Below are 72089 nucleotides of genomic sequence, written 5' to 3'. Positions count from 1 at the left end.
GTCCTTAGAATCTTCGACCACACCTACTTGGAACCCAAACTGGTCATACGGAACCGGGTAGCGGTAGTTGTAAGCTTGCTGATATGGATCCACGCTGACCCAGTGAGTTTTTATCAGGATTTCTCCATTTTGAATGGGAGGGAGGTCGTATTCGACTATTTTGAAGTCGTCCCTCTTCGGGACTCCGTCGAAAGTCTTGAGGACTACGTACTTGCGTGCCTTGACCATGGTTACAAGTTACAACTGACTGGACGTGTGGAGGTTACGGTAAATAAGATAGTAATGTGCTGTGTGATAAGCGAGATTATTGATTGTGATATGAATTGGAATTTGATGGGAAATATACCTTTTGTGGTTGATTTAAAGTTGATTTTTGTGAATTGGTCTTATTAGCATTATAAAAGCGATAGTCAATTGTTTGTTTGTTAAGTTTTCACCTCTATTCTAATTGTCGTGTAGTTTCGGCAGAATATGACCCCCACTCTTCCCGTGGATGTCGTAAGAGGCGACTAAGGGACAAATATGCGAACATCAGGCCTCCCCAACCCGTCTGGCCAGCGTGGGGAGTGTAGGACAAATCCTCTTGCCTCTGGTCAATTAGAGAGGCGTGTTCCTGCAGTGGAGACTAAATGACCTGATGATAAAAATATACTTTCTGTGACAGAGCGAAGTCCACGCAAGCAAAGTCGGTAGCGAAACTTAGCTAGCAATTACATAATTATTTTTTATATTAATCATCGACTCATATTGATTATCAAGTAATTACTCGAATGTTACGTAACCAAAAAATGATTGTGATACCCTTTTACGTTTTGACAATTCATTGTAGATGATAAAGCATTTTTATTGATAATCTAGCTTCGATATTAGATATCGATCTATCATAGATTTTATAAGTATTTCATGGGAATTTATATTATTTTATTTATTAGGAAAACTAAGTATGGATCCTGAAATCATTGAATTTTCGGATAGTTCCAGAATATTCCGTAATCTATTATTGTAATCACTTATCGTTTCCTCCCATGTTCTTCTAATTAATTTCGTTGCGGGTCCAATGACAGTTAAACTTTCCCTGGGACAAACTTGGCCTTCACTGGTTGGGTTATTGGCGGTCAAGCTGTAGATCCTGGCTACACAGGAGTTGCAGCGGTGGGAACGAGAGGTGGGAATAGTCCCGTCAAGTTTGTCCCGGGGGATAGGTCAAAGAAAAACAGCAATGAATTGGGAATGATGATGATTAACATAGTCAGCCGTTTGGTGTAGTGGTTCGAAACGGACTACTATTCCGGAGGTAGCGGGTTCGATTCCCGCACAGTACAAACATTTGTGTGCATGAACATGTTTGTTGGTATTGGACTGGGTGTTTTCTATGTATATTATGTGTGTATTTAAAAAAAAACAGTATTTAAGTATGTTTATATCCGTTGTCTAGTACCCAAAGTACAAGCTTTGCTTAGTTTGGGACTAGAAGCGCAGTGTAAAATGTCCAAGGATATTTATTTATTATTTATTTATTGTTTTTCAGGTCTAACGTTATTCGAGGCGGGAGGCGGTGGTCCTTTACCGAAGAATGGGCAGCAGTGGCACGATTACAGAGAGGGCAAACTGCCCGACCTGCCCGGACTGTCGAGGGAATTCAACCAGCTGTTGAAGGTAAGAAAGAAAGAAAAGCTTTATTTGACACGCCTCTATCTGTTTAGCCCGAAGGTGGTTTGTGGCGTTAATGTCGCCTTATTATTATTATGTTCCTACATATTAACCTTAAGGATTCAATAAATAAAGTCGCCCACAAGATGTAAAGACAAAACTTATAACCCCGCAAGGGTTTAGCATCTTATTTGGTTGTAGTAAGTTTTTTGGTAAATCGAGTCTCATATCACACTTCAATATTTTAATACTATCTCAATGTACATTTTTTATTACCGAGTTTCTAGCACTGATACATTTATTGTCCCTAAGCAGTGGTAGTGTTAAAGTAATAATGTAAAAGCGCTTTTTAAAAGGCTATTTACTGTCAATAAATAAATTATTACTTTCTATTCCAAAACTACAGCAAGTGAAGACATCCTGGTAAAGGTTGCAGGATTTAGCACATTATAAGTGTGATTTTTTGTTAACCGAGTAGTATATCACTTGAAATTTAATTTAATTGCTATCGCCCGTATTCACAAACATTACTATGAGACAAACCTCAAAAACTTTACTCACAGTGCTCTATTCAACGCTGTGCGTTCGATTTGCTGCTTCAATTAGGCAAGCATCATTTGTGAATACGGGCGTATGTTTCTGAACATTTTTCAATTAACAACATTTATTTCCCAGAAAATGGTCGACCCGGACCCGACGGTGCGACCGTCCGCCGCCAGGCTTCGTAAGCACCCGCTGCTCCATCCGTCGTGCAACAAAAGCAAGTCGCAACTCCGACGCGAGCTCGCCGCGGCTAAGATGAAGAACGAACTGCTGGCTAGGAAGCTGCAAGAGGCTGCTAGGTTAGTAGGCACCAAAGTCCGGTCGCCGAGCACGCAGAATTTCGTCCAATGACCCCAAGCTACCCATCCTTATCGCTCGCGACGGGCGGGCTTTTGTGGCGTAGTTTTGAGCTGACACTGTAAGGTTTGTTGTCAAGGCTAAGACGAAGAACGAACTGCTGGCTTGGAAGCTACAAGAGGCTGCTAGGTTAGATTCGTTCTTTCGTTCGTTCATTCGTTTCAGCCAAATGACGTCCACACGCTGCACAAAGACCTCCCCCAAGGTTTTCCACAATAAACTGCCCGCATCCAGGCTCTTCGGTCGCCGAGCAAGTAGAATTTCGTCCAATGACCCCAAGCTACCCATCCTTATCGCTCGCGCGTAATTATATTGCTGTCGCGCTCGCGACGGGCGGCTCTTGTGGCGGAGTTTTGGGCTGACACTGTGTAAGGTTTGTTGTCTAGCCTCTGTGGTCTAGTGGTAAGACCACCTGCTTCAGGCGCAGAGGTTCGATTCCCAGTGGGGGCAGATTTTTCTGTTCGGTTTGGTTGGTGGTAGGGCTTGTTCTAAGTCCGCCTGGTTAGCTACCACCATCTTACCTACGTGTTCCGGCAGTTAGAGGTAAGATAGCCAGTTCCTCAGTGGTTGAGGATTCCGGGGTAAGCTCGCTTCCACTCTCGGCCTGATCATCACTTACCATCAGATGAGCTTCCTCGTTGTGGCTAAAAAAAGAAGCCAAATGACGTCCACAGCTAGACAAAGGCCTCCCCCAAGGATTTCCACAAAGACCGGTCCTACATTAAGTAAGCACCCGCTGCTCCATCCGTCGTGCAACAAAAGCAAGTCGCAGTTCCGACGCGAGCTGGCCGCCGCCAAGATGAAGAACGAACTGCTGGCTAGGAAGCTGCAAGAGGCTGCTAGGTTAGTAGACACTAAAGTCCGGTCGCCGAGCGCGTAGAATTTCGTCCAATGACCCCAAGCTACACATCCTTATCGCTCGCGGCGGGCGGGCTTTTGTGGCGTAGTTTTGAGCTGACACTGTAAGGTTTGTTGTCAAGGCTAAGACGAAGAACGAACTGCTGGCTAGGAAGCTACAGGAGGCTGCTAGGTGAGATTCGTTCTTTCGTTTTAGCCAAATGACGTCCACTGCTGGACAAAGACCTCCCCCAAAGTTTTCCACAATGAACGATTCTGCGCTGTCCTCATCCAGGCACCAGATCGTCGGACCATCTAGTAGGAGGCCTGCCCACGCTAGGTGAGATTAAAGACACTATTTTAAAGTCCGGTCGCCGAGCGCGTAGAATTTCGTCCAATGACCCTAAGCTACCCATCCTTATCGCTCGCGCGTTATATTGCTGTCGCGACTGTGCGACGGCCGCCCGCAGTGAGTGCGAGCGCGACAGCAACATTATTACGCGCGAGCGATAAGAATGGGCAGCTTGGGGTCATCACATTAACTTGATGATTTTCCCTTTTTGTTGTAATCTAAGGCAATTATTTTTCTATCCCCTTCACAGGTGTATAAAGTCGCTAACACCCAACCTGGTCTCAACGCAAGAATCCGCCAAATTCCGCACGCGTTCCGCAAAGCGCCTCCAAAAACCGCGCATCGACTCGCAACTGGTGGAAATACTGCAGTCAGTCACCTCCCCTATGCGGATAGAGAGGCGTCTGGACAGAAGAGGGAAGAAGGTTTAAGAAGAAGAAGAAAGAAGAAATGTAAGTCCGCGTAGACTTTGACAGTTTTGTTCGATGATATTGACAGAAGTTTGAAAGTTAGTCGTAAGTCATTTTTTTCTGCAGATAGCCTTTTAAAAAGCGCTTGTAATATTATTTGAGTTGGCTTTAAATGTTTTGTGTCGTCTGCACCGCATACAACGTAATAATCAGTTTTATTCCAATACAGTTGTCATACATTTTTTTAGTTATGTGAAATCCATTTAAATAATTTAGTCAGCCTGTGACCACGGCCGGTGCAACTCGGTCGAAACGTTAGGCAAATACAGGTAATGTTTCAATGTTTTCTATCCGCGTATAGCGTTAAAACCTGCTTAAATTAATTAAAAAACTAGATCTAAAACATCTATGTTCTTATGTTCGAGTAATATCGATTTAAATACGTAACATTGGCATTTATAAAGAAAACCTTTTAAGAAAAGAAATAAGTCAAACAATTTTCCGTGTGCGATCCTGCAAACGAACTACTAACGTCCGGTTCAAAACGTCGTATTAGAAAGAGCCGTTAGCCTATCTTTTTCTAGATTTACAAACTAGACCCGTTTCAACCCCTAAGGGGATGAATTTGGGGATTTTTTTCCATACAAACTAGACCTGTTGAATTTAGGAAGTTTCTCCATACAAACTGGACCCGTTTCATCCCCTAAGGTGGGGGATTCCGGTAGTTTCTCCATACAAGCTTTGGGCCGTTTCATCCCCTAACTAAGGGGATCATCCCCTAATTAAAACCCTTTCTTAGCGGATGTCTACGATGATGGGTGCCTTTTATGTATGGATTTTAAAATCAAAATTAATTAACAGAACCAATTAATATCAAATCTCAATTCAATTTAAAGCATAGATAGCCATTTGATGTGGTGAATTTTAGTATTTCGACCAATCACAAGACAGGATCTGTCGCCCGTATTCACAAACGATGCTTGCATAAGTGAAGCAGCAAATCGAACGCACAGCGTTGAATAAAACTCTGTGATTGGGTCGCGTGTCACCCTGTGCGTCCACACGCACTGTGAGACCTCATAGTAATGTTTGTGAATACGGGCTGGGTGTGACTGAGTTGGAATCTTGTTTCGAACGTTTTTTTAAACAAGTTGTTTTGTAACACAGTTATTTTCCGTTTCAATGAGGGTTTTCGCGAATGAAAGATCCGCTAAATGGCGAGACGTGGATGTGGGGTCTGACTGCTGCGTGATTGGTGTATTTTGACATATCTGTCAATATCATGTCAAAAATAACCAATCATGCAGCATTTGGACCTCGCGTGTACGTATTGCCATCTGGCGGATTTTTCAATCGCGAAAACCCTCATTGATTCTTTTCATAATCGCGTTTACGAAATTGCCGAAGTCTTAGCGCAGACTATATTTGTGACTGTGTGGGTGTTTTTTGATATAAATACGTTCGATTTTGATGCTTATGTCGTAATTTTAAAGTTCAGTTTGGTTTTTATGTCAGGATCAATAGTGTAATGTTTAGGAAAAAATGAATCTTATAAAATAAGCCAAAAAATATCCACATCTAGTCGCAAAACTAATACGTTTTCTTTCTTTCAAAACTCAGAATGACATTTAAAATAAGAATAATAAAATAAAATACACATTACATAATTTAGGATTTTAAAACAAGCTTACTATGACGTATCACCGGTTTTTATGTAGAACTAGCTTTCCGCCCGCGGCTTCGCCCGCGTGGAATTTTGTCTGTCACAGAAAAACTTTATCGCGCGCGTCCCTGTTTCAAAAACCGGGATAAAAACTATCCTATGTTCTTTCCCGGGACTCAAACTATCTCTATGCCAAATTTCATCAAAATCGGTTGCGAGGTTTAAGCGGGAAAGCGTAACAGACAGACAGACAGAGTTACTTTCGCATTTATAATATTAGTTGGGATATACTTAAATATATGGAAACGATTTAAGGCTCGAGGCGGTCAGTATTCTTGGTACGAAACTCCATACTGCAACGCACACTTTTCCGCACCGTAACGTAAACGTCTCGCATCGCACAGCGCACGAAGGCGATACGTATAGTTTAGGTTAGGTTAGGCTATAACCTTTAAACGGAAAAGTTTGCCGGAAAATTTTTGGTCTAAAAACCGCCTCTGTGGTCTAGTGGTAAGACCACCTGCTTCAGACGCAGAGGTCCCGGGTTCGATTCCCAGTGGGGGCAGATTTTTCTGTTCGGTTTGGTTGGTGGTAGGGCTTGTTCTAAGTCCGCCTGGCTAGCTACCACCATCTTACCTAAGTCTGTCGCCACAACAACAATGTTAACAGTATTGTTGTGTTCCGGCAGTTAGAGGTAAGATAGCCAGTTCCTCCGTGGTTGGGGATTCCAGGTGAAGCTCGCTTCCACCTTCGGCCTGATCATCACTTTCCATCAGGTATCTTATGTACTGTATTTCAGAAATAACTCAATAATACGTTTCCTGAGTCACTTTGTCTCTATCAAATTCTACCGACTAGAAAAGGATATACGCGTTTTAAAGTACTATATTTGTTATAAGCTATTTCTAGATAGACATAGAAATTAGTGCAGCTATAAATTATTGTTTTTAGATAATATTTTTTGCTAATAATAATAAAAACGCGTATTGTCAAATTAGTTAGGAACGGTTCTTAAAAATATTTAAGTTTGGGAATAAAAAAATACTGAAAGCCTTAGGTTGTATGCTAAAATATTCTATATTAAATCAAAATGTAAAGAAAATATCCATAAGATTAAAGCTAGGTCATTTCACTTCGTAGTGATCTATGGGTCTCTAAAAAAAAATGAAATATATTCGTTATCCAGACTTCGTTCACATAAAGAACCTCGTCTTCATACATAAATACGTCATAAGTAAGTTTGCAGACAATAAATATACATTAAAACTATGATTTTTAAGTTTAATCACACAAAAAATCGAATTCAAAGCACATGCATTATAAAAAAAAGTCCAATACAATGCCATAGTATTTTTTTTTATAAAAAAATCTATTACCGCTACCGAAAAATATCTTTTTAGACAGTATAAGTATAGACATTGAAATTCTATACAATGTAATTTAATTTTTGTGTCAAAACGTACGATCACGCTACTAAATCGGCGAACGTATCGAATCGTACAAAACAAAAACACTATATTGTTTAAACACAAAATTATCTTGTATATAAATGTGTATACAAACGGATTTAGACTTTATAACGACGCCAAAACGGCTCGATTTTCAATGACGACACTAGATTTGACAAAACAAAGGTGCCTACACAATTGAAATAAATTAAACAAAATTATATGTGATCATAAGAAGTGCTTTTAAAACGAATTTACTTGTATAAATGATAATTAGTAATAAAAAATGTTTTTAATAATAATTATTGAATATTAAAATCTGTCCTATTGATTCTTCCATTTATTTTCCCATGTGATATTGCCTGAAGTTTTAGATAGGTATTTTAAGTAAGTTACGTTTCATGAAATGTGACTTTTGTATAAAAATAAATGGCACCTTACGTACTTGTTTTAGGTGTCATTTTGCAAAAAACGAAACTATAACCCCCTTTAAGTAATTTTTTGAAACTTCATCCCTCAGGGGGTTGAATAGAGGGTTGAAAATGTTTTTATACAAAAGTCAAATTACAGCAATTGAAACAAACTTTGTTATAAGGCAGCATTTTAAGTATAAAATAGATTAATTCATCCCTTCACTGAGCGGGTATTAAATATAATTGAATTGAAAATATTCACATTTTAAAATTTTTTTTTTCATCTTTTTAAATAACAAAAATACGTAATTATAAAAATGTAGAAACAGGTTTTTAAAATCTGACCTAATTTTTTTATCTTTTTCGCCTCTTAAAAAAATTATTGAAGCACATACATACATTATAAAAAAAATCATCCCTTATGCACAAAAAAAAATGCGTCATATCGTAAAAATCTTGAATTAATTTGTAGAATAAATAGTAAAATATGTAATTAAAATATACGCGCTCAGTCTTCGAAATGGGAACGATAATATTATATAAAAAATCTAATAAATTTATGTAATATTTATATTAATAATGATATTACTTGTATAGGTGTAAAATAACAAATATATTGAGATTAGTATGTAAGTTTATGTACTTGTTCAGAGCTATAGTGTACGCAGTAATAATACATATAAAAAAATATACTTCTCAAGAAGTTAAATAAATCATCATCATCATCAACAGCCCTTTACAGTCCACTGCTGGACTATGAGCCTCCTCCACTATAGTGGAGGGTTTTGCCATAATCTCCACGCTTGGCAGGCGGGTTGGAGATCGCAGTTTAAAAGATTGATGGTTAAAAAAATATAGTTCGTGACACCCAAAGTAGCCAAAAAGTTCGCAACACGTCTTTGTTACAATGGGAATAAGGTTGTGTTTTCAACTTTTTGGCCACTTTTGGATTCACCAAATATTTTACACTTACTCTTACAGCAAAAGCATTTTCTCATAGAATTTACGATTCTTCTTCCATGTATTTAAAATAATTAAATAAATTAGTCTACAGTAAAAACTTTTGAGTTACAACCGAAAACATGGCGTATACTAAAATTCTGAACAATCTCCAAAATAGTATAGTTCTAAATACTAAACGAAATGTAATCCAACTAAGTTAACTTTAGAATCTTAACTTCTCTAAATGTGCCTTACTTGATATTTGTCTGTTTGTAATATTAATAATTAAAGGTAGCGCTTAACTGGGTCATTTCCTGAGGTATGGAAGCGGCACGGGTGTTTTTGAGACGTCAAAACGTCAGAATGGCAATGCCAGATTTTGTATGGAAGGTGGCGTCTTTTTTTTTCGCGCGGCCATCGACCAAACCTTGTTTTTTTATTACAAAATAGTGTAATAAACCAAACTTACTATGACATGTATACCTCTAAACTCAGTCTGAACTGAGTTACGAGAATTAGAAGTTTGATGATTTTAACTACTAGATTTGCTTTTTGCGCGCAAGTTTTGTAAGAAATTGCAACAAAATAGTGACATTGTATGTGTAAACAAACAATACCATCCATTGAAGGCTCCAGACTTCAGTGTGGAGCAGAATCGGCGCAATAAAAAAAGATTGTTGCAATTTCTTACCAAACTTGCGCGCAAAAAGCAAATCTAGTATGTAAAATCATCAAACTTCTAATGCTCGTAACTCAGTTCAAACTGAGTTTATAGGTATACATGTCATAGTAAGTTTAGTTTATTACACTTTTGTAACTAAAAAACAAAGTTCAGTCGATGGCCGCGCGAAAAAAAAAGACGCCACCTTCCATACAAAATCTGGCATTGCCATTTGACTGTCACGTCATAATAATGTCAATGTCACCCCTCCCGTGCCGCTTCCATACCACAGGCACTGACAGTTAAGCACTAGATTTATTAATACCAGTTTTCGAGATGTGTCCGTCTCTTTGTTCTAATATAAGTATTAATTTCTAAATTGTTAAACGTCTTGCTTGTTAGATCTAAATTTTAGAATTAAAGCGTTTTGGATTTTTACTTTGCAACAGTTGACAGTTTAAAATTGAGGGTTTCCCAAATTGCTCACTAGTTGGCGCCACTGGTGAGATAGGATACTCGAGAGTGGCGCCAATCTGGGGATTTTAAATGTGTTAATAAGCTACTGCTTTAGCGCTCGCTAATTGCGCCACTGTTTAAGCCACAAGCGAGTGACAGATCTTACACGCCAGTAGCGCTTACTAAAGCCCGGTCTCCGAGCACGTAGAATTTTGTCCAATGACCCCAAGCTACCCATCCTTATCGCTCGCGCGTAATCATGTTACTGTCGCGCTCGCACACTCACTGCGGGCGCCCGTCGCACAGTCGCGACAGCAATATAATTACGCGCGAGCGATAAGGATGGGTAGCTTGGGGTCATTGGACAAAATTCTACGTGCTCGGAGACCAGACTATAATAGTAAGCGTATTAGGGATACCCTCATGACAGAACTGTCATCTGTCAAAAGTTGAATGTTTTGTTGTAATGACAGTTTTGTGTTTCTGATACATTTTGGGTAGTTAAAATATTTCTTAATAAGTAAGGTATTATATTATTGTACATTTTAATGTTTTAACATGTTTCCTATGCGAGCTACGTCCATAGTTGTACTGCTTTTAAGTTTTTAATTTAAAATGTACAGTTGACTGCGACCTGTCACGAAATGACGCATTCCTCAATTGATTATGAACCTTAATTAAAAGATGTTAAGTGCATTATCCGTTGCGGAAATCGTTTGTGACAGTTCGAAATGCTTGACTGTACTTCTTTTTGTTTTAAAATATAGCTGTTGTGTGACGATTTGTCGAATTCGAGGAATTTTAACGATTTATAAATACAGTATTTAATTCAAATCGATTTCAAGACATAAATAAAATTATCGGCTAGTTTCTGTCGTCATCTCGTATTATGACGTCAATAAGCGGCCATTTTATTTAAAGTTGTCACTGTCAATATGACATAAAATATCCCAATGCCTATACGTACGATATCAGATACAAATAATTTTAAATTCATCTCATTTATTTCATTCATTTATGTATTTGAGCATAGGAAAGTATCAAATTCGTTGAAATTCATTCGACTTTGATTTTGTATGTAATTTGTATTTCGTCACACACAGCCAAATCAATAAGTATGAAATCGGTTAAATTAAAAATTGTTCTAAGTTACTTGTAAGATATAAATAAATGTCAATCTATTGAATCGCATCTTGAAAATAGTTTTTAATAATTTATAAAAAACGACAGTCCCACATGGTGGGCGTCATTTACCCGACTGCATAAAGGAGGGTAATGTTAATGTGTACGGATCTCATCAATTTCTTTCTCTTTTTGATATTTTATCGATAATTTAATAGATTTTTCTAATGGGATACGTCGTGGTCGTGTATGGTTTGAACATGCGTTTTAGACTTGTAAATTTTATTGACACATGTCAAGGCATCTGTCCATGTGTAGCTGACATTTAAAACAAAGGAAGATACGGTACCTACGAAACGCTCGTATTACGGTAACTGTCACTTTCCGACTCGCTTACTATCTCGCTTGCACCAAAATAGGAGGCCATCGCTCTGTCTCGCTCACATCGACCTATGTAGTCAGCAGCAGGGCCTAGTTATTATTTACATTGCCCGAAATTTAAGCGCGTACCGTATCTTGCTTATTTTAAGATTTTTGTTGCCACATGTTGAAATATAGCATGTTCAGTGTTGCACGATCAAAATATGGCTGTAGGTTGTAAGACCAAAGGTTGGACGCGATGTTGTGAATAAAATGTTTGTATATTTGCTATTATAATGAATATTGTATTAAATAAATGTGCTTGTTTCGATTATTTCTGGTTTTTATTTTACGGTGACACATTTTTTTTATCTACAACGTCACACCTGATGGAAACTGATGATCAATAAGATACCTTAAAAGCAAGCTAAGCGATAAACGAAAATTGTATAAAAATCACTACATAAAAATAAATAAAACAATTTACAAACGAACACCATGAATTATTTTGAAATGTACTGAAACTAGTGACATCTACATAATTTCACCGTAAATGAACTAACGCATTGGTTTATTGTAACTTTGCTACTCAATAACAGATGGCGCTATAAATTATAAGCATGCTTTTTATCGTTCCACTATTCAACACAGGATGTCACTGTCAGTCTAAAAATTCTAAATGGGTTGCGAGTTGTACAGAAAAAATAATTTAAATATTTTTATTATTTGAATTTGAATTTTTTGAATTCAGAGCTTTAAAAACGCAAAATTAAAATTTTAATTAGACGTTAGAGCCACAAATTAATTAGGTACTACTTTCCATAAAGTTGAGGACCTTTCGCTTGCATCACAATGGTTTTTTTAAGTGTATGTCCGCTTACGAGTATGTATGTAGGTACTTAGCTAACCAAAAGCTTTTATTTTGGATGCTAATTACAGATTATGAATTAATACAGTTATTTATTAGTTAGATTGAGAGCTGAGAGACGGTAGGTGCTTTGACTAAATACTAGATAAGGTCTTCTAAAGGGAAATAAACATTTATAAATGAATATTCTAAAGAATTATCGCAAGTTCAATCCCAAAATTTCTCAAAATTATTACTTGAGCTGTTATGCGTGAAAAAAAATTAGAACTGACGAGTTATCATTTTATTAGTATGATAAATAGTAGAGATGAAACGGATATCCGGTAACTATCCGGTAGGCCGGATATCCGGCCTAAATTTACTATCCGGCCGGATACCGGATAGTAACTCACTATCCGGCCGGATACCGGATATTAAAAAACTACGACAATTTCTTATAATAAAATGAAATACATTCATCTTTGAGGTAAATATCAATAAAAAGGCTTATAATAATAACGGCTTATAATTAAAGTCCAAAAAGATACAAAAAATCCATATTAAGGCCTTTCAAAAAACTTTTCTTTTTCAGGGCTATTCACTCTAATGACGAATCTATACTTCTATACTTAATATTATAAATGCGAAAGTAATTCTGTCTGTCTGTCTGTCTTGCTTTCACACCTAAACCACTAAACCGACTTTGATGAAATTTGGCATAGAGATAGTTTGAGTCCCGGGAAAGGAGATAGGATAGTTATTATCCCGGTTTTTGAAACAGGGACACGCGCGATAACGTTTTTCTGTGACAGACAAAATTCCACGCGGGCGAAACCGCGGGCGGAAAGCTAGTACTAAATAAATAAATACCTATCTGTTAATGTCGAAATATAGCCAATTAAATTAGGCGATCTTTTTTTCACTGATGGTCTCAAAGTCAAAGTCAAAGTCAAAGTCAAAATTTCTTTATTTGTTTGGACTAATAAATAGTTCTTACAAATCGTCATTTTGCTCTTAAGGAGCCTCTACATGTCTCATAATCTTTTTACCCTACCAGCGCTTCGAGACCAACATTTGGCAAGTGCTGAGAAGAAGCGCCGCAACAAACTCAGTCACCACTGTCTGCCGGTTAATATAAATAAATAGAAATAGTAGTAGTAGGTACATTCGATTCAGGAGCAGTTCACTGAATTTACCATGCATTCTTGTATGGTATGTCTTATAAGAATGGGTATACAAGATTGCGTGGTATAAACAAGGTAGTGACGTGCTAATATCTAGACTTACATATTAAGATACTAGTAGAAATGACTCGCATACATAAATTTGAATAACTTGGATTGACCAGTCCCCGAAAGCAGCGCCTGTTCACAGACATGACGAGTGAACCAGCCATCGCTTCACTCGACCATATTAGAGGGAATGTAACGACCCGCCTCACTACGCCACCACCCCAGAGACATTTTAGTGAGAATGACAATTCCAAGTGTCAATGACAGTCTGATGACATGATTCAGTTCAGTCAAATTACGCAGCAAGTAAACTAATTTTAATTTTCCCTATTCAACCACACACTCACGATGGCAACCGAAATCGCTCGAATTGATCTGCCCCCTAGACAAGTGGCAACATCTGACATTCTATTCGGACGGATACGGATTCGATTTTCGAAAAGTATGACTTGTCTACTAGACCCACTGATCGCGTTCGAAGCACCTGGTGGCGCTAAACTAGTCATGACATACAACGAGACAATGGGCCAACTATCCGGCCGCCGGATATCCGGCTATCCGGCCTAGCAGCTCGCCGGATATCCGGTATCCGGTATCCGGCCAAACCACTATCCGTTTCATCTCTAATAAATAGTCAACTATTACGCGGATTAAAATAATATCAAAACATTTTACCCACGCAGAACACGATTTCACAGTATTTTCATCATTATTAATTAGAAAACCGGTTCAAAATTGTATCTGCGTGACCCATTTGAATAATATTAAAAACCGAAGCGTGAAGTAACCCATTTAGTATTGTTGAATGCGTAATAAATAAAACTATAAAACGCAATGACAAAACAAAATCTCCGTAACGGAATCGCGAGCGGGGAGTGTGACCAATCAGAGAATAGAGGGCGCCACGTGCGCGCAGTTCGCGCCAAAATGTATGTCAACGTCAAACGCATGTGTTCACAGATTACATTAGTAACGAATTGATTTTTGTCGTTAAATTATTTATGATTATGATCCAAACGTAACTCGTAAAGGATATTTAATTTGAATTTAGTTAATTAATGATTGTAGAAACTTAAATCACAGATGGTAAAGCTGAAATTTTTAAGCATTATACTTAATTTATTTTTACTTTCAAACCATATTTTTTTCAATAGAACCTCCTTTTTGAAGTTGCTTAAAATGTGAAACGTTTTTTAAAAACAATAACTTACTTTTTTTTGCCTGTTTCTAATCAATCATCTTTCGACTGCAAAGTTTAGTGAAATAAATAACAAAATAAGACTGCAAAGTAGTTCTTTCTGTATTCCTGCCTATAACAATATGGAGGGTAGATTCAAATGAGCGTCGTATTCGTCAATTAGACCGATTTGTCACGGACAGTTGGCAGGGGGAGCCATCTTGAACTGTTTAATGCTTAATTTGTTATTATAGATCCATACCGTGATTAAGGCAGCCCCCTAGACAAGTTGCACTTATGATTGAATCGAAAATCGAATCCATCAAAAGAATCAAAACTTCATACAAAAAAGGCATTTCGACTGGTTTGCGATTATAATGTGCACTTTCTCTAGACCTGCTGAACGTGAACGCTAGTGAAAATAATATAACAAGTAAGAAATTATTATCTTTTAGATAATTCCACATTTTAAAATTAAGTTTTTCCGTATTTGTCTTTCTATTAGTCTATCTATCTCATAAACCGAAAATACTTAAGTTTTTTTTTACATAAAGTTCCATCAAAATCGGTTTTGTAGTTTTGAATACTAAAAAACTTCCATCTAGACCACCCTTCCGATAGTCACAGTTGATTGTCTAATACCAAATTAATAATTATAATTCTAGTTTACCTATACCTACCCACCTACTGGACTGTAAGAATATACGGAATCCTTTGTGTCTAATATAACTAGACCTTAGAGACTTCCCAAATGGGCCACGCAAATTAAAAAAACATTTAGTGTCATTAATCCACTTTGGTAATGATGTATTGCTAGCTGAAGTAGGCAAAAGAAAGTATGAAATACATAAGACCATTCATAAATCCAAGTTTTCCTTAGGAGCGGGACCTCAAATAATTATGCAGTGAGCTGACTGACCCAGTGACGTCACCGACTCACAAAATTTATCGCGAACAAAATTCATTGTCCAAACGTTTTGATACACTACCTTTCTCTCTACTATACCATGCTATAATCGACCTTAAAGCAATGGAGATAAAGTAAAAAATCCAAACGCGTAAACTGCAGTGCCAAACGTATCAGCCAATAACATAAAAGTGGGTGTGGCTAATTTCAAAATTGGAATCCTTTTTCTTCGTGCGCATTTCTTTTTCTTTTGTTCTCCATTTTGAATAATCCATAGACTGTGGAGTTGTCAAAGCGGTCCGAATCGAGTCCGTAACAGATTACACGTCGGGTTGACGGGCTGTTGATCGTTGCCTTTGAGCATCAACATGATTGACAAAATACCTACACTTGGGATGAAACTTAGTAATACATAGGATAGTAAATTTTCATATGAATGAGTTTATATTACCCCAATGACACATTCTGTACATCATAGAAGGCCTATGTCCAGCAGTGGACCTTCTGTGGCTAAATATGATGATGATGAGACTTAATTTTGTTGATATTTTTATCTCTGATATTAAAGTTTATTTTATTCTGTTTTGCTTTCGGAGTAATCTATTAGTTCCGATAGTAAATGCAAACCGATAGCATTTAAAAATCACCACTTACCTACATAATTACATCGTATTGAATAGGTCACAGGTGCGTGCACTATAAGAACCTTCCTTTATTTTCATGTAGTACCTAATAGAAAACATTAGCTACTTTAAAATCAACAAAGTCAAAATAGTTGTCTATGAAGACCCACGGCCACTTCTTAAAAAAAATTAAGTACTTACATTATAAGTACTACGTTACTGATTAACAGTGTCAACTAAGTAGGTACTCCAACTGTAGTCAAATAAGTAGGACGTGACCATTTTTATTTATCTCAAAAATTAATAATTAAAGTGTTCAAGATTAGAATTTCTGACTGAACGAACAAGACTAAACGTTCTGGCCCAGACAAAGCTTTAACGAACAAATTCCAATACAATCTCCAGACTAACATACCATTAAGTATAACAATCTGGAATTATTTCCTCCGGCTACAAAAATACTTCACCAGCAAAACCCGGCTAACTGTAAACGATATTGATAAATTATCCTAAAAAAAGCAAATGAAAAATAAATGACTCAAATCAAAATAGACGCAAAGAAAATCCTTTCAAACAAAAAATATACACGTCCTTTCTCCTTCGTGCAATGAATATAACACACAGAGGCACTGTTGTCTCAATAAACACTGCAAGTATGATGGGACACTTATTCAAAGCAATCCCGACCTTAGTACAGAAGAAATAGATGCCAAAATCTAGATTAAAGACGCGCATTTACAATCTTGTAAGTGAGTCAAGCGACCATTCTAGTTAGAACTCGAGAATAACGCTAAAACAGCTCTATCTCAAAGGAATAAAGGCGTTGGAAACAGACAAGGGGGTCACAGATCACTGGTTAAGCCCACACAAAAGCCAAGCGAAAAAGCCACCCCCGGTTCCCGCCCCATTTAAGAACCACTCCCTTAAAACTCAGTCGATTTCGGACCTTTAAACTGCGCACATGCTCGCGACGATCATGCGCGAATCGGACTGCGAACTCGAATTTGAACGGTCCAAATTTGACACTTCCGCTTTCGAAATTCAAAATAAATAGTGCTGTGAAAAAAATACCGAATAACGTTATTTATTTCGTGATTATGACCGTAGGATGTATCCGACAGATAAACATGGACCGTTGAAGTTGAACCCGTTTGTAGCCCAAAAGAGTTTGGACCACAACATTATGTTGAAAACTATACAGAACTTATGCTATAACAAGAATAGTGCGCCTTTTAACATGACATCCCCTTTTTTGGTGGACAACATCTTGCATCAGCAGAAGACGGTGAACTTCCACAATCAGTATTTGAACCAGCAGATTGAGAACTACGTTCTGCGGCAGAACTACGAGAGATCTAGAGAGAATTCCCCTGACGCTGAGGACAATAAGATGGCTGAAATTGAAGACGAAAGCAACAGAAACGACGAGTCGGTTGAGGACACCAAAATGGAGGACGAAGATTCTAAAAGCAGAGATGAAGAGGAAGGTTTTAATGGCGTGAAAAATGAGCAGGTTTATTACAATGGGGATTATTATAGGGGCGAAGAGAGGAATGAAAAGGAGGTTTTAAATATACCTAATTTGGGGAGACGGTGCCAGAGCTGTGGTTCGTTTGAGTGCCCGCCGTTTGCGTGCAAGAAGTCTGGTATCAGGCGCTTGGAAGAGCTGGAAAAGCGCTTCAATTTGCACAGTTATCAAGATAACTCTGGGGATGAAGCGGAGATCAAGGACAAAGCGTTTAACACAGACGATATGGTTAGAAATTGTGAGGAGTTCAGCAGCGAACAGAAGAAACCAACATTGAAGTTCAGTGTCAGTGCCATTTTGGGTGATAGGGAAGACGTTTCGGCAAAAAATAACGTTAATGGTGAGTGTTTATTTTATTTTAATTTATTTGGAACTACAGCACACATTATGAGGTGAAATAACAATATTAATAATAACTTGGTTAGACATAAATAACAATTAATTAAAAAGAAAGAAGTAATAAATAAGTGTTTAGATGGCAAAATTTTAATACTTGACTTTAAAGCTCCACAACGGGTTTAATTTTGTTAGGATATAATATGAATACTTTTAAATCTTCACGCAAAGCTACTGGACGGATTTTGATGAAATTTTACAACTTGTGCCATGCTAAATCTTGCCATTGAAGTCTACAGGATTAATCACAAAATTCTACACGGTTTTTTTGTTGATCGACATGGCAATTATCTTCAGATCCTTATGGCTGAGTTGCACCCAACTTTAACCGAAACTATAACGATAACCAGCGTTTTTATATGGAGTTTGACAGAGTTTTGACGTTCAGAGTTTTTTTGAGATGGTGCAACCCAGCCAGTCTCTACTGCAGAAAGGCAAATTTTATCTACACTCCCAACTAAGTATACTAAGCCTAGGCGCAGATCACCGATTTTTAATTGACCGATAGTTAGGTCGGGCTGTTAATCAGTATGGAGATGAATGAAAGTGCGCACATTACACCAATATGCTATTGGACGATTCTTCATACAAATTAAAATCGGGCCCAACTATCGGCTAAAAATGTAACTACCCAAACCAAACAAACTCCTTGTTTTGCTTTAAAACAGATACCTATCTAAATAATTCTCCCTTCATCTCTTTTCAAGCACTTGAGAAACATAATCCAAAGACTTTGAATTGCTTCTCAATAAGTTGGTCTGGTGGGCGGTGCTGCGCGGTGCACGCCTTCTGCGTCTAATTTGTGCGTGTTTAATAGCTTCGGAGAGCTCTTTTGTCGATGGATTTTTAGCTGAAATACTCTCCTACCCTCCGTATCGAGGTGGCGATGAAAATTTACGGTTTAAATGCTGCAGCGCTTTAATTGGTAGATGAGACTTAATTGCGACAATTTTACACAATTTGTAACGTAATTTTAGCTCTTTTGTGGGTAGAGTTTTTTGACCGAAACGGCGTGAGCTAGCCATGAAAATCATTATTGGGACATAATTTTGCCCATGATCAATTATTATTAGTGAGATCAAAAACATGTTATTTAAATCAAATTATCCAAACATTTAGCGTCTGTTGCGCCGCCTTAACTTTAACCGTAACTATAACTATAACCGGTGTTTTTTATGAAGTTTTACAGCCTTTTGACGTGTGTTATAGTGTAAGTAAGTTAATACAACTCAGGTTTAAAATTCAATCAACCTGTTAATTTAAAACAGCTAAGGAAAGAGTTACATAGGAAGGCAGTACAACTAAAAAAAGAGTTACAATACAAACTAAATAGAATTAAATCTGTTATTTAAAATGTTCATCTTATGGAGACGTATACACGTTGATAAATTGTTGATTATTTAAATTATTGTGTTCGTTCGTTTCAGCCAAATGACGTCCACTGCTGGGCAAAGACCTCCCCCAAGGTTTTCCAAATTATTGTGTATTAGGTAACCAAACTCGAAAATCAATTCTTGCAATGAGGATCATCAGGATCACAGGGCATCGCCGAGAGGCTAGATTACTTTTATTCTGTTTCTCTATTCTTATGCGAACACATTAATATTATAGTATTAACTAAGGCTTTGAAAGGTTTTGTAATCATCAAAAAAACGTATAGTTTTGCTTAGTTCTTTCTTTTTTGGAACGATACGATCAGTTTGATCTCAATGAAGCGAGCTTTTCTAGTAGATGCCTGATAGATTGTAGTTGGTGTTGTGAAAATTCATTTTTTTATGCATAACAAGGCAGCTATTTGACCGCAATCGCACCTGGTGTTAAGTGAGACTTCTTGACTTTAACAATTTTATATGTAGCAAAAAACCGGGCAGCATAATATAGAGCGGAAAAATATACCAAGTAAACATGAAAAGTGTCGGTTAAAACGCACATGCATTGGTTATTATTATCAATTCAATCATAAATACTGTGACGGTTTTCTATCTTGTGACAAATAAGGTGGTAACACCACAACCCTGGTGTCAGACCTAATCAATCGCCACAGGCATTTTACCGCTTAAATAGGTAGGTACGACGGAATTACGTGCATTTCGAAGCATGGAATTCGTCTTGATTTAATAACTTGAGTCTTTCCCAATTTCCCATGGAGATATCCCGTTTTTACCATTATCCTGTTTAGTTTTATGCGTTTTTATAACATTTACACGAAAATCCCGTTTGCACTGTCCCGCAAAAAACTGATCTGTTCAAATTATTGGAATTCAAGATTCCGTAAAACGTTAAACTTGATTGCCGTGGGAAACGGCCCTTCGACTACCAGGTCGGTTCGGTTGCCAGGTCCAAAACCACAAAAGCCGGACTCTGTGCTTCATTTGGCCGGACATTTTACTCTAAAAGCATTAGTGTCATATTATCATCTGTTCTCCAACATCCTGATGCATGCGCTTGATATTATTCTGTGGCTCGACTTTCGCCTGGCGCAGAAGCCACATAAAAAGCCGGACATTCCGGATGAGACAATATTTGGCCGGACAAGACCCTATAAAGCCAAACATGTCCGGCTAAATCCGGACACCTGGCAACCCTACCTTCGACCATTTCTTTTTGGAGTCCTATAACAATTTGCATCACACTATCAATGGATTTTTCAAGAATTAATACAGTAACTACAATTAATTTCCAAATATGACAAACGCATTGCTATAATCTACTTTCAAATCCCATTGCTACAGTCTTTACTCAACAATAAAGAGAAAACTTAATTAAATACGCGCTGCAAAAAATTACGGGCCGTTATCGCGTTATTATTACCGCTATCGGCTATAACTTATAACGGTTCTATCCGTCTACATCTTAATTCACTAGCGGGAAAGTCGCAATATGGCGGGCGACTTTTTCAATAAAACTGGTAACATCTGGTCAGACACTTAAGCGTGGGGGCGGGAACGAGACGCAGTTATACAACATAATGCGAGCGCAAAAGAGAGGGAGCTAGTAAGGGTCGGACAGAGGAATTAATATGTCCTTTTCTTAACATTTTCGTCCGAAGCAAGGTTTATTGGTGTTGGTGTTTTCTCTATTAATATATTTTTTGTTGTCTGGAGCTATTAGACGCGTTGGGAACAATTAGGGGTAAATAACTGAGTGCGTTGTTTAATAACGTTTTTCCGGAATCCTCTGATGACTGCTGTGAGTTAATGGGCAGAAGAATAGTGTGCGGCGTACAGTGGTTATGAAATAATTGATACAGTCACCGAGACTTATATTACTGGTTAACATTGCACTTCTACAATGTTAATCATCGATGCAAATTTATCATTCAGATTGACACAAATAACAAAATGTTATTTCTCTTAAGGAAATTATCTTCTTGTTGTAATCGATTTTTGGGTAGAAGATATCCATGGCACTTATCGACTCGTAAATTAAAGGGCTAGTATACGGAAAATGAGCTTAATACTTATTGCGCCGTTGTTGCCCTATGTCTCCTATGTTTCCTTCATATGTACAGTCACGGAATGAAAAGGTTCGTCAGTTTTCAAATTGATTCCTTCAACGAATCGCGAGCACATATTACCTTTTGAAACTATGTTACAGAATGATCTCGAGTTAGAGAAAATAATCTTTAACTGTTCGTCAGTAAAGTTAAAATTTATTCAGATCAAAGTTGTTTGACGATTTATCTTGTCAAGAAGATTATGATGATTGATAAACTAAAACCTTCTTGTTGGTTCAACCTGCCATTATTATTTCTATTAAATAAAAAAAAAATATAACCAAAATTACAGTTAAATCAACCTATCTCAAAAACTATAAGAGATACTTTGATCAAACCAAAAATCGTTGAAAGAGTTAATTAGCATGCATCACCTCTATTTTTTTTAGAATTTTATACCCCGTAGTTATAAAAATAGAGGGGGGGGGACATACTTTTTACGACTTTGAGAGCTGATATCTCAAAAACCGTTCACTTTAAGAAAAATGTTTTTTAGAAAACTTTATATCATTTTAAAAGACCTTTCCATTGATACCCCACACGGGTATGTACATCGAAAAAAAATTTTCATCCCTCAGTTACATGTATGGGGGGCCCCACCCCCAATTCTTTTTTTTACTATTTAGTGTCATAATTTTGTAGCGGTTCATACAACACATATTCCCATCAAATTTCATCACTGTAGTACTTATAGTTTCCGAGTAAATCGGCTGTGACAGACGGACAGACGGACAGACGGACAGACGGACAGACGGACAGACGGACAGACGGACAGACGGACATGACGAAACTATAAGGGTTCCGTTTTTGCCATTTTGGCTACGGAACCCTAAAAACTATTGTCAATTGGTCAATGTCATCATTGCATTGCACTGATGGGATAGAAAAATAAACAAGCAAAACCTTATTAGTTAGCAAACGTCATATTTATTTAAATGTTAGCAGCACTGTTTCTTGCACTGTTATGTTGGCAGGTTTGACTCTTACAGTACCTAGTGCAAGCGAAAACCGACACTAAGGTGACGAACCTTTTCATTCCGCGACTGTACCTCCAAATATTCCGGTCCAATACTAACCAATAACAAAGACGACTCTTTTGACTCTTTCCCTGCGACAAAATTAAATAAGTAAATATTATTTCTAAGAGAATACAAACACTCAAACCACCTCACAGTGCTCATTCTGCCCGCGAATAGGTCCTAAAACAGAGAATTCGCTAAAATAGCTCCTTATTCACGACACGTAGCGGTCGGTGCACTATTACCAAATTATAGCTGAAAGGGCGGGGCGGGCTTGGAATACTAGTTCCCGATTTTATCTCACTTGGCATGGCAGTTACCGTAAACAAATTTTTGGGGTTATAGTGCTACTTACACTTAGGTATGGGTGACGCTTTTCTTGGTCGTAAACTTGTATTTTTGGGGATGTGTGTTACATAAACAATGTAGGCGAAGCTTCCTTGAGGCATATTGGTTGTAGACTTTTTAATAATAATAATAATACGTGCCGAATTGTATGGCGATTCCTACAAGAGGACCATCACTTGGTTAACAACCCGTGAGGTTATCTTTTAATACCGGAACAACCAGTTCCGAGAATCTTTAAGAAGAAAATATAAATAATAATAATAATAATCATTTATTTGCCTTAAATAGGTGGTTACAGAGTAGTTCTTATTTAAATCTATGTTTGTTTTTACAATACAATGCAAATGGAAAACACCAATGCAGAAATACCCGCGTGNACGCCACAATATAACTGAATTTAAAAAAAAACATTATTTGCTTCCCATTAAAGTGATTTATCGTAAAAAACTACGACATTAATGTAAGGAGAATCAGACCGGAAATGAAGTTTAATAACAATTCAAAATACCGGTATTTATTATCGTGTACAACACTACTTGTGTCGTTACGCGCCATGTTGTATTTAGTAAACTATTACGAGTAGTGCGGTTGGTTAAATAATTAACATGCGTGTGTTTGGAGGTGAACATGGTATAATTTTAACAACCATGAATAAATTTAAGATTCCATTACAGTCTACGGAGCTCAAAAAGTTTGGGAGAGCAGTCGCCTGGCAATCGAAAGGTCGTGGCTTCGATTATCGCCTTAGGCCTAGTTTTTTAATTCGTAGTTAAAATAACTAACGTCGGCCGTTTGGTGTAGTGGTTCAGAACGGACTACTATGCCGAGAGGTCCCGGATTCGATTCCCGGCCGGGCAGAAATTGAAATGATGAATTTTAATTTCTGTGACGGGTCTGGGTGTTATTATGTATATTATGTATGTATTTAATTAAAAAAAAAGTATATAAGTAGTATATCCGTTAAGCTAGCACCCATAACACAAGCATTGAGTTGCTTACTTTGGGGCTAGCTGGCGCTGTGTGAAATTGTCCAAAGATTTATTTATTTATTTATAACTAATTGTTAAATTTTGCTACTAATGGTAAATATTAACAAAATGTAAACGAATATTTAAAAAAAATGTACTAAAAATCAAGCTAACAAAATTGTTCGAAAAACATTTTTTTCTGATATTTAACCACTTGTCCTTTGACGTCTGACAAATTTAACAATTAGTAGTTTTTTTAAATATGAATCAAAAAACTAGGCCTTAGGCAGATCGATTTTCAAGTTGTCAATTCAAACTTGAAGGCTTTTGATTGGTTGAACTTTAATATTTTCTTGATTCATTGTCATCATCAAACAGCCATAATGCGAATGTCCACTGCTGAACATAAGCCTCGCCCAATGATTTCTTTGTGGTCGATTGGTAGCGGCCTGCATTCAGCGCTTTCCTGCTACCTTTAAGAGATCGTCGGTCTACCTTGTGGGAAGACGTACCTACTACGCTGCGTTTTCCGGGACGTGGCCTCCAGTACAGAACCTTGCTGCCCCATCGGCCGTCAGTTCTGCGTTTATGTGCCCTGCCTATTGCCGGCTTCAGCTTGCTAATCCGTCGGGATAAGATGGGAAAGCATAATGTCTTGGAAGTTGCAACGAATTTAATGAGAAAAATATAAGTCGAGTTCGAAATATAATATCGATTTTTTCCTAAGCGGGAGACAGATGTGAGTTCAGCATAACTATAAGTGCTATGGGAAGCAGGTTATTGATTTCTCTTTGCCATAAAAGCCCCCATAACCTAAGTCTATATTCTCCAACATTCAAGTCACGACCGTACCTCGGAATCACGCAAAAATCGACGCCGCCAGTTATAAAATTATGCATATCGGTCCCAAGACCCGTATTAACATGTCATTGGACGCCATATTGCGATAATATTCGAATTCGGAACGCCTTACGATTGATTCAGCGCTGCCAACTTACAGAAATATAAACCTGCCTGTTCTAAATTCGATCTTGTGTCTTTTGGAATAAGGTTTCTGGTAGGTTTTATTGCGAATCTGGCGGGTACTTTTTACGATCCAACGGTGAGTGTCGGTGCACTAAATTGTTCTCGTAACTTCGATTCTATTAGGAAATGAGTGAAATAAAATCGAATTATTGTAACGTTATGGACTTGGGGCCATGATTGTAACGCAGGTGTGTTTTATTCTTGTTTCAACTTCGTCTGATGTTTCACTTGTTTGGAAGACATAAATATTTTGGGGTCTTAAGCGAGTGGTGATAGGTGCTATTTTGCAAAGAAAAAGTGTAGCCTGATGTGCAGGCGACTGTGCAAAAAATACTTAACATACTAACCGAAGGAGGTTGTTATTCTTCTCAAAATAAGAGCGAATTTACAGGGCTTTTTTATTAGCTCGTCTTAGCCTGTCGCCCGTCATGCCCGTATTATAAAACAACGCTCTAAACTCCATTCCATCTCAGTCATAGATTCTGTCCTATACTCCTAATCATTGTCATCATCCGGACATTTAGTCTTTGCTGCAGGAGGTGGTACAAGCTACAAGGTGGACAGAGACTTCATAAAGGGTAGTAAGGAAGGCATTGGATGCAAGTCGCTGCAATGCCAATCTGGACATCCTGTGCCTGAAATGATGTGGGTGAATATCAACAAACTCGTTTTTTGCCTAATTCCGGTGGCGAATTTTAATTTCCACTTTCCAAAACTTTTTTGTGGCAGAAATAATAGTAAATAACTTGTATTATTCAATGATATGGTAGAGATCAAAATATTATTAATACTTCTCGAGATATGTCAATTTGAAATTATCAAGAGCCACCGAAATTGTATTTGAGCCACCGGAATTAAGAACCAATCCACCGAAATTTATTTATACAGCGGACTTCGGAATGTTACGGATGATTGTCTCAAATTACTTATTTATTTGTAATCAATTAAGTATTATTATCCAGTAAAGATGTTTATAATTAAAAACAATATTCAGGCCTGTGTTGTGACCCTAAAAAAGCATCAAATCTTCCCACGTGAGTCGTAATAGCCGACTAAGGAATCAAAATACTGGAGGGTGGGCTGCAGCATCTTTCCGGGTATTATACTACCATACTGGAACTACCAACCAGCCTGCTAAGCATGGTGATAACGGCAAAATCCCTCCATAGAGAACAAATCCAAAACTTTCTGGCTCTAGCCGCCAACAGCCCCGTTATTCTAGAGTCATCACAAAGACATCATACATGACCCTCAAACCCAGAAACCAACTCTAGTCCCGGGAGGGCGACCAACTGCCCCAGGTTGGTGTTAGGTTTATCTTCCATAAGTAAAAATATTGGTCCAGGCTAGCCAAGTTTTCATGATGGTATCATACCTATCCTATACTCAGAATTACGCAACTAATTATTCGCTAAAGACCATGCGAACTGGAGATTAAGTATGAAGATATTTCTAGATCTATACCAGCTACTGAACTAACACATTACATATTTGTGACAGGGTAATTTAACGGAAAACTATGCAAACCTAGCGACAATGAGCTAGATGAAAGTAGTACAATTAAGAAACGGAGGACTAAATCCAGCCAGCCTCATAGAGAGAGAAGGCCTAGCAAAAGATGCCAGAACTGTAAAAGCGTACTGAGCTGCACCCTAATAGTACTGCAAAAATCAAAATGTAGTAATCATTTTTAGACGAACAGGCAATTTAATCACATTTGCATTCTCCGATCACCACACAGCTTATGACCGCAGTCTATGAAGGAACACTATCTGCGGTTGCGATCCTCATCAGTGAGGGACCGAGGAAGAAGAAGAAGTCATCACCGAAATAGAAGAATGCCGAATAAAAGATGCTCAAAAGCTGTCGACTGATGAAGCCTAAGCCACGACCAGTGCCAATCCAGCTCCAAAGCCCCACGAATTTTCATCTCGAGTGGCAGAATAGATTGCAACCTACGAGACTAGGGAAATTTTAGCTGTTTCAGGACTATTCTCATCTGTTTTTAAGATTCTGCTTAGTATCGATGTATAAATAGCTATCCAAGTCCTCACGCTGATACAAAGTGTATTATAGAGACGATTTTTTTGTAATAAATCGAAAGTATGTATTTGCGAGGACCAAATTGAATATACCAACATGAATAACGAGGATAGCAGAACCATTTTGGTAAATGCCTAAGCTGCTAGGAGAGATTAAGAAGCACTACTAGTAATTAGGCTGAAGATCGAGATTATTCCGACACTTTAGCGAAGATATCCTAGACTTTAGCTTGAGTGAGATTAGAATGCCCTATTAAAAACAACAAGGTATGTACCAGGAGATAATGAAATCACAACTGAGCTTATGAAATCAGATGGAATGCTAGTACTAAAGTTCTCTTAAATACCACCATGTTTATTGGTCGATAAACCAAAAAATAAGACATGGTGGTGGTGCTAGAGACTGGAATGGAATGGACGTTGGCGATGGTCCAGAGTCAGGTGAGGCAGCTTTTTCCTGAAACATCCAGTCTCCCAGACAACCTCATTTTCGAAAAGACGTTTGTAATACTACGTACATATTTAATGCTGCGTCAAATTATGCAGAAGACTGAGGACTATAATCAGTCATTATTATTGGCCTTTTTGTACCTTCTTCGATTCGGTCAAGACCTGGGCTGTGCTACAGTCTCTTTAATGGCGTCAAATTGACTGTCGATACATGCAACTTCTGAAGTATTTGTATGAAAACTTCATCATATCAGCCCTCCCCCAAGATCAGAACTCGAAACTTATCTGATTGCTGCGAGGGTTCAGAGTTGGAGACACCATAATCTCTTAAAGTCTTCACTACCTCCCACTTAGAGGTTTTCAAGCTTCTGAGCTAGACCGAGCTCAGTATCAAGATACGGCGAGTACATCACACAACTTCGATTCACTGACGATATTGTAGTTATGACTGAGACCTTAGTAGACCTAGGTACAATGCTCCAGAGCCAATAAGACCAATTCCGGCAATAGATTCGCCACCGGAGCCACCGAAATTGCGCCACCGGAATTGAAAAACTGTTACAAAATTCAAATTATAAAGAAAACTATAATTCTGATCAATAATTTCTGTATGCAGATACAACAAAACACCAAACTTTAATCATGTTAAAGAATCGTTTAGCATCTAAGTAAGTAGCTTTCACTCATACACTTGCCAGCGAAATTGAAAAATTTTGTATTCCTGTGCCGCTGATACTAATATTTACGGGTCTGCTGGAAAAACAATACCACAAGTCGCAAGTCTTTATAGCCCGATCAGGAGGACACAGTTGAGTGATGCAGGGAAGAAGAACTCTACGTCTCTCAAAGCTTCTTTGGAGAAGTAAGAGAGTGTCGAAATTGAGCCACTGTAATTGCTTTTTTTCGTGGGACAGTTTTGAAAGGCTATTTAAAACACTTAAAATATGAAATATCACATTTCTTTCATATCATTTGGAAGTCTTATTTAATGTATTTTATGGCTATACTATTTTTAAATTACTAGAATCCCCGAGAAAGAAGGAATAACACAATTTATGAGTAGAAATAGAGTTAGGACGCGACACCGCTATTAGATTTTGGGTCTTAGAAAATTTTTTTAGTACATAAAATAACTACCTATTGTCCTGAAGACTTTGCTATCGTGTAAAACGCTGTATAAACTATATACAGAAAAAAAATCATCGCTCTAGTTACATTTCTCCCATCGATTCTCAGTTCCGCCGCGTAAAAAACGTGTTTGGGATATTCACCCATGTTCGTTTCAGCCAAATGACGTCCACTGCTGGTCAAAATGATGATGAACCAATAAAAAGCCTCAATCTGTGCTTAAAATTGAATCTAGCTTTGTTCTGCACGGAGCTTAATAAGAATCAAGGCGAAAATACCGTGAACACGTGTCGAGTTTGCGGTGCTGTGTGTGGTTGACATTTATGTATCGTTTATGTTCTGCCGCCGGATTATGGGGAACTATTGTGTAAAGTGGTTTCATTATTTTAGCTGTAATCTGGTTTGAAGCAGTCTATGTGCTGCTAGAGAGACTGCCCTGAGGGCCTAGTGCGAGTTTACATTAAACACGCTCACTAGTGAGCGCGTCAAAAAATTACATTTAATGTAGGTATGACGGATTGTGCACCGCCCCTAGCTGGAAACGTTCAAAAACTAAAATTTTCATACATTTTTAAAACGCGCTCACTAGTGAGCCCGTTTGATGTAAACTCACACACAGCCCACTAAACGGATTTAGTAGACTTCGGACTGGTTTCTGAATTGATATTTTGGCTTCACCCTTTCTTCTAATCAAGTATGAACATTTTTTTTATTAAATTTAGATGGCGCAAGTACACTGTGAAATTGGCCAAGACGTAATAGTGTGAACACTATCGGTTTACTTTCTCCTTCCCTCACCCGTGCATCTCACTCCAATCAACCTTATTTATCTAGGTACTTTAAAGATAAAGTCTGCTTGAGACCGACTGAAATTCACACGAGCGAAGCCGCGGGCAAAAACGAACACCTTATTTAAAAAGCCCTCAAACCCTGATTAAACTTAAATACAGACCAAAAACAATAACGGTAAAAATAACCGTATCCGGGCGCGTTGTAACGTTATTTAATTAACTGCCGATCGAGTGCGCGCCGTGCGAAAATAATTGATTGGGGACCGGCCGGCAGTTTTTAATTGAACTTGCATTTTGGCAAGGTTTGTATCATTTTAACCCACTACGAGGAAGCTGGATCTTACAGCATGAAAGCCGGCGCATCTTATTATCTTAGGGGTCACTTAAAATTTTGTGATTGATGGTGAAAACGGGCATCTTAGGCAGTCCCCTAGGTCACAATGCACAACCGCCTCTGTGGTGTAGTAAGACCACTAGCTTCAAACCCAGGGTCCCCTAGTTCAATTCCCATCGAGGGCAGATCAAGCACTTGCCATCAGTGTACCTACCATGAGTTTACGTTAGGTGTGCTCGCTAGCGAAAACGTCAAAAATCTCTATGGAGATTTTGTTTCTTGAAAGTAGCCGCTAGGGGCGCTGCACAATATGTCATACAATTAATGACATTTTTTTACGCAGTCGCTAGCGAGCACACGTAACGTAAACTCATGGTAAGCACACTGGTGAGATGCAGGCCAAGAACTTAAATACTCGCTGTGGATAAAAAAAATGGGCATATCCACAACTTTATTAGATTTGTAATTTGTAAAAAATTCCATTCTAAGGATCCCCACTAAGTCACAACACTACATTTACCGTTTTATTATCTTCATTGTCGATTAATTTTAATTTAATCCCTAAAAATGATAGTCAAACCACACCCACCGCAATAAAAAACATAACCCGCTATTGTGTGTGCAGTGTGCAGAATCAAAACGCAATATTAAATCAGCTGGATTAGTTTTTGTTATGTTGGCATTACCGCTCGGTATTAACGGCCCGTCCTATTCTTTGGGGTATTGTTAAAAAGGGAGCGAAGACTTTAGTTTTTTTAGCGTTTTGTTTTCTCAAGTGTTTGCACTTTTGTTACGTATTAGTAATTTTGAATGGAAGTTTAAATACCGAGTCGAACCTTATTATTCTTTAGTGCTTCAGTATGTCTGTAGTTTTTTATCGGGATTCTTAAAATATTTCGTTTTGAACTCATTAATAGGTCGACCGACGAATCTGGTGGTCCAGCAGTGGACGTCATTAGATGGAAACGAAACCTATTCAATACAAAACAACCAAATATTTCCTCTTCATAATAATCTACATAATATTATACTATTTATGCTAATATTATAAATGCGAAAGTAACTATGTCTGTCTTGCTTTCACGCCAAAACACTGAACCGATTTTGATGAAATTTGGCATAGAGCTAGTTTGAGTCCCGGGAAAGGACATACGATAGTTTTTATCCCGGTTTTTGAAACAGGGACGCGTGCGATAAAGTTTTTCTGTGACAGACAAAATTACATTTAAAATATAGTAGTTTATAATATAAAAGTCTTTGAATCTAAACCAACTTAATAATAATATCTTAATAACGATGGAACAACCTCACTCCAATCATTTACCTTCTAATTTTTGCCAGATTTTCTTCCCCTCATCCCCTAAAGTAATCTCAAAATCCTTAAACAATATTATACTTGGGGTAAATCTGAGAACCCTTGGGGGGAGGCGTTGTGTCGGAAAACTTCACCCCCAAATGAGGTCGTGTGATTTTAATTATTAAATTTAATAGGCTAATTATAATACGAGGGTGCACTTCGATTTTGTGTTGAAGCATTGATGGAATGATTAATGGTTTTTTATGATTGTTTTCTGTTATTATTATGATACTTAATAACCGATTTCTTTTAATAAGTTAGTAATTGGTGTGGCATTTAATTTGTTTGTGGTGTTGGCGCCCAACGTGGTGTTTTCAAAGTTTAATTTAGACGTACTTAAAATTAATATTCTGTGAAATATAACTTTAAAATCAATTATAGTGCTACACTAGTAATTCTCTAACGATATTCTATGCTAAATTTATAATGGGCGCCCAACGTGGTGTTTTAAAAAGTTTGATTTAGACGCCCTTAATATGAATATTCTGTGGATCATTTTATAAGTTAAAATCAATCATAGTACTATTAGTAACCCACTAACAATATTTTTAGGGGAATTTATAATTGGCGCCCAACGTGGTGTTTTAAAAAGTTTAATTTATACGTCTTAAGTCGGTCTTTACTCCATTTTACCTAAGTCTATCGCCAAATTACTTATCTTACTTCCAACTGCCGGAACGCGACAATGTTAACAGCCAGTACCTCTGTGATTGAGGATTCCATGTGAAACTTTTTTTCCTTCTGCCTGATTGTCACTTTCTGGTGATCAGGTATCAGGTTCTGACCTGATGGAAAGTGAGTGATGCTGTTAAGAGCTTCTTTGTTATGTCGATTGACTCAGTGAAGTCACAGTTCCAGAAACGTGTTTGCTCAGTCAGTATTAGTGCCCTCAGTTTCCTAATAATCCTGAGATGGTGTGCCATGTAAAAAATAAATCTTCTTCTGGTGCAGTCGGGTAAAATGTGTACAATAGGCTAGTTTCCTAAAAAAATTTTTTTAGTCCGTCATGTTGGTAATCGAAAAACATTGGACACGTATATTTTTATTTGTCAATCAAACGAATAATACAAAGTTATGGTGCGTTGAAGTTTCGCGCGACGTCACAAAGTGCTGCACTTCTAAGCACTCATTGACGTCACGGGCCTTTTCTTTTAAACTTTGGCGCGCTTTATCTCTTTAAAATTTTTATTACTTTGAAAAAGTAAAAAATACGTAGGTATAGCGTATTTTTTGATAAGTTAACTGACGAACTAATTATAACTCCTGCTTTTGCAAACATCCCTATTGCGCAGCCTTTACATGTAGCAAGCCTGCGTAAATGTAGACATTTGTCTACATTTACGCAGGCTTTACACGTATGTAGCCTAAAAATGTCTACGTGTATGTCTACACGTGTGTAGCCCCTTTAAGCTAATAGCTCCCTTTGAAGTCAAACACTCAATTACAATGCAGATCGATGCACACCCTATGGTTAGTTTAAATTAATGCGGAGTCAAAAACAAAACGGTTAGGAGTATGATTAATTGTGCTACAAAGCAGGCGATATATTAGAGCGGGCGTGCCCGTGACAGGAGGGTAAGAAAACGCGGACTGTGGGCTGAACGGGGAGAGCAAGCGTTTTAGTAAACTTCCAAAGGGGGAGAGAGAGCGATTCTAGATTTAAAAATTTGATGAGCGATTACAGTCGGACTTTGAAATGTATTGGTCATGACTCATGAAGTCAGACACCTTATGATGACTACATGATGCTGCAAGATAATGATATTGTGCTACAAAGCAGGCTATATATTAGAGCGGGCTTGCCCGTGACAGGAGGGTAAGAAAACGCGGACTGTGGGCTAAACGGGGAGAGCGAGCGTTTTTAGTAAATTTCCTAAGGGGGAGAGAGCGATTCTAGATTTAAAAATTGAATGAGCGTCTGACTTCGGTCGGACTTTGAGAGGCATTGGTCGTGAAGTAAGGCCCAGAACAGACGGTGAAACGCAACTGCAACGAAACTGCAACTTTCTGATAATTCTGATGAATGAAACTGAAAGTTTCAAACTGGTCGCGTCATGTGTGGTCTCTCATCGGACGCTATGGCAGAAACTTAGATGCAACACAAAAGTACTAGCAGTTGCAGTTTCGTTGCAGTCGCGTTTCTATTCTGGGCCTAAGATACCTTATGATGACTACAAGAGACTGTAAGAATTAAGATATTGCGCTATAAACGAGGCGATATATTGTGCGGGCATGCCCCTTACAAGCATGTGACTGTGGGCTAATGGGGGAGAGAAAGCGGTTATAGATATTTTAAAAATTTAATGCGAAGAGAGCATTGGTCATGGAGCTACCCAAACCGTTTCTTATATCAAACAATAAAATGCGCTATAAAGCAGCCAAGATATTAGAGCGGATAAAAGGCGGGACGCGGTCTAAAGGGTGAGAGGAAGCGTTTTTAAATTTAATATTTTGTTACTTGTGTCTCATAATTACTTCGTGGTGGATAACATAGCTGATGTAAGAATTAAAAAACTTTCATTTGATTATAAATCATATTCTATCAGATAAGTCGCCAAAATGATTTACTACATCGTTGCTGTCTGATGTATTCATATGAGTATAAATCCAAATAAATCGCTCGCGCTCCCCTTTTGTGGCACCTACGATTGAGGAGTATTCAATTCCCTCTCGCGTATTTAGGGGGCGATTAGACCGTTTATCGCATTTGCAAATATTTGTAATTGGTAAATCTTAATCTTAATGGGAAATGAATTGGGTATTTGACACCATTTACTAATAAATAATACCAAAAGAGTCGCGTTTTGATTCACTAAGTCAAATACAAAAGTGCTATTTTTTTTTCCACAACGAGGAAGCTCTTGGCCTGCATTTCACCTGATGGTAAGTGATGATCACGCCGAAGGTGGAATCAAGCTTCACCCGGAATCCTCAACCACGGAGGAACTGGCGATCTTACCTCTAACTGCCGGAACAGAACAATGCTGTTACATTGTTGTTATGGCGACAGACTTAGGTAAGATGGTGGTAGCTAGCCAGGCGGGCTTACAAGAAGCTACCACCAACCAATTAAACCAATATCATACTACCATTTACTTTTTAAGTGTCAAAATCATCATCTTGGGGTCATTGAATCCAATTTACCAGAGGCAAATGAAGGATTATACTAGCACATATCTGCATCATACCCATTCCCTTCTATGATCTGAGATCATACCCCATGAGCCGTTATAACTTTTTTCTATTATTAGGCATGAAATCACGGAAAGTTGTCCTTGTCGCGGCAAGATCGGTGTATTGAATAGCAGTTGTTGCTGTTTTCTGAATCGAATTATAAATTTTGAAGCTGGTTTTAGTGTCACGCGGACCGTCCGGTGCGGACCCGCTCCGCACGGCCAATCTGTATGAACTTCTAGGGAGCGTTTTAGAGTAATGCGGTCCGGAGGAACCGCTCGCTCCCTAGCAGTTCATACAGATCGGCTGTGCGGAGCGATCCGCACTGATATTGTCGCGGACTCGTGACACTATTAACTTTTAAAAAAAATAAAACCGACTTCAAATGCGTGAACACAAAAAAAAACTAAAAATTAAAAATATTGCGTATAAAAAAGTTCATCCCCAATTTTCCACCCTTGGGGGTGAAATATTTTCTCCAAATTCGCATGAATATTAATAATTGGCGGAGTTATCGCGTAACAAACATAGAAAAAAAAAAACATACGGGTCGAATTGAGAACCTCCTCCTTTTTTGAAGTCGGTTGAAAACCAGCCTAAGAATGGATGATTTTATATTTTTTTTGCTTTGTTACAGACTACCGCCAGCCAATGATGGGTAACCCGTGGCCGATTGCGAAGCCCATCGCCAGCCGACCCATACCAGTGCAGCACCAACACCTACAACATCTACTGGCGCACTGTCACCATCCTTACTTGGGTGAGTTGTAACACTTGTAACTCAAATACTCTAAAAACATTGGTCAAAGAAAGTTAAATTCCAATAAAACAAAAACTGGTAACAAAATAGTATCAAATTCAAACTGGTGACTTGCCCCGTGGACCAAGCTAAAAGTGGGCCAAGTCGCTGGAAGACACCGTAACGTATAAGTAAATTGGTGGAACTCAGCTTAAAAATACATGGGTTAAATAAAAAAAAACTGGTAACAAACTCAGTGCCGTAACTAGGGCGGTGCCAGCGGTGCCCAGGCACAGGGCGCAGACCCTGGAGGGGCGCAGAAATGACCAGACCAGTATCTAGTTTTGTTTCATGCACGCTCCGCACCCCCCCCCCCCGTAGAAGGTTACTTTTTATTCAAAAAGGTTACATTTTTTTATATTTCTCGCACCGGGCGCATAAAAGGCTAGTTACGGCACTGAACAAACTAGTACCAGATTAGCCAAGCCCATCGCCAGTCGGCCCATACCTACCGGTGCAGCATCAACACAATATCTTCTGGCGCACTGTCCCCACCCTTGACCCTTATTTGGGTAAGTTGTAACTCTAAATTGTTCTTAAGACATTCCACCAGCTCGCATTAAGCGTTCCGATAACTCTTTCATAATGCGAACAGCTCAGCTAGGGACTGCAATTCGCTGCCTGCTGCTATCTTTTCCGAACACTATAATGGCCTTTTCAAGACGAGAATGAATATGCACTTAGACTAAAGCCTGGTCCATGAGCACATAGAATCCCGTCCAATGACCCCAAGCTACCCATCCTTATCGCTCGCGCGTAATTATATTGCTGTCGCAACTGTGCGACGCGCGCCCGCAGTGAGTGTGCGAGCGCGACAGCAACATAATTACGTGCGAGCGACAAGGATGGGCAGCTTGGGGTCATTGGACGGGATTCTACGTGCTCATGGACCAGGCTTTTTAGTTGGCCGATAGTTGTGCCCGATTTCAAATTGTATGAAGAATCGGCCAAATCAAATCGGTGTAATGTGCGCACTTCCATACATGCCCATACTGATCAACTGCCCGACTCATTCCTAGACTGCATCTTAATTGTGCGATTGCGGTCAAATGCCTGCCTTGTTCTGCATAAAAAAAGATTTTCTAATTCAAAATTAACTTTTTAGTAGGGTAAAGTCCCCCTTTGTGTCCACTGTGCCATTTATTAGTCTGTGCTACTAAGTATTTTTTTTTATTTAGTGACAACCAAACCTCTCTGGAAGGTTTATTTCTGCCAATGTCGAGTGATATAATATTATCAATAGAACGTGGGTGTTTCAGTTCTATTGATTTTTGATGGATTTCGTGGAGTTAAGTATGCCCGTAAGGGGCCATCCATAAAGTACGTCACACGAATTTCATGATTTTTTGACCCCTCCCCGTCCTTGTCACAGGTGGTCACATTTTTGAGACCCCCCCCCCCCCTCCCTAGTGTGACGTCAAGCAGATGCCGCAAAAACTATACAAGATATATAAAAACTTGACGGTCTCACCTGTAGCAAATTGAATAAGCTTTTTTTGGTTCATAGTAGTCATGTCACTAGGACGCATAGTTTCCGAGGATTAAGCGAAAAACCGAAAAGTGGTACCTTTAAACCCCCCTCTCCCCGCCGGCTCAAGGGCTAAGGGCGGGGACTTTTGCTCTGTTCACCACCTAACTAGGCTAAATAAAGTCCCGAGGTCAGAAATTGTGTTCCACGGATTTCTCTCTACACCGTCGTTAAGGCATTCATTGACTGGACTAATTATAGACCAGTAGAATTAGATTTTAAATCTGAAATAATTCCTCCAAAAGAGTTTATGATTTAATGGCTTTCTTGGTTGCCCATTACGACTCTCCTAGGTTTTCGACTTCGACGGAGTTGTGCTTAAGTGGTGGGGGTATTTTTTAGTTTAATTTATATTTCAAATTACGCGATAAGTACCTCTAAAAATTAGATTTTGAATTGTGACGTCACGAAACTTAGGACCCCTCCCACCCCTTGTCACACCATGTCACACTTTGTCGACCCCCTCCCCCCCTCTTTACGTGTGACGTACTTTATGGATGACCCCTAAGCAGGTTTCAAGACGCCACCGGGTCCAAAGCGGGTTGTTCATACGACAACCCACTCGACACTCGATGCGCGCTCAAATTCGAAGTGTTTAAATTTTTTTTTATAATTTATCACTTCACTGCATTTTAGAATACAAAATAACACCAAATTTGCACACTAAAGTCCATTAAATAATAAATTGAAACCTTAATGGTTTCAATTCAACCATGCTTCCCGTTCAACTACCCTCCACGGAATCCCTGTGCTACTATGCCAAAAAATAGTAATGATTATAGTTCGCTAATACTCGCCGAAGGATTTATGAATTTTAAAATATTACATTCATTCTGTTGCTCTCTAATAAAATGCATTCGTATTGTAGTCCTTTCAAAATAGGTACGTTGCACTATCAAAACATAAAAAAACTAAACCACAAAAATAGCAGTTCATAAATATATTTTTATGCTCGTTAATAAGTGTAAAGACACGTTGTTTATCTTACAGATTATTTAACAATAGATCCCTCCATTATTGTTACTTGTTGTTACAATTGTTGCTGTATTTGTCGACAACAATACATTGCGTTTCATCTTTTTAGTGGGCTGGCCTTATTTTTTTTTTTATTGTTGCTACTTAAACCTCTGTGGTGATCGCCTTTTTGCGTGTTACGGACCTACCACAGACAAAAATAAAAAAGAAAATGTTCTAAAAAGGTTTGAGAACTAAAAACCTTCTTTATGTAATTTTAAAATAATGTTTATTACTTAAATTACATATTTGTCGTAATTCATTAACATTGACTCTACATCTTTGTTGAAAAATCACAAATATTACAAATTATACCTACAAGGTGCATAGGTTTTACAAGACAGGATCTATGACTGTTATTAATAAAATCGTATTTTGAACGTTATTTTGTAGGACGGACTCGGAAAAACATTATTATTTTGCAAAATCCTTGAGATTTTGTTTAAGTTAAATTAATTTTAAGTGTTAATAGTGCTATTTCAATTCTAGAATGATTAAAACCCAACAAAACCCCAGGAAACGTCAAATCAAACTTATTTGCCAATGCAACCACTAAATAGCATCTCAAACATTTTTTTGGTTGAAAAAAATGCGGAAAAAAAACTTTTTTGTTCAAAAAATGGCCAGTCTGCAGTTAATCCCTATTAATGTCGATATAATAGAATTATTAGATCCATAAATCTATTGTGTTTTGTGCAATAAAATAGGGTATTGTATGATCGTTTGTGCTTTTTTTCATTATTGCAAATAATAGATTTTTATTGATGGACAAGTGTGAATTTTATTGTGGAACGAAAAGGTGCGTGGGAGTGTATGAAAAGAAGTTTTTAAGATGATTTAAATTGGATTCGAATTAAAAATTTGAAGTGTTTGAGGTACTTTAAGTACATTTTTGAATGATAATAATATGGTTTCTACTAAGTATTAATAAATCAAAGAAATGTTTTTATTTCTGGAGCCAACATTAATGTAATATTGTAAAGCTGTGTGTGTTCATTTCAAAAAACATAACCCTCCTTCTAGCGCTGTCGGGTAAAAATAACCCAACCCAAGATTGGAGTAAATAAAAAAATAAAACTTACACCGAGTTGCACCATCTTACTTTAACAGTAGTTAACTATAACCAGAACCGGTGTTTTTTTATGTAGTTTGACAGGCTTTTGACGTTCTGTTGGTTAAAGTAAGATGGTGCAACGTACAACTGTGCCTTAGCAAGCCGTCAAAAACGCCGTAACCGACTCTTGCGAGTTACTACATTTCATCCATCGTGATAGATTATTGTCTAACCACATTCTATCATCTTAATAATTTGTGCTATTGATGAGTATCGCCAGGGGTATCGTGGGTCTGCAGTGTGATATTCTAATGCCCGTTTTCACCATCAATCCCTAATTTTTAAGTGACCCCTATGGTAACATAACAGGAATTTTGTTTTAAAGGGGTCACCTAAAATTAGGTATTGATGGTGAAAACGGGTATAATAGGCTAGTTGCCTAAAAAAATTTTTTTAGTCCGTAATGTTTAATATCAAAAAATATTGGACACGTATAATTTTATTTGTCAATCTAACAAATAATTACATAGTTATGGTGCGTTGAAGTTGCGCACGACGTCACAACGTGCGGCATTTTTAAGCAAGCGTTGACGTCACGGGCCTCTTCTTATGAACTTTGGGGCGCTTTATCTCTTTAAATTTTCATTAGTTTGAAAAAGTGAAAAATACGAGTAGAGTATTTTTTGATAAGTTAACTGACGGACTAATTAAAACTCTTGCTTTTTGACCCAGGCAACATCCCCATTCCTTTTGAATCTTAGATATTTATTTGTTGCAGTGCGACCGACGCAAGCTCACACACAAGTCTTCCCTTTACCTGGTGGCTTCCCTTGGGCGCACAGTTCGAGAGGTAAGTTTGTTAAATACTTAGTCATAATGGAAAATAAGCCAAATCAGATGTTATTTACTCTTTTACAACACACATTCTATCACAAAAATAATACCTTAAAAACAAAGCTAGTAAATGCGAAATTATCAATCAAAAGGCTCTTATGGCCTTTCTATTGCCATTTTCTTCTATTCTCATTAACTTCCATTTCATAAATTCTCATCGTCTTACATTCTCATTGCATTATTTTCTCATCTCAAATTCCAATTGCTCCATGTTCATACAAAGGTTCTTATGCTTCTTACTGATTGATATAGGCATAGACAACACACCATTCCATTAACTTCTCTTCCCTGCATCTTCTCTCAATACTTTCTAATCTATTATCTCTGACATAGGATCATTTATGACATCACTTTATGCTCATCATCTTCTATTCGCATTCTCTATTCTCACGTTCTTTCTTCCCAGGCAAGCCCCGTCGCGGCATGATGCACCGGGCGGTCTTATCATTATCTTCCATTCTCATCACATCAATTCTCATTCCTAACATTGTCATCATCTTCTATTCTCTCTCATCACCTTCTGTTCTCATTTTCATCTTCTCTCTTTCTTCCCAGGCAAGCCCCGTCGCGGCATGATGCGCCGGGCGGTCTTATCATTATCTTCCATTCTCATCATATCTATTCTCACTTCCTAACATTCTCATCATCTTCTATTCTCTCTCATCACCTTCTATTCGCATTCTCTATTCTCACGTTCTTTCTTCTCAGGCAAGCCCCGTCGCGGCATGATGCGCCGGGCAGTCCTATCATTATCTTCCATTCTCATCACATCTATTCTCACTTCCTAACATTCTCATCATCTTCTATTCTCTCTCATCACCTTCTATTCCCATTCTCATCTCTCTTTCTTCTCAGTCAAACCCCGTCGCGGCATGATGCACCGGGCAGTCCTATCATTATCTTCCATTCTCATCACATCTATTCTCACTTCCTAACATTCTCATCATCTTCTATTCTCTCTCATCACCTTCTATTCCCATTCTCATCTCTCTTTCTCCCAGGCAAACCCGTCGCGGCATTATGCGTTGGCGGTCTTAACATTATCTTCCATTCTCATCACATCTATTCTCATTCCTAACATTCTCATCATCTTCTATTCTCATTCTCATCTTCTTTCTTTCTTCTCAGGCAAGCCCCGTCGCGGCATGATGCGCCGGGCAGTCTTCTCGGACCTGCAACGCAAAGGTCTGGAGAAGCGCTTCCAAGTCCAGAAGTACATCTCCAAGCCGGACAGGAAGAAGCTGGCGGAGAAACTGGGGCTGAAGGACAGTCAGGTTGGTGGTGAACATATTAAAAACTAAAAAAACATTGTATTTTTGCAAGTAGGCTTTTAAAAAGCACTTTTACTCGTCCCAGTATTAACCCTACCACTGCTTCGGGACAATAAATGGGCCAGTGCTGAGAAGAAGCAGCGCAAGAAACTCAGTCACTATTGTCAGCCTCTTTTTCAAGGGTTTACAGTCTACATTAGGGCCACAGCGGACATGCTAGTTTTAGCATTTTGCGATTATGTCGAATTGTCTAATGTCGATACAGCACCGCGATTTAGCGACTCTCTCTAATCTCGACCCTAACAGAACGGGTTTTGTGCAATATTTTCTAATATTTTATCCTTCTAAAAATCCGCTCAATAGTAGCTCAGTGCACGAAAGGTGAGGCAGATTTTAGTAAGCCAGAATGGCTTACTCGTAAACGTCACATGAACTGTCAAAGTGAAAAATTGGTAAACACGTCCGACGACTTTTAATTAATTAAGACGGTTTGTGCTGTGAAAGGGTGTCTAAATACATCAGAAAAACTAAAGAAAGTGACCAGTGTTACATTTCATAAGTAAGTACTACGATTCGACGCGTATTTTGCTTGAATTTGGCTTTCAAAAATTAAATACGGGAATGATACCATTAACAAGAAAATTTATTTCCCAATTGTTCGCCGTACAAATACACTTCCTTTTTTATGAAATCGAGACTTTTCAGTCGATTTATCTTATTGTAATTAGGTAGGTACTTTGAATTCAATAAATAAGTAAGTACATGATGCGTTTTGTTTTTGTTAGTTATAAAATAATTAAAAACGTATTAAAAATTTCCCTACTTTCGGGAAAATCGCCTTCACTGTCTACACTCCCCAACAAAATTGACACTAATGACATAAGATTTTTGCCTCCTTACTCTTGACGAAGCGTTTGTATGAAGACTATCCATCTAGGTTTTATTAATCTAAGAGAGTTGGTAGAAAAGATCAGTGATGTTGGAAGACGCTTTGGATTTAGTCTGCCAAGTAAGTATCTCGGTTCAATAACTATAACGCCGAAAAATGATCAGTCCGTTTTATTAATTGTCGTTATGTAGAGTTTACTGTAGTAGATTCTGTTTCCGAATTAAAAGAGAACTTTTCACAAAAATTTTCAAAACGTCAAAATTTTTGAAACAAAACTCATCATTTCATAAAGCATTAAAAAAAAGAAACACTGTCATCCAATAAAAACGAAAATGATCAACCCGATACAGGTGCCGCAAATCGCGCCGCATTCCAAATTCAAACGATCACGTCAATTTTCGCGCTCAAAAAGCCAACTCGAATTCAAATATCGAATTCACTGTTCGGTAATTGTTTTAAGAAGGGCGTGGCGCCCCCTCTGGCCTGCCAGTGACAGACCCTCCTATGCCCTTAGGGTAACAATTTTTTTGTAACACCCGCACACCCCTAGCCCGTTAAACTTTGCGTACCGTTTGCGTTCCGTTTTGGAGGCTTGCTGATAGTTTTGGATTACAATTTTCAGGGGTTTTAATAGCCAAAATATTAATTTAATATTTATCCATTACAAGGCTTTTCTTTGGAGTACTAACTGTAAACTGGTTATATTAATTACTATTGGACTAATAAAATGTTAACAGATACAGCCAGAGAGAGTGATATTTTTCTGAAAACGTACATTTAACAAGGTTTCATTTTATTTCTTCTTCTTTTTAGCACTATTTATTAAATATCATCCCGAAGCAGTGGTAGGGTTAATACTGGGACGTGTAAAAGCGCTTTTTAAAGCCTAATTATTAGCACAAAATAACTGCCTTCATTTACTTTTCTTTTGTGTTCTTTGATCCTCTATTTCTTACTCAAGTAATGAACAAAGTAAGTTACCTACTTATGAAGAGTTTATTTTTTTATCTTCTTCAATCTGCCATTCTGTTTAAAATCTTGAAAACCTGCGATAATTCCATTAAAAAATTCGTAAATATTATCCGCTTCCGCTTCCGACGGAAATGCTTCCGAACGGAACTGAAGTAATTTGTTTTTTTCCGGAAATGCCCTTCTGAAAAAGCTTGATGTTGACGCGAAGGTGTACTTTGATAGCTTAGTTGCCTTGAAGGGATTTTAGAAACATCATAGTAACAGTAAACAAAAAATATAAGTTGTATTTAGTTTGATTACACATCAACAAGCCGATGGGGCAGCAAGGTTCTGGAGTGGAGGCCGCGTACCGGAAAACGCAACGTAGGACGTCTACCCACAAGGTGGACCGACGACATCATAAAGGTAGCAGGAAAGCGCTGGACGCAGGCCGCTACCAACCGGGCAACATGGAAGGCCTATGTTCAGCAGTGGACGTCCTGTGGCTGAGATAATGATGATGATGATGATGAATTACACATCAAAGTGACTGGTGTAAAATCAGGAGTAGGTAGATCACTATTAAACTAAATGTGACTTGTTTACAAAATCGCGAGTATCTTTATCTGTAAAAAAAAGCAGCAGAAATAACTTTACAAGACTTTTAGGCTGATTTGCACCACCTAACTTTAACGGCAACTTTATCCATAACCGTTGCTTTATTGTACGGAATTTGACAGATTTTTGACGTTTGCTAAAGTTAAAGTATGATGGTGCAAGGTGCAACCCAGCCTTAAATGTATGAAATAAACTATAGACTAGGAGGTAATACAGGGAAGGTTAATGCAGTGAGTTTGGTGACACAGTTTTTAGACAAGTAAAAAAACGGCTCGCTTAGTCAGCTAGATTTTAATAAAAGAAAATAGTTTCCGCTATCAATTTCTGAAAACGATCCCGTCTTCCACAGAACAACATAATAACAGCAATTTCCCGCCAAAACCATAAGCCACAGATTAAACAACACATCAATATCGAATAAAAAAGCATTCGCTCGCATCTTGAGACAATACAACCCCCATCCTCCCACCCTTTCCAACGGCGCACGGTGGTCCCGATTTAATAAAACATGGACATTGATGCTAGAGGCACGAAATTTTTTTTGATGGTTACTGCTATGATAACTAATAAGGCAAAAAAATATTACAATCCTACGACGTCTATTTCGTAGTAAAAAAAAATATATACATATTTTTTGTATGGAAGAAATTACGTTTCTGTCAATTTTTCGAAATTCTTAAACGATGTCAAGATGCCGATCACACATGTTATAAAACAAGTGATTCTGAGTATTTCATGCGAAGATACTTGTCACTTATCTCTGCGTACTTTTGAGTTATCGAGGGTTGAAAAATCGATTTTTTTATATTAAATATTTCCACGAAAAATTGCCAAAATTACAATATGGTGTATAAGGGACACCTTTGATGACACATAACAACGACTCGCACTCGTGCGCGCTCGTATGCATCAGATTTTAATAAAATAAAATAAAAAATTAAGGGAAATACTTAATACAACGTTGTATGTATAGGTCCGCTGGCCGTCAAAAAGTAGCTTATACGAGAGGTTGCCCAATTTACAATATGTCCATCATTGATAACTCACACAAATATCATCTCTCTGTGAAGGATAACAAGTTTTTTTTGTTTCCAGAAGCTTTTGATAGGATGGAAGCTCATAAATACTCTCTGAAGTGAGAATGAATCTCAAATTGCGATATTGCCATTTTGACAAATTACATGATGTAACTAGCACTAACGTTTATCTTCAGGTAGACACAGTTATCAGTTAAAAGATTGTCTACTATTTCACACTGTTTTTCGTTTTGGAACAGTTCTTTGATTATAGGTAGTCGCTAATTTCGTTTTGTTAGACTCTTTCGGTTTAGCACATTAAGCGTAAACTAATTCCTCCTCAGAATGATCTAAAAGTGTTAGAGAGCGCCTCTTCTTCTGCAGAAGAAGAATTTTGCATAAATCTTCAAAAGGTTTTTTATTTATACCAGAAGTCGATGGTTGCACATCTACTTCCGCAGTCTCATCAACTGGAGCATCTTCCTCGGTGTTAACGTTGTCTATGCGTTGTGTTAACTCGGTAAAAAAACATTTTTTAAATCTATATTTTTACATTTCGGCCAGACCATTTCAGACTAAAATGACGAACGTATTGGCATTGAATTGTCTTCCGAAGATTTGAGTAATTATCAAATCATTAAGTCGTAATTTTACAAGAAATATATCAAAGAAGATATGGTCTGCTTCCAGCAGAGCCCAAAAGACATTTTTGCACCAGAATTCGCATTGGCTAGACTCTGAAATTGTCTGGCCGAATTGTAAAAATATAGATTTAAACAATGTTTTTTACCGAGTTAACACAACGCATAGACAACGTTAATACTGAGGAAGACGCTCCAGTTGATGAGACTGCGGAAGTAGATGTGCAACCATCGACTTTTAGTATAAATAAAAAACCTTTTGAAGATTTATGCAAAATTCTTCTTCTGCAGAAGAAGAGGCGCTCTCTAACACTTTTAGATCATTCTGAGGAGGAATTAGTTTACGCTTTATGTGCTAAACTGAAAGAGTCTAACAAAACGAAATTAGCGACTACCTATAATCAAAGAACTGTTCCAAAACGAAGAACAGTGTGAAATAGTAGACAATCTTTTAACTTAAAACTGTGTCTACCTGAAGATAAACGTTAGCGCTAGTTACATCATGTAATTTGTCAAAATGGCAATATCGCAATTTGAGATTCATTCTCGCTTCAGAGAGTATTTATGGGCTTCCATCCTATCAAGAGCTTCTGGAAACAAAAAAAACTTGTTATCCTTCAGAGAGAGACGATATTTGTGTGAGTTATTAATGATGGACATATTGTAACTTGGGCAACCTCTCGTATAAGCTACTTTTTGACGGCCAGCGGACCTATACGTACAACGTATTTCCCTTAATTTTTTTTTATTTTAATAAAAGTTGATGCATACGAGCGCGCGCGAGTGCGAGTCGTTGTTATGTGTCATCAAAAGTGTCCCTTATACACCATATTGTAATTCTGGCAATTTTTCGTGGAAATATTTAATATAAAAAAATCGATTTTTCAACCCTCGATAACTCAAAAGTACGCAGAGATAAGTGACAAGTATCTTCGCATGAAATACTCAGAATCACTTGTTTTATAACATGTGTGATCGGCATTTTGACATCGTTAAAGAATTTCGAAAAATTGACAGAAACGTAATTTCTTCCATACAAAAAATATGTATATATTTTTTTTTACTACGAAATAGACGTCGTAGGATTGTAATATTTTTTTGCCGTATTAGTTATCATAGCAGTAACCATCAAAAAAATTTTCGTGCCTCTAGCATCAATGTCCATGTTTTATTAAATCGGGACCACTGTGCGGCGCCCGTTAGAAAGAGTGCAACATACCTCGTCTTATACGCCGTTTCTATTGGCCAGTGTATAACGAATAAAAGAGTACCGCCGCTGTATTGGTTGACTTTTTATTTTCTTTTTTACGAGCTGATTTTATAGGCAATGGTAACAGGATTTGAGGTTAGAAGTTATTGAATGTTTCGACTTATTAGCTTGGAACGAGCTAGATTGTTTCGTGAATTGGAACGGTTTTGTTATTGAGAGGGGTTTTGAAGGAGTTGGGGTATTTTTGTAGGCGCGTGCTGTTGATAGTTTGTAATAACATTTTATCATATTAAATTGAAGAGTAAATTGTACTTATTTTACATGGAATTTGTAACGTTTTGCAAATTATGATGATTGATGATGCACTAATAACTGTAAAGAATACAATCATTACCTATATTTCTTTCAATTTAAAAAGTAAAACGTTCGGAGTGTACTTTCCGTACACTAGGTACCTAGGTACAAAACCTGCATTGTGACCGCGAATTCGTACGCGAAGTAATTTTAATTAATTTTCAAAAAACCTGACTTAATTTTTGTAGATATAATTTTCTTTCCTTTGTTTGTGAATTTTTCCGTTATTTTTATTGTAATAAGGTGCCATATTTGAGCCTCAAGAGTTAAAATGAAAGATTTACTTATAAATAGTGTTATTTTTTTATTGATAGCTAAGTATCTCCTAATGTACCTACAGTAATTTGGTGACGAATACAAACGTTACACACAATATTTTTTACAGATACAAAGACTTCATAAAAAATCAAATCAAACATTTTGATTTGATTAAAAGAACCGTTGACAATTGAAGCTCAATCCGAGAGATCGGGGAATATCAAAATATCAGCAATGATTACATTTGCACGCCACAATTAGGGCTCCGGGGACTCCGCCGTTAAGCTCCCCCTTCGCGTAGACGGAGGAAGTGTTAGATGGGACAGGATTTTATTGTCTCCTTTTTAAGACAAATATTTTGTTTTGATTCAGTAAAAAAAATATATTTATAGGAAACTAGACTCCAAAATAAAGTGTAAAAATAATTACAGCGTATAATTGAGAACCCTCTACTTTTTTTAAGTCAATAAAAAAAATTCATGGTTCTTACATAATTTTTGGAGTTTGATGAATACTTAGGTGCTTAGTTACTGTCGCTCGAGCCAACTTTTCCAGTTGAAATTATGACGTTACAAGACGTCGATATTTTTTTTCCTGTCACCATATAATCGTATGACTACGGTCTTTACGAAGATAAGCTTCACCAGTAGGTACTTTCTATATTTCTTGATCTTAAAATGAATTATGTAAAGTCTACGAACTGTAGGTGAAATAAATAAGATAAAAAACCATAACATGTCTGAAAACTACTTCAAAAACTAATAACGAAGATCAAAAACATTAACTGTAAACCAAGCACTACACAAAACTACCAACAAAATAAAATGAAAGCAAAATAAAAACAAGCCGCCTCTAAAGATTCCCGCACAAAAATACCAAACGGTCGGCACCCAACAATTATTTAACGTCAAACGCAGCGGCGTAAGATTGCGGGCGGCCGCGGCGCGGTGTGCAGTTGCCCTTATGCGTTCTATTTTTTAATTTTCTTTTTCGAATTCCAATTCTTTTTCAGTTGCATTCCGGTTAATGGCCAGTTAGGTTTGTGATAAGAATTCGATTCAAAATTTTAAAACAAGATTTTTTTAGTACATAGAGCTGAATTCTGTGTTCTCTTTTTGAATTAAGTAGAATATTTACTTTTAAGTACATTCATTTTTATTTTTTCCATTTTTTTGGAAGTGAACAGAGTTTGACTTTACGAGAGCCAAAGAAAAAAATAGTTTGACCTTTCATTATTGCCTACATAACATTCGTAAGAAAGTATTTAACTAGGTGTCTGCTTATTTTGCTTATAAAGATTCTAACTTTATTTTTTTAATATCGTCTCTACAATTTTCCACCCGCTATCTCTGTCACAACAATTCTTCTTGATAATTTTATATCAATAATCATAAATATATTGTCCAAATTAACACAAATCAAAAATCGAAACAAAACCCAGGAAAAAAAAATCAAAATAATCTCATGGCGACTCCACGCCATTCCCGCGGGAACAGTCTGGCCAACTTGAGATATCATCGGTCCTTATTGTTCCTGTAATAGAATTATAACTACAATGGGATTATCGACCGGGATGGGGCCGTTTGAGTTTATTAGAGCCTTAAGTGATAGTACGTTTGACTTAAGAGCCATAAATTATAGTAGATTTGAGTTTTAAATGATAGTATTTTTGAGTGTATTAGAGCCTGAAAAGATAGTTTTTTTTTAGTGTATTAGAGCCTTTAAATAATAGTTTTTTTAGTGTTTTTTTTTTAAATGATAATAATTTTGAGTTTATTAGAGTCTTAAAAATGATAGTACGTTTGACTTATAAGAGCCTTAAATGATAGTAGATAGATTTGACTTCTAAAAGTCTTAAAATTGATTTGTGCTTATTAGAGCTTTAAGATAGTAGATTAAAATTTGACCTATTAAATGGCGGACTCAATTTGAGTCTTTTTTTAGAAAATACGCGTAAAATATCGTTATTTGCAAGAGTACTAACAATGTATCAAATTTTTTGGGAGTTTGCTCGTCTTATAAAGTTTCCTTTATAGAAAAAACATTATTGTGCTCATAAAAATATACACGTGTCGTTATTGGGATACACAAAGTTATTAAAAAAAAGCTACCTCGTAACCCCACGTTGGGCGCCAATTTACTAGCAGTGCTAAATTGGCGCCCAACGTGGCACTAAAACAAAATATCAATGTGACTTCTGAGAAGAAAAACTCACTTTTATCAGCCTCTTTTTCAAGGGTTTAGGTACAATCTTAGTAATGTTATAAAGCTGAAGAGTTTGGTAGAACGCGCTAATCTCAGAAACTGCTGCCCGATTTGGAAAATTATTTTTGTGTTGGATAGCCCATTTATCGAGGAAACTAGTAGGTTTTAGGCTATAAACATCACCCTACATTCAATAAGGACAGAGCAGTAAAGAAAAATGTTGCAAAAACGGAAAATATTGAAACTATTTTCACTCGTAAGAAGTCGCGGGCACAGAAAATAAGGCGAGCTAGACAGTTGCAAAAACATTCCAAAACATTTTTATCTTCTACATAATCTCCAAAATGTTGTGTATGGTGTAAGAGTAGGCGCACACCGTTGATTTTTCGTCGGCCGATAGTTTAGTCGGGCAGTTGATCAGTATGGGCATGTATGGGAGTGCGCACACTACGCCGATTCGATTTGGCCGATTCTTCATACAATTTAAAATCGGGCACAACTATCGGCCAACTAAAAATCAACGGTATGCGCCTACTCTAATAGAGAGGGTAAGTATATTTATTTATAGTTTCTTAGCCAGTGTCAAGTAAACCCGGCGACACGACACTCCCCCGCGACAAACGCCGGCGGCAGATGACGCCTGGACCTTTTTGATGGGGTAGGCATGGGATTTAGTCGGTGAATGATATCGATGGGATGTGTCAGTGCTTTTTAAAAGCCTATTTGCAAAAATAAATTAGTTTTATGAGTTTTGATGTCTTCTATCTTCTTTCTTAGTGTAAAAGTTGCTAATGGTTTCATTAACTCCTTTAGCTAATAAATACCTAATTATTTGTATTAGGAGTGGGTTCACCGGAATAGACCAGCCGTGGACAGTGGACACGGTCCGTAGACGTTGAACGAACTATTGCTCTCTCTCGACTTTACGACGCCATTATTATTATAGCCTCAATATAATACTATTTTTGCGATTATTTACCTATTGTGAGTTAACACTTTTTTTTTTTCAATTTTTACGTTCATTGCGGGATCCCGCAAAACTGGACTGTCGTGTGAACACGCCTATTATGTAATATGAGTGTTTGAAATTGAAATAACAAATTCGTACGGATCGGTTTTTTACATTACACTGCAAACTTGATGTTGATGATGATGTAAACGAGATCCTGCAAAAATCATGTTGTTGTAGGAAAAAAGCCCCAAGTCCTTGAGTAATCAAATTGAGAAATCAAAACTATCGACATTATTTTGACTATCGATACATCGACACCCCTAACACACTAGCCAGAGGGGTCCCAGCACCGGAATTAATTACTTTTTGACATATTCACTTTTATTACAATTTATACGGAATCAAGGGGGGAGGGGGCGTTATACGGCCCAAAGTTGTTTTATTCTTCGAGTAAGCTGTTAAATTACTTATTCTAACTAATCTGCATTGTATTAGAAGTGGGGTTTTATTACTTGGAACAAGTTTGGAATGGATACTATAGATGGTATGGTATACTGTTTTGGAAATTGGAAGGCCGTGAAAGTCACAGCGAAGATTTATCTTCCTTTAATAAGGCATTTAAACTCTTCTACACTATTAAATTGTTCGTGTGATTCCGGCTGAGCTAAACAAGTCAAATAGAGAAGACGACTCTTTCCGTGGATGTCGTAAAAGGTCAAAGGTCGTTTTGAGTTTCTTGCGCTGACTCTTCTCAGATTTAAAGTAGCTAACTCCATTTGTTAAAAAGTTTTAATTGCAAATAAGGACACAATATTTAACTTTATTGTCTGACATTTAGCCATAGGGCGATTGATATGGCTCAATCGGCCCGATGAAATGTGCCTTACGAAAGCTTTGAAAAAAGGCACAGCCAAATCGAGTTCCGAACCAAAAAAGTTGGAATACACATGTCAAGAAAAAAAACACCGTTGCATCATTTTTAAAATTGGAATGACAAATCGGCGCCACCGATTGGCGTGTCCAATCGGCCATTGATGAATGTTCGCGCCCGATATCGCGCGAATCATTTGTCAAGTTTTTAAAAACATTTCTTTTTCTTTTTTTCGCTAATTGAAACGTTTCGTTTTGTCAAATGTTTATTGATGTTCATACAGCTGCATTTTTAGCGGGAATTTATTGAATTTAACAGGATTTTTTAAATCGGAGGTGTTAAAATGATTAATGAAGATGGTTTAAGATGGTCATGGGAGTCTGAAATTAAGTTTCATTTGTCAATCGGCTCAATCGCTGTGTAAGTTTTTTAATTTGCTGATTTTATTTTGAACTCTCTGTGTCCACCATTGGCTTCTTTCAAAAAGTCAAATTCCATTGTATTTCGTTTTCTTTAGTTTGTTAGGTTCAGGGAAAAACTTTAATTCGTTATTTTGTTTTGTCAATTGATTAAAGATTTGATCTTAATTATCAAACATAAGGAAGATTACTTTATCCTAATATACATAATGAAATTCTAAGCAAGTTGTACTTATATTTAGAATGGAGAGTTCTAATTTCAAGCAGATGCGTATTGCCTTTGCGTATTCGCGTCCGTCCAATGAATGTGATTTTCGACCGCCGAACGTTCCGAATTTCAAATTCATATTTGGAATGAATATTCAAACGGTGCCTTGTTTACATTTAAATTCAAATATTTGCATTTATTCCGAGTTCGGAACTTTTTTGGCGCGCTTTTTGACAGCGCCGCCATATTTGCAATGCGAATGTCAATAGGGCGTTTTATTTTTTCAATTCAAATGGTTTGATTTAAATATTGTGTTGCGTTTCGTTATTTGTTTATGTATAGTAACCCTTTGCTGACTTCACACGAAGTTTTGTAGTATTTTAATATGTATTGTGTGGTTAGTGATGTCTTTTTACAATGGTATGACATGGGATTGACATGTTTGTTTTGCATGCGCATGCAAATAAAACTATTTTGGCATTGCATAGAGACTTGAGACATTTTGAATAGGATAATGATAAAAAATGACAAAAATAGATATGAAGTTAACCTAAATCTGGCCAGCGTGGGGAGTGTAAGCCAAATCCTCCCTTTACATTTGGTGAATTAGACATTTCGTAAAATCCTACAGTAGAGACTAAAATACTAAATAAGTTTTCTTTGCGAAATTGCACGCCCGTATTCACAAACATTACTATGAGGTCTCACATTGCATTGCTCATAAGATAGGCCCCCTTAATTTAATTTATTGTCCGTGGTGCATAATCTTTTCTTAAAGGTTTTAAACCTTTGTTTGTCACCTGTCATCCGCTTTGCAATGGAGGGAAGTCGAACCTTAATTTCGAACTCCTCCTATGTTCTTCTGATTAATTTCGTTGCGGGTCCAATGACAGTTTAACTTTCCCCCGGGACAAACTTGACCTTCATTGGTTGGGTTTTTGTGGCGGTCAAGCTGTAGATCCTGGCTACACAGGAGTTGCAGTGGTGGGAACGAGAGGTGGGAGTAGTCCCGTTATGAGGTCTTACATTGCGCGTGGACGCACGGGGTGACACACGAATCAATCAAAGAGCTCTATTCAAAACTGTGTCTTCGATTTACTGCTTTACTTATGCAAGCATCGTTTGTGAATACGGGCGTAAGTCTAGGTATTAGCACGTACCATACGGAGTGTTTTAATACTGTATAGTTAGGGAGCTATCAACGTGTGAAGCAATAGTGAAACATCATTCATTCATTCGTTCACGCCCGCACAGTGGGCTGACACGTGATATTGTTGGTCAAAAAAATAAATCAGAATCTTATTGCACAATGAGGGTTCCGTAGAGGCTTCATTCTTACGCTTAAACATTTTTCTTTATCTTTCCTGCCTATCTGTCTATGTATGTTTAGATTTTTAAAACTACGCAACGGATTTTGATGCGGGTTTGTTTACTAGATAGAGTGATTCAAGAGGAAGGTTTTTAAGTAGGTTAACATATTACAGGATAGAATTTTGTAATGCCACCTGGAGGGAAAGTACTATAGATAGGAAATTTTACTCAAGGAAAACAGGTGCAGTCCTGTTGTCCCCCCTGCTTGGCCCCCCTGGGGGAGCCAACAGGATTTCGAAATCCTGTTGTCCCCCCTGGCTAGGGGAGACAACAGGACTAGATTTTCAATCAATGATTTGAGGACTGTTGTCCCCCCTGGCAAACATTGGGTATTTAGAAGCCATATATTTTTGTAACATTTAAGAAGTTCTGGAGTACCTGACTAAATGCCATATTGCCAAACTAAATACCTTAACGTATGTCAAATAATAATTAATATTTTGGTAACGAAAAAATATAAGTTGTTGGTAGACCTACCGGTAATATTCGGACTGGAAAACTTATATTTTTAAGCCCCCTGCTTGGCCCCCCTGGCTCCCCCAGGGGGGCCAAGCAGGGGGGACAACAGGACTGCACCGGAAAACATAGCTTTATGTCTGAAAAGAAAAAGAACTACTTACATTCAAATATTTCCAAAAATTTGCTTGCCACACCCGGGAATCGAACCATGTGAGACCTCATAGTAATGTTTGTGAATAGGGGCGTAAGACACTGCACACAATTTCTACTCTTTTCCTTTCGTGATACGGAACCCTAAATAATGACAAATATCTATTTTTTTTTCCAAAGTCACACAATACGTAATAGATCTGAACTGTCATCATCATTATTGTAGAAATGTTTGAAAAAAAACACTAATAGGGCGGTTTTTGGTAGCCATTGTGAATTGATGATTATGGTTGTATTGTTGTGATTTTGTTTATTAGTTTTGTTTTTTATTTGGGCTTAGTGTTTTTTAAGGAAACATGATTAATTATAGTCATACTCTATGGCTCTTATAAAGAAAGACTATTATTATTATTCTGTTCAATGGTGCGTATTTGAAGCACACTGGTTTCGCCAATGTCGATGGCTTAAAGAGACACGATGGACAGTAGATTTTGAAGTTTGCCCGGTGATAATTAAAATTAATTCATTCTTCATTGAGTTCATGCGCGTTGAACACTTGTTTGTAAATTGAAATTTAAATGGAAATGACAAATTAGACCAGTTTTAAACGCTTGTTTATCATTTTGTAATAATGCTATAAGTATGTGTAGTAATTTATCTATATTGTGTGATTTAAAGAAGTCGGACACAAGTCGTGTAGATTTTATGATTCGCCGTAAGAGATAATCGAACCAACGGCTTAACATGCCCCCGAAGAATGAAATTCAAACAACAAGGTTGATCAAGCCAGCAGTGTTCCACTGACAACACTTAACTCGTTATTTTTCAATGGTTTTCTATCTAAGAATCGATCTCAGTCGAGCCGACATCCGCTGGTACTAAAAATGAGATATTCAACCCTTCTTTTTACCATTATAAAAGCAGCCGACCGTTACCATAAAAACTCGTATCGAATAACATGTAAAGGCATAAAATAATGGAAAAAATCCACGATTCGTGTGCATTTTTCTAACGATGCCCCGCCTCCTAACCATCAATATCGGAGGTGTCACCCGCACAATGCTCCGTATCCCCACATTTAGAGCCAAAAATACAACTTTTTTCGCCAAAAAAACGGAATGATTTTTAACAAAAACACGCGTGCAAAATATACTGTTATGCTATTTTGGCCCTCGCCCTAATGATTATGGCTGTTATTATGACTGTAGGTTATAAAATGATATTTTACAATAGTTTTGGGGAAATCCTTCTCTTAATTTCAAACTTAAATAAAGTACTGATATGAATTTCTATGGGGATTTCTATGGATACTGTCAGAATGATGATGACAGCTCAATCAAATTAAAGATTTTTATGGAAATGTTATAATTTGAAATCATGGAGTATTAACTAACGTCGTCTCTCTTCCACAGGTAAAGATCTGGTTCCAGAACCGTCGCATGAAGTGGCGTAACTCGAAAGAGCGGGAACTCCTTGCCTCCGGAGGGTCTCGGGAGCAGACCTTGCCCAACAAAAACAATCCTCACCCTGACCTCTCTGATGCTGAGGCTGACAAGCCCAAGATGTCGCCGCTATCGCCCATACAGGACGACCAAAGCGACGACATGAAGAGCAAAATGTATGCTGCATCTTCGAGCTGTCAAAATGACAGTTACAGGTACGAAGACAAAATGGCCGCTGGGCTCTTTACGCGGGAACAGCAGTTTTCAAACATGGACGACGCAGATGACTTTGACAGTGACGCGAGCGCATCAGATGAAGAAATTAATGTAACATGACGTGTTTTTGCGTAGAATTTTTGTATATTCTAACGTAGTGTTAATATTATTATAGTTTGTATATTTCCTGATCGGGATTTGTAAGGAATTATTTAATAAAATTTAATTATGAATATTGACGAATAGGTATGTAAAATTGAACTACGCTGAATTACTTACCAAAACTTGGTAAATTTTGTTTTGCAGATTTTTTGTGTAAAAATATTGTTACGCTTTGTGAAATTAAGCCACTTATCTTTTTATTTAATGAAATTACATAATATTACCAAAATTAAAGTCAAAACAGGCCAAATATTTTATGTTTCGTTTGTAAATATAATTTGTTAAACTAATGAAACAATTACTTAATTAAACTAATTAATTATGTACCTACTTTGCATTTCATGTGCTTACTTTAATTGCAATTTATTAACTGAAAATAAGCACTAACTGTAAATATTAGGTTAAGCATCAAAGTAGTGTGATTAATAGATTTATTAAGGCATAATTTCCAATATAAAGTGAACACTGTTTGTATCTCAAAACTTATTTTAAAAATCCGTCCCACCGTATTTTCATTTAAACTCAAGGCAAGACAACAGAGTGATAGTGAGCACGACTGTCGAATAGACATGTTGACACCACCAATCAACTGACGTACTTTTTAAAACTGTCAAAATAAAACTCTCCCATAGATTTTGTATGGCACTACAAGCAAGTGACGTCACTATTTTGTCAACTCAATCAAACTACTTTTTTCAATTACAATGCGAACAAAAATCTTAATTTACAGATAAATTTAAAATAAATTAAGTTTTTAAGACCAGAATGAAGGGTCTTTTAAAAAAGTTGTGGTTTCGAATTATTGGGGTATGGTGTCAAACTGTCTATTGTAAAGGAAACGCCATGCGGCGGTCTTGTAGCATTGCTGTCACGCCTGCTGTTTGCCAAAGGCTTTAGTTAGACCTGAATTTGAGAATTTAAGCTACTTACATAAATTTGTAATAACTACACCACAAATCTACTCGAATATCGACACTGGAAAACTTTGTACAAAAGATAAACAGGCGTTGAACACTGATTCAAATTACATTTATCACCTTACATAAAAAAGTTACACAGTTGTTGAACACTGTTTTAAAATGACATTTCCATACTAAACGTCACTTTAAAATACTGTTCACCGATCGTGTAAGTTTTATTAGTAAGGGGGTTAGAATAGAAATGTCATTTTAAACACGTGTTTAATGTCTGCTTAAGGTTTTTTTAAACACCAATTTTTTTTAAAATTTATTGTGTAATCGTATTTGTTCGAAGGTTTCATATTTTATTAAGTTTCTTCGCTAATTATTTATAAACTGTAATAAATTAGCGTTATATTCAAAACTCTGTAAATAATAATATAAGGTTACAGTGATCTCAGATTAATGGTAAAGACTTCATAATTTAATGTGCAACTAAAATATTGTGTATAAATGTACGTCATTCAATTTATGTCGGAATAAAAACGGTAAAATACGACTTTTCTAGTTTTATTTGTGATACACGGTTGAATCAGATCGAATCAGAAATGAGGAGATCCGTAAACGAACCAAAGTCGCTGACATAGCCCGACGTATTAGCAAGCTGAAGTGGCAATGGGCAGGGCACATAGTACGCAGAACTGACGGCCGATGGGGCAGAAAGGTTCTGGAATGGAGGCCGCGTACCGGAAAACGCAGCGTGGGACGTCCACCTACAAGGTGGACCGACGACATCGTAAAGGTAGCAGGGAAGCGCTGGACGCAGGCCGCTACCAATCGATCAACATGGAAAGCATTGGGGGAGGCCTATGTTCAGCAGTGGACGTCCTGTGGCTGAAATGATGATGATGATGATGACACGGTTGGAAAACTTTTTTACTTACATAAATGCAAAAGAGCAAAAGTTTCTTTAAAATCACAATAAAAAAGCTCTTGGCCTACATCTAACTAGAAAATTATGATCAGGCCAAAGGTGAAAGCGAGCTTCACCAGCAATCCTCAACAACAGAGTAAGTAGGTAACTGGTTTCTTACCTCGAACTATCAGAATATAACAAAACTGTTAAATGTCATCAGTTTTAGAGCAGTCGCCCAGCAGGCGAAGGGTTGTGGGTTCGATTCCCACCTTAGGTAATTAGAATTTTTAAAGTTATTAAAAATTGAGATGCTACTCTTAACACTACAAAAATGTAATAACAGAAATGTTTCTCCCAATAATATATCGCGAAACTACAGTATCTCGTCTAGTAAATAAAAATCTTTAAACTTTTATTACAGGTACTTTAATTACAAAAGTAATAAAAAACTGAGAAACGAGCATACAAAAACATCCTCTTCACTGCATCTGATAAAAACATGTAAAAAATTCCATAGTAATGCGAAAATGTTTTTCCCGAAACACCGCTTCGTGCCAGTGGGCGGCGTAAATAAATATAGATGGCAGCACACGTCAGAAACACGCTACAGATACAAAAACGCGAATGCGGCTCTTGTTTTCTTGTCGCTCTAATTTTAGAGTCGAAATTCGCATGTGTGGTTTAAGTGGTAAAATGTATAAGGGCGTTAGAAATATTTATTTCGCACGCACCTTGGTAATGCTTTTTTTTTGGGAGTATAGTAGTGATATTTTTTCAATATTGTCCAGTAATTCCAGCCTGTGAACAATTTTAAGTAAAACCACAGAATAAATACCAGCACTTACTACGGGACTATTCCCACCTCTCGTTCCCAGTTTCCCACCGCTGCAACTCCTGTGTAGCCAGGATCTACAGCTTGACCGCCAATAACCCAACCAGTGAAGGTCAAGTTTGTCTCAGGGAACAGTTAAACTGTCATCGGACCCGCAAGCACTAGTAAAACCTAGTTATCGGTATGCCTACCTACTGTTTAGTAACTACGGATTTTATGATGATATCATCAAGGTAAGTGTAAATCTTCCTACTAAAATCTGGTGAAAGGGAAACGCCTGCTATTATATTATATTGCTGTCGCGCTCGCACACTCACTGCTGCCGCCCGTCGCACAGTCGCGACAGCAATATAATTACGCGCGAGCGATAAGGATAGGTAGCTTGGGGTCATTGGACGAAATTCTACGTGCTCGGCGACCAGGCTTTAGACGCAGACAGCTCATCCTAGGGGAAGGCCTTTGTCCTTTTGTCCAGCTGTGGACATCTTATGGTTGAAACGAATGGGCAAACGACTAAAAAACCTAATCAATTTGTGTTCTAAGAATATTTGTGTACTAAAATCTGGTGAAGGTTGCGCGAAGTGGTTGAATGCGGGCGGCGCTGGAGCGGTCGTTGTGGAAATCCTTGGGGGAGGCCATGTCCAGCAGTGGACGTCATTCGACTGAAACGAACGAATTGAAATTAATCAAAATTAATTAGTTCATAACGGCGACATGGGCCGTTTGGTGTAGTGGTTCGAAACGGACTAGGTACTATTCCAGAGGTAGCGGGTTCGATTCCCGCACAGTACAAACATTTGTGTGCATGAACATATTTGTTTGTATTGGACTGGGTGTTTTCTATGTATAATAAGTATGTATTTACAAAAAAAAAGTATTTAAGTATGTTTATATCCGTTGTCTAGTACCCATAGTACAAGCTTTGTTTAGTTTGGTACCAGAAGCGCAGTGTAAAATGTCCAAGGATATTAAAATTTATTTATTGGTAAACTTTCACCGAAAGAGTTATTATAAGTATTTGTTTAAAGAACTACCTACAACATTACTACCTAGCTGCTACATAGGTACGTGTGTATCGATTTACTTGAATTTATATTAATTTGTCAGTAAAAAAATTTCGCAGACGTTATTTTCGCAGATCAAAACAGCATCAACTTCAAAAAGTTCAAAAACCAAACACCAAGTCCAAGAAGGTTCGCTACGCAAATAAAAAGCAAACGTTAGTTCGATCGATGGCCGCCAGCCGTTGCGGCGCCACGTGCGTGCCACGCTCCCGCCAAAACTCACGTCAAAAACATCTGCGGTCCGAATACGGCTGATCCCCATTACATGCGTTTATTGCTTGAGATTTGAATAAATAATCTGCGTATTTATTTGAGAGGTATCGTAGATTTTATTAGATTAAGTTGGGTACTAAATTCGCTGACATAGCCCGACGGATTAGCAAGCTGAAGTGGCAATGGGCAGGGCACAGTACGCAGTACGGTCGGCCGATGGGGCAGCAAGGTTCTGGAGTGGAAGCCACGTACAGGAAAACGCAGCGTGGGTGGAAGGACCTTATAAAGGTAGCAGGAAGGCGCTGGATGCAGGCCGCTACCAACGGGCCAATCAGGACATCATTGGGGGAGGCCTATGTTCAGCAGTGGACGTCCTGTGGCTGGAGTTATGATGATACTGGTTGTACGTAGGATTTCTTTAACTAGCCCAGTTTTATACAAACAAAACACTTAATTTCCCTCACAAACCATAGCAAACAGGGCAATAAACATTAAATCAAGTGTGCACAACAAATTATTCTTGTTGAAAACTCGCTCTTATCACAACGGTATAAGACGCAGCGTTTAGCTTTTTAAGCTGTCTGAACAAACATCCATGTCGGAGGCACGACTGCGTTACAATCCTCACAAGTGGTCACGTGACCGGCGCGTGCGACATCTGCTGTGCGAGGGAGATGACAAGTTAGATTATTTTGATTTGATAGCTAATTGGCGGAAGGAGTTAGGGGGATTTGGACGAAGACCGTAGCTATGAAACTTTTTTTTTATCTAGCTTTGGACCAAAAACAATGAGCAGGTATAGGAAATTTTTGTAACAAGTACGGACCTAACTTTTGCAACCTAAGAGGGAGTCTTTGGGCGTCCCACACTGCGCTTGCTGGTACGTGGCCTTTACTCCAGAACCTTGCTGCCCCATCGGCCGTCAGTTCTGCGTACTATGTGCCCTGCCCATTGCCACTTCAGCTTGCTAATCTGTTGAGCTATGTCAGCGACTTTAGTTTGTTTACAGAGCCCCGATTACGGTAACTTTTATAACGTCTACAATCCAGACGCGTTTCTGATTCTGTGATACGATTGGTCAAAACAGCTGACGTACGCTGTTGAACGACCAATCGTATCGCAGAATCGAGAAGCGTGTCTGGATTGTTGACGTTAAAAATTACCGTAATCGGGGCTCTGATCTCCTCATTTCTGAATCGATCCCATAAAGAAACACCAAGCATAGTCCATTCCACGCATTTTCCCGTTCGTTTAAAAATAGGAAAGATTTGTTTATTTTTTTGTTTGTATTTAATAGGCTCCGTAACCGGAGTTATTTGAAAAACATATGTTACCATAATTAGACAGGGATCTACATTATTTTCAGATGATCATAGGCGATACAAAGTTCGCCGGGTCAGCTAGTTGAAAATAAAAAAAGCTGTGAAACATTTACTACACTGGTTTTACTTTCCCGTCAAGAAGTCTTCATTCCAAATCTTAAAGCCGATTACGTATCAAAAACAACCTCCCACCCTATAAATTCCACTTTGAATAACTTACAGACTTACAAACATTTAAGAACTACCCTCGGAGGGGCACGTAAGATCCGAATACCCTCACATCTCTTCAAAGGGCACAGATAAGATAATACAACTGTCACCGACAGAATGGGGCACCCCTTTCTATTTTTTAATCGATAGATTGTGTGTCTGTGGTAGATTTGAGCATAGATTATATTTATGTTGGGAAATTGTCTATGTTTATTGTGCAATTAGGTATTATTAATTTCTTTGATAATTTCGTTCGTTCGTTTCAGCCGAAAGACGTTCACCGCTGGACAAAGGTCTCCCCCACAAAGACCGGTCTTGCGCTGCTCGCATCCAGGTTCTTCCAGCGACCTTTACCACATCGTCGGTCCACCTAGTGGTTGGCCTGCCTACGCTACGTGGTCGCCACTCAAGAACTTTTCTGCCCTAACGGCCATCAGCTCTACGAGCTATGTGCCCCGCCCACTGCCACTTTTTTTTTGTAACTCTGCTGGCTATATCGGTCACTTAGTTTTCTGGTTTTGGTATTACCTACTTACCTATAATTATAATATATCATAAAAGTTGCCTATTCAAAATCAATTTGAAAAGGCACCCAAAATGTCCTGACCAGGATTCAAACCGAGGCCAAAAGCGATACTATACCTACTTCAACCAATGAACATTTATGTAGTAGATACAAATGACCATTAGCGCGAATGCAAACAGTTTGAACAGTCACCGCTGGGAGTCGAACCTATCGAGTTGCTAAATGTACGATTGTTTGCGAATTGCCCGAAACGCAATACGGGTTTAAGAGCGGGCAGGGGCGGACTCGGGCATCATTAACGTCAAATTCAAATCAAAATTCATAACTATTGTTAACCGATGTTTTCAATAAACAGCATTTTTAAAACTAACGCAAACTTGACTCTAAACAAAAAAAAAAACTTATTTATTACTCAAAAATAAAAGTGTGTCCGTGAGGCAAAGAGGATGCTGGCTGCATTTCCTCGCTGGATAGCAATACTTTGTGCCTTTGTGCAAGGAAAGAGCCAGTTTTTGTATGGAGTTTGATAGACTTTTGACGTTTGCTAAAGTTAGTGTAATAAGGTGCTACCCAGGATAAAAAATTTGCAACAATGCAGGATTTGGTCTACACTCAAGATGCGCCTCCTCTTCTGTGGTTGAGAATGCCATACCTGATGCCGGTCCGCCCCGGGTGCCAAGCATCAGGGGGTGATAATAGTCGCGCAGATTAGTACTCACTGGCGCATCTGCACGATAAAGACGGTCATGACATGATTGGTATCATAGCTCATTCGAACTAACATCTTTCATTTTCTGGGGGGCACCAGACCATTCCGGGGTGCCTTAGCCCCCGCTATATGTATATACAGGGTGATTCCCCGGGTGCCAACCCAGGTTACGCCGCTACTGTAGAGTATCTTACTGTCCCCTCTTGTACTAAGCTTTTTACAATAGGGGGGCCCTATAAACCCTGAGTCCGTCCCTGCGAGCAGCCAGTGCGTGTTTACAAGCGTGTTCACACGACGCGTCTGCGTGTTAGTTGTGGTATTATTGATGGGACTATTAATGGGGTGCAGATACTTATAATGTGCTAGACAGGCTGGGTATTGCTCAGTAAGTTACTGAGGTGCCGGGCAGTGACGCGATTTCCCAGCAGGCGTCGGATTTAAGTAGTTCATAATTTTCTTATTTTTCGACTTCTAAATTGAAAAAAAAAGGATACACACAGTTAAAATGAATTTGATGATGATCCATCCGACCGATTTCGGCCATGGACTATGGACCATAATTGGCTCGTACACCAATTTGTAAATCCGCCCCTGGTTCCGCGTTCGATTCCCAGTAGGGGCATATTTTTAAAACGCTTTTGCTAGGTCGACTTGTAATGAACTGGGATCTTTCTAAGTCCGCCTGGCTGGCTACCACTACCTTATCTATGTCTGTAGCCATAATAACAATGTTGATCAGCATTGTTGTGTTCCAGCAGTTGAAGGTAAGATAGCCAGTTCCTCCGTGGTTGAGGATTCCGGGTGAAGCTTGCTTCCACCCATCACTTTCCATCAGGTGAGATACAGGCCAAGACCTTCTTCGTTTCAGAGCTGGTTTTAATTTTTTGCCAGTTTTGTAATGAACATTTTCAGTTTTTGGGCCGACGACATCATAAAGGTAGCAGGAAGGCGCTAGACGCAGGCCGCTACCAACCGGGCAACGTGGAAAGCATTGAGGGAGGCCTATGTTCAGCAGTGGACGTCCTATAGCTGAGATAATGATGATGATGATGAAGAATCTTCTGTGGTATTCCGAGCGAAGCCGCGGGTAGAAACAATAGCAAACACATTAGAAGTCCTCCGTAAACAAACATGCTGACCCTACCGATTGGGAGCACTTTACTACAGTGTAGTGTTACAGAACATTAATTTGTTGATCGTGCGAGGTGCAGTTGGGGTTACCATGGTTTCTGATGTCTGTGGACACCATTTAGCGAGAGTAGCCTATAGTGTGACACCTTCACCTACTGTCCATTTAGCTACAGCAGCCCAACGGTGAAAGTGTCAGACTGGCGTAGTCGAGATCTGAGGAAGGCTGGTTTGAACTTTTAAACCTGGCGCGGCTGGACCTACTCGTGACACAGCATACGGGCCTATATGTAATTATTCAACACAATTTAATAGACTATTCCCACCGCTGCAACCCTGTGTGGCCAGGATCTACAGCTTGACTGCCAACAACCCAACCAGTGAAGGTCAAGTTAGTCTCGGACCTGGGGGAAAGAACTGTCATTGGACCCGCAACGAAATTAATCAGAAGAACATGGGAGGAATTTGAAGTTTAAGTAATTTAAACTAATTTTAAATTAAAAAGAAAAATTTGATTGGTTATTTGTATTGGTATTGAATAGGCTCAGAAACTATTGGACCGGTTTGAAAATTTATTTCGCAATACACTTACACAACACAATAATATTCTTGTAGTGATGAAGGGTATTTCTTCGGAGGCAAAATTTTCGATGTCTTTGAGTTTAGTTCTGTAACCAACTAACAAAATGGCATGCAATATTTTTTTTCGTATAGCTTAGCTTTATCCCTATCTGGCGCAAATTACATTTTTGAAATAATTGCTGTCTTTATACAAAATAAAAATATTTGAAGTGTGATTCTCTGATTCATATGGTGTGTCCGTTAGCCATTTTCCGGAACAAAATGATTGATGTAGCATTTTCCTTTTAATATATCAATATAAATTAAAATTATTTCGAAAGCTAATGAGTTGTCCTTCCACAAAAAAAATGTGTCATAATTTTAATTATGTTAGTGTGTTCGCAAAAAAATAAATAAGCAGTGTCCGGCGTAAAATACTGATTCATATGGCGTGAGGTGTTCTTGACCATAACTGGTCAAGTTTTAATCATGAGAGTCTGGTTTCTGGCGTGGAGGCAAGCCCATCCTGCTACGGATGAGCTAGAAGGCAGACGTGGAGCTGGTTGGCTTAGAACCTGGTGTGACGAAGGCAAATACTTGATTCATCTGTGCTTGGTTCAGGTGGCATGCTGATTACAATGCCTACTTTATAAAATTATATTATTGCATTAAAAATCTAATCTGTCTTTCATGTGATGCTTTTGGGTTATAGATTCATGTAGAAAAATGACAACACTGTAATCTGTATGTATGATGAGTTTTGCTCGATTTGAGGCAAAAAACTGATTCATCTGTGCGTGATTCATATGGTCAGGGCCCTATATGAATCATAAAATAAATTATTTTTGATCTATCAAGCATCAAAAAAGTGTTTCTTAGCTAAGAATGACATCCCAGACTGCATCTCACTTAAGACCCAGGTGCGATTGCGGTCTTGTTATGAATTAAAAAAATCCTCATCATTTTTATAATATGAATAATGTATGTGTTTAAACAGTAAATAAGTAGTATATCCGTTAAGCTAGCAACCATAACACAAGCATTATTTGTTGCCTATTTTGTGGCTAAATGGCGCTGTATGAAATTGCCCAACGATTATTTATTTTTACTATTATTTCAGCTACACTTATGGCGTCCATAGCATTTAATAATATACTGCTGAGCATAGGCCTCTAATGATTTCATGATTAACTGATTGCCATTGCCACAACCTCTATAAGCTCATCTCATCCTTTTTACCTTGTACCCTGGACGTCTTAACAACGATAGCTTGGATAAGTGAAACGGCTGGGTAGAGTCATCCAAAATACCTTAGTGCCATCAGATCAAAAGTCTACATCCAGTGTGTGTTATCAGTGATGACATATTGTACTGAAAGGCCTCTTACTCTTAAAGCTTATGTACGAACCACAAAGTTGCATAGCGTACTATGGAGTGGACTATGCTTGGTTTTTGTTATGCAATCGAATCTGAAATGAGGAGTTCCGTAAACGATCTAAAGTCGCATGGTGGCATAGTCCGATGTTTTAGCAAGCTAAATTGATAATGGGCAGGACACATAGTATGCAGAACTGATGGCCGATGGGATAGCAGGTTTCTGGAGTAGACGCCACGTGCCGGAAAGCTCAGTGTAGAACGTCCACCCACAGGAAGGCGCTTGATGCAGGCCGCTACCAACCGGTCATTATGGATATCATTGGGGGAGGCTTATGTTCAGTAGTGGATCCTATGGTTGAAATGATTATGATGATGACAAAATATTATGGATGTATAATAAAGTTTCAGAAAAATGTTTTTCACGAATTATTGTGGAATTCGTTGCATTTTTTCTCGTTATATTTTGATAACTGATATTGTTTTCATAACAACAGATCATTGTTTTTGTTATAATATGATTATTTTCTTAATATAGAGCCAATTGTACATAAAGATTTTAAATTTTATTTCTATTTTTGATTAATATGCAACAAATTCTGATTCATATGGGCACAAAATATTTGAACGTCGATATCTTGAAAACTTTTTTACAAAAAAGAGTCCCTCATCCAAATATATGTTATTGGGTGTACCTATTTTCATATGAGTCTATGTTACAGACCTAAAATTTAATTTGAAATTTGTCCATATGAATCAGCCGAAGAATGCAATTTCGAAGAAGTGCCCTGAACTGAAAGAGATTTGAAATCCAGGAGAAAAACAAAGCATGGTCTTCTTTAACCCAGTTTTAAAAGGAAGAAAAGTCTTCTTGTGCCAGACTAAAATTCACAAGGGTGAAGCCGCGAGCATAATCTATTTTAGCCGATGGACGGACGATAGTTTTCTGCTGTCCGGAGAATCTCAAACTAAAGGACACCCTATGGGCAGTGGTCTTTGTTTTGGGGTCCATGGACAAATAGATTTATATTACCACATACTTAGCTTTCCCAAAGCAAAGAAAATGGCTACTTTATCATAAAGAAGATGGAATAAACAATAAAATAAAAGTACCTACCTACGTAGATATAGGGGAAATGGGAAAAATATTAACCTACCTATTGCTTCAACAACCACAAGACCAAACATCTACACTAATATTATAAATGCGTAAGTAACTCTGTGTCTGTCTGTTTTGCTTTCACGCCTTAACCACAGAACCGATTTTGATGAAATTTGGCATAGAGATAGTTTCAGTCCCGGGAAAGGACATAGGATAGTTTTTATCCCGGTATTTGAAACAGGAATGCGCGCGATAAAGGTTTTCTGTGACAGACATAATTCCACGCGGGCGAAGCCGCGGGCGGAAAGCTAGTTTACCATAATTCAAGACACAACTTCAGATATGTCATTAACATCATTTCAGCAGGACAGGATGTCCAGCTGAACATAAGCCTCTCCCAATGACTTCCAGACTGGCCGGTTGACAGCTGCCAATCTTCAAGTACCTACATATTAAGATGAGGTTTATGCATTTTCTGTCTCCCACATTCCAAAGATGTAAAGTCTAATAATATTTGAAACTTCTTTAAATTCTTCTGATTCTTTGCAGGGTCTAAGACAGTCGGCTATCCCTCGGGATTAAAGTATACCTACTTGGTCTCTACTTTTTGGGTTATATTAGCGGCATAGCTGCAGATCCTGGCTGTACAGGAGTTGCAGTGTTTTAACAGGACCATTCCAACCTCTCGTTCCCACCGCTGCAACTCCTGTGTACCCAGGAGTAGGTCCTGGCTACACAGGAAGCTTGACCGCCAATAAAAACCCAACCAGTGAAGGTCAAGTTTGTCCCGGTTAAGTCAAGTCAGTGAAGGTCAAGTTAAACTGTCATTGGACCCGCAACGAAATTAATAAGAAGAACATAGGAGGAGCTCGAAATTAAGGTTCGACGAGTTGCAGTGTTGGAGAATGAGAGTTTAGTCCCAGATGATGAATATTTCGTCCTATTAAATACATACAGGGTGTCCCAAAAACAATGGATAACCCTGTAACCATCGATAGGCCTCGCCATGGTCTCCCTAACGTCCAATTTTGACCCTGGTAAAAATATCACCGTTTTCAAGATTTTTAAGTTTTTGTGCATTTTTAGAAAATTGCCACCTGCGATTACTTTTTCTCATGCCATTTCTACAAATGAGGATACTTTTCAATCTAGTTTTTTTTCTTATAACAAGGGATAGTTGGGCTATCAAAAGAAAAGATTAAAGTTCAACAAACTAGTTTCAAAGTATGAAAATTTTAAGAAATTGCAGAGAAAAAGGAAAAATTAATTCATTGTCTTGCACTTTTGATCAGCCATCGTGTAAAAAAAATGTAGGAAGACCATCGTCGTGCCCATTACCTTAAAAACTTCCTTGGTTAATTGAGATTCTGAAAAGGTATCACAAGCTTATGTATTCTGTATTATTTTTATCTTATGGCTACTTGAATAGCAACTAGTTTGAAAACTGCAAAAATGAGTTTTTCTCGTAATAGTTAAACTAGGACTGCATAGTGGCATCAAATACAAATTGATAATTTTTAGCGTAGGAATTTTAATAAAGCAACATTTTATCATCATCATCATCATCATTTCAGCCATAGGACGTCCACTGCTGAACATAGGCCTGTACCCCAATGATTTTCATAATGACCGCTTGGTAGCGGCCTGCATCCAGCACCTTCCTGCTTACCTTAATGAGGTCGTCGGTCCACTTTGTAGGTGGACGTCCTACGATGCGCTTTCCGGTACGTAGCCTCCACTTGAACCCTGTTGCCCCATTGGCCGTCCGTTCTGCGTTTTTGTGATTACTTATTTTTTGTTTTACACCTTATAAATGTGCCTATTGACAGATGCCCGTGATGATACACGGCTCGGAAACGTGGATTTTTTACACAGCGTGCTATGGAAGGGGCTATGCTCGGGTTTCTTTACGAAACCGTATCAGAAATTAGGAGACCTGTAAACGAACTAAAGTCGCTGACATAGCCCGACGGATCAGCAAACTGAAGTGGCAAAGGGCAAGGCACAGTAGTTCGCAGAACTGAGGCAGCAGGGTTCAAGTGGAGGCTACGTACCGGAGAGCGCATCGTAGGACGTCCACCTACAAAGTGGACCGACGACCTCATAAAGATAAGCAAGAAGGTGCTGTATACAGGCCGCTACCAAGCGGTCATTATGAAAATCATTAGGGTACAGGCCTATGTTCAGCAGTGGACGTCCTACGGCTGAAATGATGATGATGATGATGATAAAATGTTGCTTTATTTAAATTTCTACGCTAAAAAGTATCCATTTGTATTTAATGCCACTATGCAGTCCTAGTTTAACTATTACGAGAAAAACTCATTTTTGCAGTCTTCATACTAGTTGCTATTCAAGTAGCCATAAGATAAAAATAATACAGGATACATAGGCTTGTGATACCTTTTTAGAATCTCAATTAACCAAGGAAGTTTTTAAGGTAATGGGCACGATGGTCTTCCTACATTTTTTTTACACGATGGCTGATTAAAAGTGCATGACAATGAATTAATTTTTACTTCTCTTCTGCAATTTCTTAAAATTTTCATACTTTCAAACTAGTTTGTTGAACTTTGATATTTTCTTTTGATAGCTTAACTATCCCTTGTGATAAGAAAAAAAACTAGATTGAAAAGTATCCTCATTTGTAGAAATGGCATGAGAAAAAGTAATCGCAGGTGGCAATTTTCTAAAATGCACAAAAACTTAAAAATCTCGAAATCGGTGATATTTTTACCGGGGTCAAAAATGGACATTAGGGAGATCATGGAGAGGCCTATCGATGGTTACAGGGTTATCCATTGTTTTTGGGACACCCTGTATATAAAAAAACTAAACATGTCATTATTGTTCAAAAAACCTCGCAACAGCCGTTACAAGCATTCACAACGACGACCAAAGAGTTTATGTACTGGAAAATATCTTAATTAGCCCAATATAAAACCAGTTCCAATTTACAAAAGTGTTCTAAAGCGTAAACATTAAACTTAAAAACCAATTGTAGCGTACAAAAATAATTTATTACCTCGATACAGCACAATGAATGTTTAGATAGAAAGATAGATCATTATTAAAACGTTCCTATTTCAGAATGTCGATAAATTATCTGTGAATGGGATTCGCGCGTTTTTTAATGTCAAATTAGCCGCCATTTTGGAGTGTGTTGAGATGCGGCCATGCGTGCAGGTTTTTTAATCCAAAGGGTGAATTTGACGTTTGAGGGATGATCTTTTAGGGGTCTTCAGGAGAATTAAATGAATGTACGAACCCTTTTTGTATTAAACAAAATACTGAGGTTATCTGAAATACCTAAATGAGTAAAAGAGCTATAGACGATGAAGGTTTGTTAAAATTATCTGTCTATTTTTATAGCTACTACGGAGCCGCATTTCTGCATGATGCCTTTGTAATCATGCCGAGTCTAGTTAAATACTTTAACTACTTAATACCTACGTGTAAATCAGCTTTAAAAGTTAAACATAGAAGCTACTTTAGGTACCTACTAACTTAGATAAAGTTATTACAAAAAATGACATAATAAATCAGTTAGTCTACGCTATTATTTTAATACCGATTCGCGCTAAATCTACCTATTTATCATTCCTATTACATTTCAGACAAAATCATACGGAACCAACTAATACCATCCCATTCGCGCTTCACTGGTTCCATCAAAAACATAATAAGTAACGTGTGTGGCCCCAAATGTTGATCTTTTGGATTTAATACATTATACCTGTATCTTTAAGAAATGTTGCATTTTTTTGTGTTTTTTAAACTTTTTGCACTTGCGTGTGCGGGCGTGAGAACGTCACAGTTTATTAAACTATAAAAAAAAAACAGAAAATAAAAGAAAAAAACTTCAAAAACATTAGCGAGGTTTAAAATTATTATCATTTCTTCTCGCAGCAGCCGATAAATTTTGTCCCGAAATGTTGGTAGAGCAAGCTGTAAGTAGGCAGTAGGCACCCTGATTGAAACGCATATTTTATGTGCCCCACATACTTTGTTTGATACCTACTGACATAAAAAATTGTGCTAGTTATCTACTCAATTTATATCTCAAGAACGGCTGGACAGATTTTGGTGTTTGGTATGGAGGTAGCCGACTTCCAAAAAAGGGGGGTAAGTGTATGTAAGTATTTTACGAAGTACGCCGGGTCAGCTAACTAGCTAATAAGTAAATATTTATACAATTTATCTTTTCATCAGGCTGTTATTCCCTAGCCATGTTTTTAAAGAGCGTTCCCACCGCCCATTTTCAAACTGCTTCGCAACGGTTTTAGAAAACAATCGCCAAATCCGGCCCGGTCAAATACACTCCTGTCAGCCCACCGTCACTCAAACTCGTTCGGGACCTTTTGCAGTTTCCATTTTCAAATTCGAACGTTCCTTTTTTGAGACAGAAACAAAAGACGTGCGAGATTTTTTGAACATTTTTTCTACTCGCAAGTTTTTTATCTAAATAAATAAATCATACATTTTGTCTGTGTCTCGTTATTTGTAAAAAGTAATATCGAGACACTGTTGAGGCAAAATTAAATATTTTTTTATTTTTTTATTTTCATTAATTAGATTATTTAATTTTCATTAATTATATAAATAATTAATTTTGTCTCGACAGTGTCTCGTTATTACGTTACAATCATCACGCCTAGACTGTCAAACGTAATTTGATGAAAGGCAGACAGACAGCGATAGTAGTTATTAATAGGGTCCCGTTTTTACCCTTTGGGTACGGAAACCTAAAAATGACCTAATAAAGGGACAGAGGCTGCATTTTGTCATCTTATACCTAGACCAAAAAATTTATGTTTTGGTGTAAAAGACTAATTTCGTTTCTCGCAAATTATCTACATAGATTCAAATAAACCGTGCAATTAATTTACTACTTTATTTTGCCCACTGCCAACATCTCAACCTATTTTATTTCAAACCATGTCTATTTGTATTCAATTCAACAGAATATCACTTTAACAACAACGTCAGTCCCCTATCAAATTAACCCTTTGCGCGCGCAAAAAACGGGTCTCTAAACTTACAAGGTTTTAATTCCACTGATGCGGGGTCGTAACTTAGCTATAGAAAGGTATAAACGACAGAATGACAAAGCAAATGTTTTATAAATAAATATCGGATGATTTCACGCGTCATTAGTAACATAAATATTGATTAATTGGATTTTAGGTTATTTTTTTGCAGCGGCAGTTCGAAAGAAGAAAGAGGGTTTAATGTATTTTTTTTATCTGTTAAAGATTTTTAACAGGTTTCGTAATATTTTGGCGACTAAAACTTTTAAATCATATTATTATTTAAAATCCAATAATAAGGGGCGTCATAGCTTAAAATTTATTCGTATGAGAGTAGGTGGTAAACTACTTAATAAAAATTGGCTCTCCAATGTTATTAAAGTGATCATTTTTATTAAATTTTCTAAGATTGGTTTTAATAGCGTTTAGTACCATAATTATTAAAGTTTGATTATGTAATTTAGTTAAGCTACAGCAAACATAAAAGAGATATTTTTGACTTCGATAACCAGCCAAAACTCTTGCAGTTTCGAAAAATACCTATTACTTATTATTGCATAAAATTTAATTCTAAAGCCTTTCAATTAGTACAACGTCAGTGTCAATAGAAACTGTAAACGTATTGCGATAATTAATGAAATGAGCCCGAACAAACAATTGGAGCTGGTTCAGTCACGAATTACTGTGCGTAGTGCTGTGACTAGTTATGTCGATGTTGCACTATCGATTTTATTTCAATTTTATGAAAATCATGCAGGCTCCTTATTTCCTTGACTCGATTAATTAGAGAGTAAAGCAGGATAAATATTAATTGTAATTAATAATCTTGACATTCCAACACTGTCATTTTTATAATTGTTATTTTCTATGACTAATTAAGTCAACACGTGGAATCTTGTAAAAAACATGTTAAACAGCAAATAAATATTTCTGATTCTGATTCCTCAATCAGGGAAATGTCTGGCCACTGGCCAGCGTGGGGAGTGCAGGCCAAATTATTGGCCTGTGGTAAATTAGAGAGGGTCGTACTCCTGCAGTGGAGACTAAAATATGACATGATGATGATGAGTATGATGACACAAACGTATAAATTAAATTACAAGACAGACTGCGCTGACTGCGCACTAAATTATGTTTGAATTGATGGCAAGTTTGTGTATGGAACAGTTTTCTCTCAAATTTTATGGATAGGGT

At 37.8% G+C, this 72089-nt stretch overlaps 3 protein-coding genes across 4 annotated transcripts in view; 2 read left to right on the top strand and 1 right to left on the bottom strand.

The window, feature by feature from the left end:
- LOC114366292 (prostaglandin reductase 1-like) overlaps positions 1–274 on the bottom strand; it is a 1617-nt gene extending 1343 nt beyond the window's left edge. Inside the window, exon 1 of one of the 2 annotated variants that reach the window (XM_028323124.1) lies at positions 1–274. This exon is cut by the window's left edge and continues 748 nt beyond it. In XM_028323124.1, coding sequence (XP_028178925.1) covers positions 1–228 — 228 coding nt within the window. In that variant the 5' untranslated portion in view covers positions 229–274. The other variant, XM_028323123.1, reaches the window with a different exon arrangement.
- Positions 1–5401, top strand: part of Wee1 (Wee1 kinase) — a gene marked incomplete at its 5' end in the record, with an annotated part of 9323 nt that extends 3922 nt beyond the window's left edge. Inside the window, 3 exons of the mRNA XM_028323118.1 lie at positions 1529–1656; positions 2326–2492; positions 3990–5401. Of these exons, the coding sequence (XP_028178919.1) occupies positions 1529–1656; positions 2326–2492; positions 3990–4170 (476 nt within the window). The remainder of the gene's footprint in view (positions 1–1528; positions 1657–2325; positions 2493–3989) is intronic.
- An 11551-nt stretch (positions 5402–16952) lies between these two features.
- Positions 16953–55102, top strand: Dbx (homeobox protein Dbx). Its single transcript, XM_028323125.1, has 6 exons — positions 16953–17868; positions 34695–34817; positions 36894–36896; positions 39231–39302; positions 40475–40620; positions 54602–55102. Exons 1-6 carry the CDS (start codon positions 17109–17111, stop codon positions 54965–54967), a joined length of 1470 nt encoding a protein of 489 aa, XP_028178926.1. The 5' UTR covers positions 16953–17108; the 3' UTR covers positions 54968–55102.
- Positions 55103–72089: the final 16987 nt, after the last annotated feature.

The sequence above is a fragment of the Ostrinia furnacalis genome, unplaced genomic scaffold, assembly GCF_004193835.3.
Source record: "Ostrinia furnacalis isolate ACB-3 unplaced genomic scaffold, ASM419383v2 OfSCF0611, whole genome shotgun sequence".
In the NCBI taxonomy this organism is placed as follows: Eukaryota; Metazoa; Arthropoda; class Insecta; order Lepidoptera; family Crambidae; genus Ostrinia; species Ostrinia furnacalis.
The sequence above is the reverse complement of the archived record's forward strand: the minus strand, read 5'-3'. Positions and strand labels throughout refer to the sequence as shown.

Bases quoted from the DNA above. Each gene is read 5' to 3' on its own strand.
- Dbx (XM_028323125.1), top strand. From the start codon at position 17,109: ATGTATCCGACAGATAAACATGGACCGTTGAAGTTGAACCCGTTTGTA. The intron at 17,869-34,694 runs GTGAGTGTTTAT...GCTTTGTTACAG, and splicing joins GGCAAAAAATAACGTTAATG to ACTACCGCCAGCCAATGATG. The intron at 39,303-40,474 runs GTAAGTTTGTTA...CTTTCTTCTCAG, and splicing joins TTGGGCGCACAGTTCGAGAG to GCAAGCCCCGTCGCGGCATG.